The following is a 72089-nucleotide window of genomic DNA, read 5'->3' as shown; positions in this document are numbered from 1 at the left end:
ATTAGAGAAATATTTACATTGTTCTCCTTGGGTGCATATTAATCTGAATGCCACCTTATTTAATCTTCATAAAGCATTAGATTTAAAAAATTAATATGAGGAAAGATAGCATTTCTACATAGTTGAACTATAAACCACCTAGTTTCCAGTCATAATACCTGTCTCAGTTTACTTCTCATAGCTCTAAACCTGGAATTGATGATTTCATGGAAAGATAAATTCCTAAAGAAGTGAATTCATACAAACAAAGGATTAAATGCTAGATCTAGAACCTCAAAATTATATACTTTTTAGTCCTTATGTTTACCAAGCAAAGGACTTGCAGGGGAAAGGAATGCATCATCTTTACTATTTCTATATTTAAAATATTTAACATATTGCTTTGAATTATTTAGTGTTTAAGAAACTATAGTTCTATTCTTGGGTGGCCAATTCATGATGGAAGAAGAAAGTAATTATGGTAGCATATCTGAATAGCACCATCTGCTTTTTAAAATTTGCCTTGGCCTATGCATGTGAATCTGAAAGCCGATTAGTGCTTTGAGTAAAGAATGTCAGGAAGAATGTCGAGAGACAGTAGAGCAAAGAGATATAAATGATGTTTCTAAAGCTAATTAATCAATTAGATAATGGCAAGTTGGGGGAAAGTGGAGCAAAAATAAGAGTGTCAGTGAAGACATGGGAGAATTCAAGATGGTAGCATGGTTTCTAGCTTAAGTGACTGGATAAATAGTAAAGCTATTGACGTGGATAATAAAGGAGGAGAAATGAGTTTGAGGAAAAAACAATAACTTCACATTTGTACTTGTTTCATTTGAAGTACCAAAACCATGCAGATCGACACCAATCGCTTTTAAAAAAGAGGTAAATATATACATGCTGGTACCATCAGAATACCGTGGATAGGTGAAGCCAGGTAGGAATACCTGTACTGAGAGAAGGGAATCTGGCAGAAAGAGGATCCTGGTGTAATATGAACCTCAAAGAAACAGGCAGGGGAAGTAGTAGAGAAATAGAGGAAATAAAGACCAGAAAGGCAGCAGGATCTGTGTCACAAAGTCATGGGTTTTAGTGAGAAGTTATTTCAGAGGAGTTTGGAGGTGAGGCTTGCCCGTTTTCACGGCATCGTTCAATCCACTGAATGGCCTTCACCTTCCCTTCTCATCCCTTATGAAACGTTTCCTACCGAGTGTAAGCCTCTCTTCTCCCAAGCTCAGAGTAATCTTACCCAGTAGCTTTTTAGATACCTAAAAGCACTTTATTCAAGAGTTCTTCTTTTGGCAGCTTAATGTTCTTAATTATTGCTTACAATTTCAATCTTAAACAGTTACAACCTTAACCTCTCCTCATGCTCCTAACTCTGTCTATCTTGTGCTACTCTTTCCAATAACCATCACCATTACTAATAACTGATAACAACAATCTCACCTTCAAGCTGTATTAGTTTGCTCGGGCTACTGTACCAAAGTCCCACAGATCAAGTGGCTGAAACAGCAGAACTTTCTTTGCTCACAGTTCCGAAAGCCAGAAGTCTGAGGTGAAGATGTCAGCAGGGTTGGCTCTGTCTGAGGGTCACGAGGGAAGATCTGATTCAGGCCTCTCTCTTTGGCTTACAGTTGGCCATCTTCATTCTATATCTTCACATCGTCCCCCTTATCCTCATGCCTGTGTCCAAATCTCCTCTTCTTGTAAGGGCACCAGTCATATTGTGTTAGGACCATCCTAATGACCTCATTTCAATGTATTTACCTTTGTAAAGACCTTGTCTAAAAGAATGGTTACATTCTGAGGTATTTGGGATTAGGACTTCAACATATGAATGCTGAGGAGACAGAATTCAGCCCATAACAAAAACTATCCTAACTTTCACCCCTGCACTAGAGAGCATCTCACCCTTACCTCTGTTCTCCCCACTGCTTGAACCTAAATTTACTCCCCTCTCCTGCTCTGTGTCTTATACAGATTACATCAAAAAGCTCTCTTGCCTTCTGGTTCCATGATGGATTGGGCTAATGGGAATCATTTTAGAAAAATGGAGGGCAGGAGAAGAGTGAAATCAGTCTTGTATTCCCAGAATCCCTGACTGCCCAATAATGTGGGTCATCTTGGGATCCTGGCAGAGGACTTGCTCCTTACAGTGACCTTCTTCAGGTTGCACCCTTCTCCTCTTGCCCCTTCAGGCTTATGGGTGGTAACCCATTGGTATTCTCAGGGTGCTACACTATTGTGCCACGTAGGCTGCATAAACTCTGACCTATATTTGTAAATAGTCTTTTTGCTAAACTTCCTCAATTGCCCAGTTTGAGTATTCCAACTGTTTTCCACGAGGGCCCTGACTAATGTAATCTCCTATTTTTTCATCATATTTTCTAGTATTCACCTTCCAAAAACTTTCTGTCTGGCTGCAACTTTCGGTCTGTTGATTCTGCCGCTATTCACTATCACTTGTTCCCTTTGTGTCCTCATTTTCCTCCTTACTTGGTTTATCTTTTGTCATCAGATCATTCCTTTGCTCTCATCTTCAACTCTTCAAACTGTGGCTGAGTTGCACTGCCTTGGCAAAAACTCAACCCAGTTTAAATCAGCTTTCTCCCTATTCTATGCCTGTACCATCCAGGTAAATGTAGCAGAAGGAAAGTATGCAAATGTGCTGAACTCTTGAACCCTAACAAAACCAAAACCATGCCCCAAATGCAGCCTGGTGGTTATACTATATGTTTCCAGTTTATTCACTGTCTTGCTCTTCTAGATGTCATACTCCCCTCTCTTCTCAAGCAGCCACAATCTCTTCTCCAATGCTCATGACTTTGTTTCCTGTTTTCACCAAGAAACTTGGAGCAGTCAGAAGAGCTCTTATTACTATCCGCTTCCTTCTACTTCTCTTTGTGCCTGTAATTTTCTAACTTATCTCCTGTTTCTGTGGAGGAATCACTTATCTAAACCCAACCCTTTCATGTGTCCATTAGATCTGTTTCCCTCTTTCTTATTTTTGTTTTCTATTGATGTGATTTGGATCTGTGTCCCCACCAAATCTCATGTAGAAATGTAATCCCCAGTGTTGGAGGTGGGGCCTGGTGAGAGGTGATTGGATCATAGGGGTAGATTTCTCCCTTGGTATTGTTGTCACAATAGTGAGTGAGTTCCCATGAGATCTCGTTGCTTAAAGGTGTGCAGCACCTCTCCCCAACCCCTCTTCCTCCTGCTCCGGCCATGTGAAACATCTTTCCTCCTTCACCTTCTGCCATGATTGAAAGTTTCCTGAAGCCTCCTCAGAAGCAGAAGCTACCATGCTTCCTGTACAGCCTACAGAACTATAAGCCAATTAAACCTCTTGTCTTTATAAATTACCCAGTCTCAAGTATTTCTCTATAACCATGTGAGAATAAACTAACTCATCTATCTTTGATGGCATGACTGTTTACTACTCTACTGAATCATTCCCATGAATATACAAAGGTGCAGTTAGTTCTCCCATCTTCAGACAAAAATCTTGTTCTGAATTCCTTTATCCATCCTGCTATCTCCCCATTTCTCACTCTTTCTTTATAGCAACATTTCTGGATAAAGTTTCTTACAGTTGGTATCCCCAATTCCTCCCTTTCCATTGCCTCCTGAACCCATCGCAGTTAGGTTTTGACCCCCTACCAATTCACATAAAGTATTGTTATCAAGTCACTGGTAATTTCCATGTTCCTAAATTCAGCTCTCAGTCATCATTATCCTTGACTCATCCCAGAATGTGGCACAGTGAATATTTCCCTACCTGGGAATGCTTTCTTCCCTTGGCTCCCTGGACATCATACTCTCTCGGTTTTCTACCTACCTCTCTGGCAGCTCCTGCTCCTGCTCCTTTGCTACCTACTCTTCATTCCTCCAACTTTAGAATTTGGGAGTCCTCCTAAACTCAGTCATTGAACCATTTTCACTTCTGTGTATTCATGCCCCATATTCACCTACTCACATAGCTTTGAATACCATCTTTTTGGTGATTACTGTCAAATGTGTATCTCCAACCTTGATCTGAAGTCTAGACCCATTTGTCTGACTTCCTACTTTATCTTTCCACTAGGGTGTTTAATAAATACCTGAAACTTCACATTTCCACAATTGGGTTCTAATATTCCCCCCAAAACTTCCCTTATCTGCAATCTTCCTTATTTCAGCTAATTACAATGCAATACTTCTAGTTGTTCAGGTCAGTAACCTCACAATCATCCTTAACTCCTCTCCCTCCACCCCATTTGTAATCAGCAAATCCTGTTGGCTCCAAAGGAAAAATAATTCTAGAGTTTTCTATTTATAACAATTTCTGCTTCTACCCTTGCGGTCCAGTACACACTCCACTTTACCTGGATTATTATAAAAGCCTCTTAAATCTCTCTCTGCTTCCACCCTTGCAGCCCTTTAATCTTTATTCAGCCTATAATTCAGCAGGCAGTTATCCTTCCTACATATAAAACAAACCATGCCACTCCTCTGCTGAAAATCCACTAATTTCTTCCCATCTCGTTTACATAAAATCCAAAGCCCTTGTTCTGACCTACTTGCCAGCATGAACTCATCCCACTTTCTTCCCTTCCTACTACTATGCCTCTCCCCTTCACCCCCTTGAGTCATCTGGCCTCCTGGCTTTACTCAAACATGCCAGCGATGATCCCACTTCAGGGCCTTTGCACTCTTTGTCTCTGCTTCTATTCCCCCAGATGGCCAGACAACTCACTCCCTCACTTCCTTCACCTATGTAGTAAAACATCACTTTTTCAATGAAGAGTTTCATGGACACTTAGCATTTCAGCCCCTTAACATTTACTTTCACTATTTCTTGCTTTATCTTTTCCTGTTGCATTTCTACTATATATCCATATAAATTTGGGATGGTGGAAAGATGGATGGGAAGAAAAGGAAAATGAGAACAAGGAAGGAGGCAAGGGTCAGGGAATAAAGGGATTTGTATGCCTCGTAATATTATCTTGATTATATCCTGAAGCCAAGGAGGAACTATAAAGGATTTTAATCCTTTATAATATTTAATCCTTTATAGAAGTGGCCTAAGTTGTGTTTTAGAACAAAATCATGAGCAGCAATAGGGAAGACAGAATGGGAAAAGTGAGGAGCTAGTACGATAGGGTCAAAACTGAGTGCAGAGAGTACATTACACAGGAAATGAGTGCATAAGGAGGATGTCAGTGTGAGCCAGAGTCAACCTGAGATGAACTATGTGCAGTATGCAGAATGGCACAAACACCCAATAAGATAGGTACAAACATAAAAAAATAAAATCACCCAGCGTAAGTTGAAAGCATCGTAATAATTAACTTTGGAGCAGTAGCTTATGAAACATTTAGAAGATTAAAAATCTTTTCAAGGAAAAAAATTAAGGCTTACATAAAAAAATAAGAAGAGTTCTGCTAAAGCATTACAAATTATAATTACAATTGTAAGATATACCAGGAAATCTGAATTGTAATCAATTTTATAGTACTACAAATGGGAGGTAGTAAATCTTATATTTGCCTCTAAGTCACAGCTATAAATGTACAGAGAAAACTGAGAAACTAATTTGGAATCCTCACTGCTCATGCTCAAATGTTGATGTAAATGAATAGATCAGGAACTCTAAAGAACATGGGTAAAAATTCTCATGGAAGACCTGTACAACCAAGGGGTGGTATGAGATGAGGCACTTCTGAAAGAGTAGAGATATGAGAAGATCGAAACGTGCGGAGAAAGGAATGCTTGAGAGAATGCAAGGAGAGAGAGTTAGGAAAGATAAGCCCTGAGCCTTAAAACTGAAGTTTTCTATCAAGTCATGCCAATAAAACCTATGATGTTTTTGAACACCTATTCAGAAACAGATATTTCATATTTAATCCTCAAACAATGTCCTGAATTAAGTTAAACTGATCCTCTGTTATTCATGAGAACCAAAACTTGAGATCAGAGAGCTAATGAGTGGTAGAGCAGGGATTGAACCACAGTAGTCAGAACTTGCTTCACCAAGCTGTGCCAGTGAGATTTCTGAATCAATTCAGATAATATACCCTAATGGAGATCTTGATGTCAAAGAGAAGCAAAGATTTCTAGCAGTCTTTCAGTTTTCTTATGTAAGCAGCAAATACCCACAAACATATATCTGGCCCTAAACTATTCTCAAAGCTCCAAACTGGTGTATCAACTACTGTCTTGAAATCATTATTTGCATGTTCTAAGGTTATCTCAGAATCAGCACCTGCAAAATGAACGTTTGATGTTCCCCCTTAAATCTGCTCCTGTTTCTGGGCTATAAGAGATTATTATTGAGGCTATAAATAAGGCAAGTTTGAGTTTGTATACTGTCTCATGTCTTCCATCCTTCTCTCCAATCCTGCTCCCTGTTCAGTATTCCCTCTTCAATGAATTCAAACTGTGCACGACAGAAACCTGGGAATCAGTCTTGGATCTTGCCCAGCTCCTCACCATTCCTATATCCTATTCCCCATCAGTACAGCAGCCAGAATGATCTTTTCAGAATACAAATGTATCAGATTACGAGCTCTTCAGTGATTTTCCAGTGCTTTCCGTATAAAGAGCCGTATTCCTAAAGTGGTCCCATGCACTGGCTGTATCTGGTTCCTCAGCTCATTTTAAACCATGCTACCTCTTGTGCTCTGCATTGTTCATACTAGCTGTCTCTCTCTCAAGACACGCCAAGGTATCTTACAGAATATTTGCATACATGTGTATTAGTCAGCGTAGATTGCCATAACAAAATGCCGCAGACTGGGTGGCTTACACAGCAGAATCTAATTTCCTAAAAATTCTGGAGGTTAAAAGTCCAAGATCAGGGTGCTAGCATAGTTGGTTTCTGGTGAAGACTCTCTGACATAAGTGACTACCATGTCACTGTATGTTCTCATTTACATGATCTCTTCTTTGTGTGTGCACAGGGTGGCAGGGGGGAGCAGGGGACGGGGAGAGAGGGAGAGAGAGATAATTCTAAGGTATCTTTCCTTATTTCTTATTAGGGCACTGATCCCATCATGATGGCTGCTCCTGACCTCATCTAAACTTAAGTATCTCCCAAAGGCTAATCTCCAAATACCATTACATTGGGGTTTAGGGCTTCAAAATATGATTTTTAGGGGGACACAATTCACAGCAATGTCTTTGCCTTGAATATCCTCCAAACTCCTTCTCATTGCTACCCTTAAAGAGCCTCTTCCTGGACAGCCTTCTGTGATTCCTCTCCAGGAATGTCACCAATCCTCCTAAAACACAATTATGTTCCTTTCTTCTTAACACATATTACAGAGGAAATTTTACATTTACTCATATGATGACCTGAATAATGCCCCCACCTCCGTATTCTGTTGTAATCTCTGAAGGAAGGGACAATATCTTTTTCTACTCACCCTTGTATCTCCAATGTATAAAAATGTGCCTATCATATATTACATAATAAATAGATGCCACATGAAATAATAAATGGGAAAATGGTTCCTAATTTACATTTTTACTTTCCATCTAAATGACCTCAGATGGATCACTTAACTTCTCTGAGCCTTAGTATTCTCATCTTTAACATAAGAACCACCTGTAGTGCACCTAAAACAATTTAGGTGTAGTGCACCTTTAACAATTACCTTCTGCAGTGCACCTAAGACGCAGTGTATTATGTGGCAGTTAGTAAGTGTTCAAAAATACAAGTTATTTTCAGGGATGGGATGATGAAAGATTTTTATTATCCATCTCAAGTATCCTCATGAATGTTCAAAAATATTGAAAACAAAATAGGTCCATTGTTTTTGTTATTATCTAGATTCATGCGAGACATTTAAGTCACTGAGAGATAGTAAGAATAGGAGATCTCTTTAAGAGAAGTATCGTAAAATCTAGCAAAAATCAAAATGCAATGATGCTAGTAAGTTTGAAAGTCACAGATTAAAAAGCTATCCTTTTTATGTATACACTTAGAAATAAGTTACTGGGAGATAAAAGTATCATATTTGAAAATATAAAAGTAACCAGACTCTAGTTCCCATAACCAAAGTGGCCTGTCTGAGCTGAACTTCAATGCCCTTCAGACTCTAGGAATACAGAATTCTAAAGGAATACAGAATTCTATCATGAGAGAAGTGCTACCATTTCTCCACATGAGAGGGACTCTGATCAGAAAATCATAATAAAAAAGATGAAAGTGATTTCATGCCACTTGAATCTGCACTAGTGGATGGTTGCAGAAGGTAAAGAAGAAACTATAAGACAGGCCACCTCTCCTTTAAGGGATAATAATTTTTTAAAAGTGGGAATAGGTAGCAATAAGCCAAAAGAGCAAGTCATAAAATGCTTGCCTATTATCCCAGAAAAGAACAAGAAAATATATTTTAAAAAATTTAAGAAAGAAAAGTGCAGAGGCCTTTATTCTGTATAATATCTCAAAGAGCTAGGATCTTAGTCACTAAAATTTAAAAGTTAATTATATATCATGCACATTTCAGGTTAATTATATTCAAAGCTTATTAAGATTTTGGTAGTTACTGATTAGAAATATATACACTGATATAACTTCAATAATAGAAATAACTTTAGGCACAACTCTGCTTGGAAATATTATTTTTCCCCAAGGGAGCACTTTTCTTGAGTTTTCCTGTTGTATGTTTAGCATTCTCATACTTGTTTGTAGTTTTTTAATGTCTCCTTCTCCCCAACTAGACTGTGAGCTCTTTGCGTATAAGAAACTTATCTTATTTTGGTAACCCCCAAAGCACCTGAATATGGCAGAAGCACAGCTTTAGTATATATTGACAGATGAAAAATCTTGACATTTTCAATAATATCAGTCACTGTAAGTAACATTTGGAAAAGTTATTAAATTTAATTTAACAAATGTTGATAGAGGGTTACCTATGTGCATGTCTCTGAATTTGTTACTACAGAAGGTTTAAAAAAAAAACAGATACAGAAAAAGTCTTTTTTTTTTTTTTTTTTTTTTTTTTTTTTTGAGACAGAGTATTGCTCTGTCACCTAGGTTGGAGTGCAGTGGTATCACCTTGGTTTACTACAACCTCCTCCTCCTGGATTCAAACAATTCTCCTGCCTCAGCCTCCCAAGTAGCTGGGACTACAGACGTGCGCCACCAGGCCTGGCTAATTTTTGCATTTTTAGTAGAGACAGGGTTTTACCATGTTGACCAAGATGGCCTTGATCTCTTGACCTCGTGATACACCCACCTTGGCCATCCAAGGTGCTGGAATTACAGGCGTGAGCCACCGCGCCCATCCAAGGCATACCTTTTTCTTTCAGTCAACCCACAGTCTAATAGGTGAGAACAAATGTGAGACACATGACTTTTTAAAATAAGGTTAGTGCCATTAGAAAAATATCAACAAATTTGTGGATTCAAAGTAGGAAACTCTTATAAAGTAGTCTGAATAATGGCCACCCAAAGATAGCAGGCATTAATCCCTGGAATCTGTAAATCGTGCCTTATAAGGGAAAAGGCCCTTTTCAGGTGTGATTAAATTAAAGTGGGGAGATATTCTTGGAATAAGTGAATTCTCAATTCAATCACAAGTGTTATAAGGAAAAAGGTAGAAGGAGATTACATAGGTAGAAGAGAAGGTGAAGCGAAGACCAGCAGAGAGAGATTTAAAGATTCTGATCTTGAAGATGGGGATAATGCTACCCGCCTAAGACATGGAATGCCAGGAGCCACAGAAGTTGGAAAAAGCAAGGGAACTTTTCTCCACTACAGCCCCCAGAAGACATACAGACCAGCCCATAATTTAACTTCTGGCCTCTAGAAACATGAGAGGATAAATTTCTGTTGTTTAAACCACCAAATGTATGGTAACTTATTATAGTAGCCACAGGAAACTAACACAACCTTTTAAGAAGCAAGTGAGGGAAATAGTGAACACTTTGCAGAGAGGCACCTTTGAAGTGGTATTTGAAAGGGTGATACAGAATCTTCATATGGAAATGGAGGATGAGGGGGGAGAACCAGGGGTAGAGGAGAGTGCTGAAGCGGAGTCAGTGATGAACACAACTGAGCCACAGTGCCACTGCATACACAGTGTTACAATGAATTCTTGCAAAGTGGTACTGACAGAGAAGTGGAAATCAAAGACAAATTCTGTACAGCTCTCAATGAAAGAAAGCCACGAGCTATACATCTCACATTTAGTGGAACATTTTCTATGTACTGATAGGGTTCAGGGCACTCTACCCTGAAAGATGGCACCTTGGCATACCGAATATTTTAAGCTAAAGGAATTTGAAAAAAATGGCAGAAGCTAGAAGGTCTTTCTGACCTTTCCCTGCTCTTCTCTGCTGAAGCAGGTCATGAAATTTAGTAGGAATTTTCTGACCTTTCCCTGAAGCAAGTCAGAAGATCCTCTCATATGAGGATGCGAGAGATGCCCTTCTTATACTGGGAGGGAAAAAAACATCCTTATCTCCAAAGATGAAGGGATGCAGACAGGAATCTGAATAAACCAGCCTCGCTAACTGTCCCTCAGTTTGTTACATTTAGTTCACACCCACTTCGTGCTATCATATTTTTCCATGACTCTCCATTTTACATCAAACCTACTGTTAAAAAAACTCTGTTTTAACTGTTTCTTCAGGTCTTTATTTTCTTAGGAAACCTCCCTACAACGTAAAATATACATTAAACATATTTGTGTGCATTTCTCTTGTTAATATTTTGTTATAGCAGCCTCAGTCATGAATTTAGACGGGTAGAGAAGGTAAAAAAATATTTTAGCAGTTCCCTACAGTGCCAAGCACTAGTCTAAACACAATACAAGTACTAATTTATAGGAAAATCATAAGTCTTAGCTACTAACAGATAAGAAAACTGAGGCATAGAGATGTTGAAAGAAACTCACTTGGCCGGGCGTGGTGGCTCATGCCTGTAATCCCAGCACTTTGGGAGGCCGAGGCGGGTGGATCACCTGAGGTTGGGAGTTCAATACCAGCCTGACTGACCAGGAGAAACACCATCTCTACTAAAAATACAAGAAAATTAGCAGGGCATGGTGGTGGATGCCTGCAGTCCCAGTTACTCAGGAGGTTGAGCCAGGAGAATCGCTTGAACCCTAGAGGCAGAGGTTGCAGTGAGCCGAGATTGCCCCATTGCACTCCAGCCTGGACAGCAAGAGCAAAACTCCATCTCAAAGGAAAAAAAAAAAGAAACTTAGTTAAGGTGATGCAATTATTACATAAGAGAGCTTTCTGTCTCTTCACCACAATCTATCATTGCCTACCCCTACCAAGAAGCTTAATTTGGTTTTAATTGTGTGGAGGGAAAATGAGGATTAGGGTTAAAATTATGTCTGTTTAAAGATGATAATTCTAATTATTTATTGCACTTTCAATCTAACATACTCTATCTATTAGATTGATTGAAATAAAAATAGCACAGCATGGGTAACTAAATTAATTTTTTTTTTTTACTGTTTTCTTTCCAATATCGGAGGTGGAGGGAGGAGGAGTAGGTGCAAATCATTTATAATTTATTTATAATTGGAGAATGTAAAGTACATCCATATCAAATATCATTAACCTCATTTAAGAAAAATTCTCTTCGATGTCATCTTGAACTTTATTTTCTTTGGAGAGTTTATTTTTCCAGCAAATAAACTTGACAAGCAAGTGTGTAATATTTTCTATGGAATTTGCCAACTTCAGAAATTAAATTATCAGTTTTAAAGGGGCTTGGTTCCTATAATAACATTTTTAGGTATGTTATCCGCAAAGAACTTCTCACAGTGTCGTGGGAAATTCCAGTTTGGAGAGCAGATGATTAAAATAATTGAACCTAAATAAAGCTTGTAAGTTTTGGTTCTTGCTTTTCTGCCTCCAAGTATAATTCTCCATATTCTTTCTTTCTCACACATTTGTGATTTGTTTTTTCTTGACTAACAACCATGAACGACTGTCTCAGGCTTCTTTTCAAAATTATTTGTATGATGTGTTAAGATAAGAAGATAAGTTAAACATGGCAGTTTGGTGCAGGCCAACCTTCACAGGTGTTTTGACTTCATGATGATCATGGTGGTTCAGAAGCTGGCTCTTACCTTTTCAGGTATAAAAACATTGTCATGCATCATAGAGTTGATAAGTCAATGGAAAACTGACATACACTACCCAAATGTATAAAACACTGTTGCATAAAGACAATCCCAAATTTTACTCATATAGATGATGTATGTGTTGTTCACCTAATAAGAAACATATATAGTGGAAATGAAGTTATCATTTAAAGATTGCTTTGCAGATCTAGAATCAGGGGATACAAAAGGGCAATTGCATCAAGCTGATAAAAATCAATGCATGGGTCTTTAGTGTGGCAGGCAGAGGTGACTGCTAAGCAAACTAGAATACTTCTCATAGACAGGGCCGAAGACACAATAATCAGTTCTTACCAAGAAATGCTTCTTTTATATAATCCTTGGAAGATGGCATGACATAGGGTCAAGAGCAGACTTTACAGTCAAATTCTGCTACTACCGTACGATCTTGACTATAATCTCTACAAATTTCAACTCCCTCACCTAAAATGGGTACAATAATACCTTCTTCACAGAGTTTTGAGAATATTACATTCAACAACAAAACCAGGAATGCTTAGTCTAGTGTCAATATAACAAAGTGGTTTTCTTCCTTTTTATGCAGAACATTGTGACAGTGGTATCTGATTCACTCCATTCAGAAGGTAGAGACACTATTCCCTTATTTTTTGTATTTCCACATCTAAATCATCCATAGAGTTATAAATCAGAGTTCACTGTGGAATATTCCATTGATTAGCCTCATTTAATAAGTATTATTTCTTACTAGCTTTTCTTTTAGAAAGCAACTGTCTCTTGGAGACCTTAGAATTCCATACAATAGCCTTCAACATAACAGTTAAGTTGATCAGATAATATTTACCACTTACTGACCTTTGATTCCCATCTATAATTTTTTCATCTTTGTTCATGTACATAAAGAGTAAACATAAATGACACATATAAACTAAGTATCAAATAATCTATAAAACAATGGGAAAACAAAGGATATAGCTTTAAGAAGGCTTACAATTACAACTATTTTTCCTGAGGAACAGTTAATGGAATCATTTAGTAAAGACAAGTGTTAACAAAGCTTTGCCATTTGATGCCATAAATTATGAAATTCAAATATATACCATTTGGAAGTACATTTTCTTTGCTTAATTAACTGCACTCACTCTTACAAGGTTTTCTGAGAAAAATTTAAGAAGAGTAGTTGAGTGTGTGTTTGAAATTTGGACTTTAGAGTCATCTCTGACTCATCTACCTAATGGTGTATGTCCTCGACAAGTTACAATACCTCTGAGTCTTAGCTTCTGCAGCAATAAAGTTGAACTATTGGGCTTATTTTGAGGATGAAATTCTATCATATATAATTTACTTAGCATAGCAACTGCCAACTGCACAGAAATACTAAATAACCACACAGTTATTTTTATCAATTGTAGTAATTTGCTAATGTTACAATGTTAGCCCCAAATCATACATACCTACCTACATATATACAGATATATATTCATAAATATACTTTTCAACACAAAAAACACTAAGCCACCACAGCACAAATGTGAAAAGACTCTCACATAAATCCTAAGTAAGTATGTAATATTTAGTTTGGCACATAGCTAAAACTACAAAAAATATCCCATCCCACACTCTATCCATGAAGGGGGGGGGGTCAAGAGAATTCATGTCAACATAATTACCAATATGTGTCACCATTCATCAGGATCATCATACAACCCTGTGGCTATTGGCAAGAAAAAGAAACATGCAAAAGTCAGCTAGTGGCAAAGACATGTCACTTTCTATTATTACAATTAGAACAAAATAGAATATTTCTCTGATAGTAAAGTACTTTCCCAGTTTAAATTTAGCACCACATTTCTTATGATTATGAGGTTTTGCACTCTAACTATTTTAAATCAGATACAGTGATTTTGCATCACAAGCAGTAGGTTAACTAAGAAAGCCAAGAGGAAAATTTTCAAATATATGTGTGTATTCCCTCTGGTGCTTTGTCCCCTCCTAAGAGCAAAGTGGAGCCAAATAAAACCCAAAAGATGTGAAAAGTGAAAATATGTTATCACCATTTAAAGTTCAAGAACTTAGGCTGTTTTCATAAGAAGACAAACCAGCACGTCAGGATGGAATTCACTGCTGTCTTCTGGAAGATCTGCTGAGCAGATAAACGTTAGTCTAGGACAGCTCTTAAAGACTGTAAAGAGAGTAGTAAAATACACGGGCAACACCATTATATTTTAAATCAAGTTTCATGCTCTGAAAGTCAACCATTAAAGCAGACTTTTCTTTTTCGCCTCTTTGATACTGTATTTCCATTCTATGTGCCAAAGCATTATTTCCACACTGCATATAACACAATCTAATGTAACTTACAGGCCAAAATTATTAGCTACATCCACACATGACATTTTAGCAGAGATCTCACTCATCATTACTTACATATTTCGCTACCTTACTCATTCATCTACAAAGTTCTGTGAGCCTCAACCCTGGATTGAAAAAATCAGGTGACTGTTCTGCCAATGGATCCCAACTATCCTGCCAAGGGTAGAAAAAAAATCACACAAGAAAGGAGGTAGATGCCCCTGCAAAGGCTTGGTATGCAACTCCACCTGGGTCCTTGGTACAATCTAGCAATTCCCTTTAGGTCCTAGTCTGTGTGCTTTCCCACTACTCTCAGGGCATTTCTCCAAACTTTGTCCTTAAAGTCAAAATCCACTACTACTACATCGCCTTCCCTCTTACAGCAAATGATTTCATTTTCTATATCACAGAAAAGAGAAACCATCAAAAGGTGGCTTGCTCCATAGTCTGCATAAACTTACAGTTCTTTCTTTCTTTCTTTTCTCTCAGCAGAGAAAGAGGCAGCACTACCTGCGCAAGTTTAATCTATTTACCTTTCTTCTCCCATGAGTTTAGGGATTCACTCCATCATGTGTCATCTCTCCCTCCATATCTATAAAAGTTTCTCTTATTTTTATAGTATTATCATGATAATGGGTTCTCAATCTAAAGCCAAAAAAAAAAAAAAAGTCCATCTCTTTCTTGATGCAATGTCCGTCTGTAGTTATTGCCCATTAGCTGTTAAAAGGGGTATCTGTACTTTTTAGTTTCCATTTGCACCCATTCATTGCTCAATACATTGCAATCAGGCTTTGTCATGAGCATTTCTTTCCAATTGCCCTTTATAAAGTCAACAATAACCTCCTTGAGGTATTGTCTAATGCATTATTCTTAGTCCTTATCTTAATTTCTCTGTGGAATTTTGAATCTTGAACGTCTGTCTTCAGCTTTGGTGATTACTACCGTGCTATTTTGCTCTCTTTCTAACCTCACTGTTCACATCTTCTCACTCTCTGATGTTATCTCTTTTTATTCTGTTTATCTATAAATTTTTATTTCTCGTCATCAGTCTGAGGACCCGTACCATCTCATCACCTAGTTTTTATTGCTTCATACGGAAATGACAGTACAAAAATTGTCAACATCCCAGATCTCCAGCCTGAACTCCAAATAGAATTAGCTCTTAGACATCCTCCTTGGTTCCTCAGTGATTTACAGCCAAATCAAAGTCAACATGCTTAATATAGAACATTTTTACTGTTCCTCCTAACAATGCTTTTTCTCTAAATTCCCTACACAGTATCTAACCAATTACTGAAGCCAGAGGCTCGTGAGTCACTCTAGGTTTCTTCTTCTTATTCATCCCCCACACCCAATCAATCACCAGCTCTTACATGTTTACCTACTAAAGGTCTTGGGTTTGTGAATTACCCACTTATCCCAATTGCCGTTGTCTTTTTACTTGGCATATATATGCAAACCTTACCTCAGATTTAGAAAGAAGTAAAGGAAAAAAATTAGGAAAGAAGGAAAGAAAGCAAGGAAGGAAGGAAGGAAGGAAGGAAGGAAGGAAGGAAGGAAGGAAGGAAGGAAGGAAGGAAGCGAGGAAGGAAGGAAAGAAGGAAGGAAGGAAGGGAGGGAGGGAGGGAAGGAGGGAAGGAGGGAGTAAGGATGGAAGGAAAGGTGAGCTAGATATAACTTTCTAATCATCTTCCTTGGTTCAAGTCCTCACCATCTCAAATATGGATTATCTACAGTAGCCTCCTAAATGACTCCTTCCATCCTTATCCTTCCTGTCAAAGATATAGCTCCCAAATATAAATCAGATTATAATACAACCCAGATTACAATCCTTCAATTTATTCCCAATTTAGGATTGCCCAAACTACTTTAACAATTAGACCCAGCTGTCATAACCCAAGCACTGGTAATGTCATCTTTTACATCTAGTGTTACACTGGTATCAGTCAGGCTGATAGAGGCTCTGGCATCTTCAACACATGACAACCAAGCTTATTCAGAACGTCACCATCCAAATGAGACAGAAGATGACCCCTATAGGAGAGGCACCTATCACTGCCACTTTTCATTCCTGGAACTCAGTCATATGGCTACATCCTGTTCTGAGTGGGGTTGAAATATAGGCAAGCTATGACCAAAGAAGAAAAAGATTCGGGTTGTGTACTATCAGCCTCTGCCTTATTTCCCCACAGATGCAACATAAATTCAAATTTCTTTTGTTAACACACTACATCTGTCTACTCTCTGTCATCTAGCATTAACTCCTCCACACTGATCCATGCAACCTATGTGTTAGATATAACCAGATTGCTTTCCTTAGCCTTGTCACGCTCCATCGTACCTTCATGACATCACCAGGGATGTTTCCCTCTGCTTGAGTCACCATTGGCCCTACTCCCCCTTTCTTCCTTTAGCTAAATTCTTCACTTTCATAATCTACTTTAGGCCACACTCTACAACACCCAGTTGGATATAGGTGGCCTTCACTTGTGTTCCTACAGCACCCTGCAGAAGCACTGAACAAAATGATATATAAACATAGACTTATGTGTCCATTTTCTCCAATAACTGTGTATCAGTCAATTGTATTCCACTGAATACGATGAAATGTATTTATCAGGGTGATTACGTAAGATAATGTTTCCATCAGCACATTGAAAATTATCCCCATGTTTTTTCTAAAACTAATTAAATTAGGGCCGTTTTTGTAGCAAAAACAGAATTCAATATTAAAGACAGATTTTCCCTTACTAAACATTTTAAATATTTGTATTTGTCAATTAGGTATTTTGGAAATTATGCTCCGACAGTCTCTGTGAAAATGCAGGTTCTTGAACTTTACTTTTTACCAGTTTCATGGAAATTAATGACTGAGAGCCCATGTGATATTGACTGATTAAGTGTATCATAGACAGCACAAATATATACACACATATACATGCAAGTGTGTAGACACTTGTGATCATGAGTATTTTATTTTTATGTCTTCATAAACAAATGAGATAAATCAGAAGTTATTTTGGGGAACTGCAATTTGATAGTCCTCATGTATGTACAAAGAAAGCTTGGATTAGAATTTAAATAAAATTTGCTATGTAGGCATTCTTTAGTTTAATTAGATCCCATTTGCCAATTGTAGCTTTTGTTGCAATTGCTTTTGACATTTTTTCATGAAGTCCTTACCCATGCCTATGTCCTGAATGGTATTACCTAGGTTTTCTTCTGGAGTTTTTATGGTTTGGGGTTTTACATTTAAATCTTTAGTCCATTTTGAGTTAATTTTTGTATAGGTGTAAGGAAGGGGTCCAGTTTCAGTTTTCTGCACATGACTAGCTAGTTTTCCCAGCACCATTTACTGAATAGGAGATCCTTTCCCCATTGCTTGTTTTTGTCATGTTTATCAAAGATAAGATGGTTGTAGATGTGTGGTGTTATTTTGGAAGTCTCTGTTCTTCTCCATTGGTCTATACATCTGTTTTGGTACCAGTATCATGCTGTTTTGGTTACCATAGCCTTGTAGTATAGTTTGAAGTCAGATAGTGTAATGCTACAGTTTGTTCTTTCTGCTTAGGATTTTCTTGGCTATATGGGGCCTTCTCTGATTCCATATGAAATTTAAAATAGTTTTTCTAATTCTGTGAAGAATGTCAATGGTAGTTTGATGGGAATAGCATTGAATCTATAAATTACTTTGGGCAGTATGACCATTTTCACAATATTGATTCTTCTATCCATAAGGATAGGTCAATAGGTGCAGCAAACCACCGTGGCACACATAAACCTATGTAACAAGCCTGCACATTCTGCACATGTATCCCATTATTTTAGAGGAAATTTTTAAAAAATAATTTAAATAAAATTAATTTTAAAATAGTTTTTTACTTGATTCAATATAAGTCAAAGAATTCTAAGTGAATTTTAAACATCTACCTTTATTAATTTAAGAGTTAATAAGATTTAAACAAAAAGAAATCATTTACTGAGTTTGGAAAAACAAAACACTTTGCTGAAATAATCGTATTTTATTAGAAGCATAGTAATGTATTAAATTGAGATGACCTGAATTCAATTTCCTTACTTACCATTTACAAAATGTGTGACATTGGGAAAATTAGTTTGTATCCATGATCCTGCAGAATTTCAAATACTAAATGGAGATTTAGCTCATCGTTAAGAGATCAATGCTATAAAAAGACTTTCTTTTAAAAAAACATTTTTAAAAAGTTATCTTTTCAACAACATAACAAGCTTTTGTGGCAAGCTAGTGTTGAGTACTGTACCAGGTTATCCTTGAACTTTAGAGGGTCATTCTACCATTTTATATGTGAATAAACTCCTTCTTAATAAAGTGAGATATTCATGTGGGTCATTTTATGTGAGTGTGCCTGCAGCTTTTCATGTATATAAATATGCACACACCCACACACACAAACACGTACACACATCCCCTGGTGTGAGGAAGTCAGTGGAGGGAGGGGTTCAGTCTGGCCGAGAAGAGTATTTTTTTACTGTTAATGTTTATGATTACCAGCACGTAGTGGTAATAAAAGTCACCTGGCTTTTATTTGTTTTATTATTGTTTTTAATTCTCTAATGACAGCATATCCTGAAATAGCCTGCATCCAGGGTGTACAGATCTCACTGCCCCGACCGCTGATTACTCCACTGTAAATATGTATATTTATTCACGAATAAGCAGTATTATCAAAATGCAATTAGAACACTTTTTCTTTCTTTTCTCACACCAAATCACCACTATAAAAAAAGTCTCCGTGATGCAAGGCAGCTATTTACATCAAGCTATCCAAAACTCAACAATATGCATCTTACATTTTCTTTTTCTTTTCTTTTTTTTTTTTTTTTTTTTTTTTTGAGGCTAGAGTCCCACTCTGTCGCCCAGGCTGGAGTGCAGTGGCATGATCTTGGCTCACTACACCCTCTGCCTCCTGGATTCAAGCGATTCTCCTGCCTCAGCCTGCTGAGTAACTGGGATTACAGGTGCGTGCCACCACGCCTGGCTAATTGTTTGTATTTTTAGTAGAGACGGGATTTCACCGTGTTGGCCAGGATGGTCTCGATCTCCTGATCTCGTGATCCGCCTGGTTGTGTGACCAAAGTGCTGGGATTACAGGCGTGAGCCACCGCGCCCAGCCTTATGTACCTTCTATTTTTTTTTTTTCAGAGATTTAATCATTTTTTTTAAAAAATTTATTTATTATTATTAAACTTCAAGTTGTAGGGTACATGTGCACAACGTGCAGGTTTGCTACATATGTATACTTGTGCCATGTTGGTGTGCTGCATCCATCAGCTCGTCATTTACATCAGGTATAACTCCCAATGCAATCCCTCCCCCCTCCCCCCTCCCCATGATAGGCCCCGGTGTGTGATGTTCCCCTTCCCGAGTCCAAGTGATCTCATTGTTCAGTTCCCGCCTATGAGTGAGAACATGCGGTGTTTGGTTTTCTGTTCTTGTGATAGTTTGCTGAGAATGATGGTTTCCAGCTGCATCCATGTCCCTACAAAGGACACAAACTCATCCTTTTTTATGGCTGCATAGTATTCCATGGTGTATATGTGCCACATTTTCTTAATCCAATCTGTCACTGATGGACATTTGGGTTGATTCCAAGTCTTTGCTATTGTGAATAGTGCTGCAATAAACATACGTGTGCATGTGTCTTTATAGCAGCATCATTTATAATCCTTTGGGTATATACCCAGTAATGGGATGGCTGGGTCATATGGTACATCTAGTTCTAGATCCTTGAGGAATCGCCATACTGTTTTCCATAATGGTTGAACTAGTTTACACTCCCACCAACAGTGTAAAAGTGTTCCTATTTCTCCACATCCTCTCCAGCACCTGTTGTTTCCTGACTTTTGAATGATCGCCATTCTAACTGGTGTGAGATGGTATCTCATTGTGGTTTTGATTTGCATTTCTCTGATGGCCAGTGATGATGAGCATTTTTTCATGTGTCTGTTGGCTGTATGAATGTCTTCTTTTGAGAAATGTCTGTTCATATCCTTTGCCCACTTTTTGATGGGGTTGTTTGTTTTTTTCTTGTAAATTTGTTTGAGTTCTTTGTAGGTTCTGGATATTAGCCCTTTGTCAGATGAGTAGATTGCAAAAATTTTCTCCCATTCTGTAGGTTGCCTGTTCACTCTGATGGTAGTTTCTTTTGCTGTGCAGAAGCTCTTTAGTTTAATGAGATCCCATTTGTCAATTTTGGCTTTTGCTGCCGTTGCTTTTGGTGTTTTAGACATGAAGTCTTTGCCCATGCCTATGTCCTGAATGGTACTACCTAGGTTTTCCTCTAGGATTTTTATGGTATTAGGTCTAACATTTAAGTCTCTAATCCATCTTGAATTAATTTTCGTATAAGGAGTAAGGAAAGGATCCAGTTTCAGCTTTCTACTTATGGCTAGCCAATTTTCCCAGCACCATTTATTAAATAGGGAATCCTTTCCCCATTTCTTGTTTCTCTCAGGTTTGTCAAAGATCAGATGGCTGTAGATGTGTGGTATTATTTCTGAGGACTCTGTTCTGTTCCATTGGTCTATATCTCTGTTTTGGTACCAGTACCATGCTGTTTTGGTTACTGTAGCCTTGTAGTATAGTTTGAAGTCAGGTAGCGTGATGCCTCCAGCTTTGTTCTTTTGACTTAGGATTGTCTTGGAGATGCGGGCTCTTTTTTGGTTCCATATGAACTTTAAAGCAGTTTTTTCCAATTCTGTGAAGAAGCTCATTGGTAGCTTGATGGGGATGGCATTGAATCTATAAATTACCTTGGGCAGTATGGCCATTTTCACGATATTGATTCTTCCTATCCATGAGCATGGTATGTTCTTCCATTTGTTTGTGTCCTCTTTTATTTCACTGAGCAGTGGTTTGTAGTTCTCCTTGAAGAGGTCCTTTTCATCCCTTGTAAGTTGGATTCCTAGGTATTTTATTCTCTTTGAAGCAATTGTGAATGGAAGTTCATTCCTGATTTGGCTCTCTGTTTGACTGTCACTGGTGTATAAGAATGCTTGTGATTTTTGCACATTAATTTTGTATCCTGAGACTTTGCTGAAGTTGCTTATCAGCTTAAGGAGATTTTGGGCTGAGACCATGGGGTTTTCTAAATATACAATCATGTCATCTGCAAAGAGGGACAATTTGACTTCTTCTTTTCCTAAATGAATCCCCTTGATTTCTTTCTCTTGCCTGATTGCCCTAGCCAGAACTTCCAACACTATGTTGAATAGGAGTGGTGAGAGAGGGCATCCCTGTCTTGTGCCAGTTTTCAAAGGGTATTTTTCCAGTTTTTGCCCATTCAGTATGATATTGGCTGTGGGTTTGTCATAAATAGCTCTTATTATTTTGAGGTACGTTCCATCAATACCGAATTTATTGAGCGTTTTTAGCATGAAGGGCTGTTGAATTTTGTCAAAAGCCTTTTCTGCATCTATTAAGATAATGATGTGGTTCTTGTCTTTGGTTCTGTTTATATGCTGGATTATGTTTATTGATTTGCGAATGTTGAACCAGCCTTGCATCCCAGGGATGAAGCCCACTTGATCATGGTGGATAAGCTTTTTGATTTGCTGCTGAATCCGGTTTGCCAGTATTTTATTGAGGATTTTTGCATCGATGTTCATCAGGGATATTGGTCTAAAATTCTCTTTTTTTGTTGTGTCCCTGCCAGGCTTTGGTATCAGGATGATGTTGGCCTCATAAAATGAGTTAGGGAGGATTCCCTCTTTTTCTATTGATTGGAATAGTTTCAGAAGGAATGGTACCAGCTCCTCCTTGTACCTCTGGTAGAATTCAGCTGTGAATCCATCTGGTCCTGGACTTTTTTTGGTAGGCTATTAATTATTGCCTCAATTTCAGAGCCTACTATTGGTCTATTCAGGGATTCAACTTCTTCCTGGTTTAGTCTTGGAAGAGTATAAGTGTCCAGGAAATTATCCATTTCTTCTAGATTTTCCAGTTTATTTGCGTAGAGGTGTTTATAGTATTCTCTGATGGTAGTTTGTATTTCTGTGGGGTCGGTGGTGATATCCCCTTTATCATTTTTAATTGCGTCGATTTGATTCTTCTCTCTTTTCTTCTTTATTAGTCTTGCTAGTGGTCTGTCAATTTTGTTGATCTTTTCAAAAAACCAACTCCTGGATTCATTGATTTTTTGGAGGGTTTTTTGTGTCTCTATCTCCTTCAGTTCTGCTCTGATCTTAGTTATTTCTTGCCTTCTGCTAGCTTTCGAATGTGTTTGCTCTTGCTTCTCTAGTTCTTTTAATTGCGATGTTAGAGTGTCAATTTTAGATCTTTCCTGCTTTCTCTTGTGGGCATTTAGTGCTATAAATTTCCCTCTACACACTGCTTTAAATGTGTCCCAGAGATTCTGGTATGTTGTATCTTTGTTCTCATTGGTTTCAAAGAACATCTTTATTTCTGCCTTCATTTCCTTATGTACCCAGTAGTCATTCAGGAGCAGGTTGTTCAGTTTCCATGTAGTTGAGCGGTTTTGATTGAGTTTCTTAGTACTGAGTTCTAATTTGATTGCACTGTGGTCTGAGAGACAGTTTGTTATAATTTCTGTTCTTGTACATTTGCTGAGGAGTGCTTTACTTCCAATTACGTGGTCAATTTTGGAGTAAGTACGATGTGGTGCTGAGAAGAATGTATATTCTGTTGATTTGGGGTGGAGAGTTCTATAGATGTCTATTAGGTCTGCTTGCTGCAGAGATGAGTTCAATTCCTGGATATCCTTGTTAACTTTCTGTCTCGTTGATCTGTCTAATGTTGACAGTGGAGTGTTGAAGTCTCCCATTATTATTGTATGGGAGTCTAAGTCTCTTTGTAAGTCTCTAAGGACTTGCTTTATGAATCTGGGTGCTCCTGTATTGGGTGCATATATATTTAGGATAGTTAGCTCTTCCTGTTGAATTGATCCCTTTACCATTATGTAATGGCCTTCTTTGTCTCTTTTGATCTTTGATGGTTTAAAGTCTGTTTTATCAGAGACTAGTATTGCAACCCCCGCTTTTTTGTGTTCTCCATTTGCTTGGTAAATCTTCCTCCATCCCTTTATTTTGAGCCTACGTATGTCTCTGCGTGTGAGATGGGTCTCCTGAATACAGCAGACTGATGGATCTTGACTCTTTATCCAGTTTGCCAGTCTGTGTCTTTTAATTGGAGCATTTAGTCCATTTACATTTAAGGTTAAGATTGTTATGTGTGAACTTGATCCTGCCATTGTGATATTAGCTGGTTATTTTGCTCGTTAGTTGATGCAGTTTCTTCCTAGCCTTGATGGTCTTTACATTTTGGCATGTTTTTGCAATGGCTGGTACCGGTTGTTCCTTTCCATGTTTAGTGCTTCCTTCAGGGTCTCTTGTAAGGCAGGCCTAGTGGTGACAAAATCTCTAAGCATTTGCTTGTCTGTAAAGGACTTTATTTCTCCTTCACTTATGAAACTTAGTTTGGCTGGATATAAAATTCTGGGTTTAAAATTCTTTTCTTTAAGAATGTTGAATATTGGCCCCCACTGTCTTCTGGCTTGAAGAGTTTCTGCCGAGAGATCTGCTGTTAGTCTGATGGGCTTCCCTTTGTGGGTAACCCGACCTTTCTCTCTGGCTGTCCTTAAGATTTTTTCCTTCATTTCAACTTTGGTGAATCTGGCAATTATGTGTCTTGGAGTTGCTCTTCTCGAGGAGTATCTTTGTGGCGTTCTCTGTATTTCCTGGATTTGAATGTTGGCCTGCCCTCCTAGGTTGGGGAAGTTCTCCTGGATGATATCCTGAAGAGTGTTTTCCAACTTGGTTCCATTTTCCCCCTCACTTTCAGGTACCCCAATCAGACGTAGATTTGGTCTTTTTACATAATCCCATACTTCTTGCAGGCTTTGTTCATTTCTTTTTCTTCTTTTTTCTTTTGGTTTCTCTTCTCGCTTCATTTCATTCATTTGATCCTCCATCACTGACATTCTTTCTTCCAGTTGATCGAGTTGGTTACTGAAGCTTGTGCATTTGTCACGTATTTCTCGTGCCATGGTTTTTGTCTCTTTCATTTCGTTTGTGAGCTTCTCTGCATTAATTACTCTAGCCATCAATTCTTCCACTTTTTTTTCAAGATTTTTAGTTTCTTTGCGCTGGGTACGTAATTCCTCCTTTAGCTCTGAGAAATTTGATGGACTGAAGCCTTCTTCTCTCATCTCGTCGAAGTCATTCTCTGTCCAGCTTTGATCCGTTGCTGGCGATGAGCTGCGCTCCTTTGCCGGGGGAGATGCGCTCTTATTTTTTGAATTTCCAGCTTTTCTGCCCTGCTTTTTCCCCATCTTTGTGGTTTTATCTGCCGCTGGTCTTTGATGATGGTGATGTACTGATGGGGTTTTGGTGTAGGTGTCCTTCCTGTTTGATAGTTTTCCTTCTAACAGTCAGGACCCTCAGCTGTAGGTCTGTTGGAGATTGCTTGAGGTCCACTCCAGACCCTGTTTGCCTGGGTGTCAGCAGCAGAGGCTGCAGAAGATAGAATATTGCTGAACCGCAAGTGTACCTGTCTGATTCTTGCTTTGGAGGCTTCCTCTCAGGGGTGTACTCCACCCTGTGAGGTGTGGGGTGTCAGACTGCCCCTAGTGGGGGATGTCTCCCAGTTAGGCTACTCAGGGGTCAGGGACCCACTTGAGCAGGCAGTCTGTCCCTTCTCAGATCTCAACCTCCGTGTTGGGAGATCCACTGCTCTCTTCAAAGCTGTCAGACAGAGTCGTTTGCGTCTGCAGAGCTGCTGTGTTTGTTATTGTTTACTGTGCCCTGTCCCCAGAGGTGGAGTCTACAGAGACAGGCAGGTTTCCTTGAGCTGCTGTGAGCTCCACCCAGTTCGAGCTTCCCAGCAGCTTTGTTTACCTACATAAGCCTCAGCAATGGCGGGCGCCCCTCCCCCAGCCTCGCTGCTGCCTTGCCGGTAGATCACAGACTGCTGTGCTAGCAATGAGGGAGGCTCCGTGGGTGTGGGACCCTCCCGGCCAGGTGTGGGATATGATCTCCTGGTGTGCCGGTTTGCTTAAAGCGCAGTATTGGGGTGGGAGTTACCCAATTTTCCAGGTGTTGTGTGTCTCAGTTCCCCTGGCTAGGAAAAGGGATTCCCTTCCCCCTTGCGCTTTCCAGGTGAGGCAATGCCTCGCCCTGCTTCAGCTCTCGCTGGTCGGGCTGCAGCAGCTGACCAGCACTGATCGTCTGGCACTCCCCAGTGAGATGAACCCAGTACCTCAGTTGAAAATGCAGAAATCACCGGTCTTCTGTGTGACTCGCGCTGGGAGTTGGAGACTGGAGCTGTTCCTATTCGGCCATCTTGCTCCGCCCCTTATGTACCTTCTAATACTCATCAAAGAAAGTTGTCTGCTGATTAAGGGCTCAGTTTAAAAAATCTAAAAAGAAAAATACACTTGGCAAATAGTACATTCTTGTTAGCTCCCTCCAGCAACACAGGTAGACCCTTGGTATTCTTAATATCATTCTCCCTCTCCATAAAAACTGTGGAAGGCTCTACATGAGAAACGTCTGTTTTTCATTTCTTTTCAGAATTTTGTTTAATGTTTGGATGTCAACAACTACTACTTCTGTTTTCATTAGTCAATTCTCTGTTCTGGGCCGGAAATGTTGCATGCTTCTCATCATCTTAGGCGGTATTTCCTGAGGCACTACTAAGTCTGCTTTCAATGGAAGCAATCAAGAGTTAGGGCTGAGCTTTCTTGTTTGTTTTGCACATATGCTTCTCTCTCTCTCCTAGGGAGAGGTTAAGGCCTTTGATCTCCATCCTTCCTCAGCAGGATCACCTTTTTTCTACTCTGCTTCCCCAGGAGGACAGGGCACTAGAGTGGCTGCCTTCTTTGTTCCTGATAAATTAATTAACAACCTGGGAGACTTAAATGATTTGGAAAGATCCTAAAATCCTCTCACTTGATGCTTTCACAAAATAGAATATGTTTATTCATTTTACAAGACCTATATTTTTAGATCAATGACCTTTGGATGTATGATTCATTCTGATTTCCTTTTTTTCCCAGCGGGTGCAGTTTCACATAAGCCTATTTAAAAACAATAAAGCAAGCAATGTTTTAAATGGAATATAATCTATTCTACACCTGTTTCCTTAGACTATTTTGATAGAAGTGAGTGGTTTCTATGATAAATTGTACTTTTACTATGCAATATACAACTAAAATATTTATATATTTCCCACGATTTTTTAATGTCATTTTCAGGGAAAAAGCCATACATAAAAACCAAGATATTTTTAGTTGAAATGACAGAATATTTTCTAAGCATAATTTAGCTGAGCAAGAATTTATTTTTTAGAGTTTTTTCTCAGTTTTCTTGTCTTCTTATGTAATGAAAAATGCATCTGGATAGAAATAACTCCTGTAGATAAAAATTGTGTAGCACAATCTGCTTACATGATTTTGTCCATTTTGGTCAACAGAATCTTGATTCAAGAGTTTCCAGTAGATTTTGATATCTCTATGTAACCATAGAAAATAATATTTACCTAGAAACAAGATCAAGACATAAAAACTATCTCTTGAGGAGGACTGCATTTACAATCTAGAAAGACAATTATAAAGTTTACTATAAATATTTTCTAATGATACACTCTGACCTTATTTCCCCTTTTGTTCTCACTCAGTATCCTCTTACATTACTTTATGTGTTAGAAGGAAACAATCCTTTCCTACCATCTCCACTTTGTTTCTGGAATATTCACTTGTTTTTACCATCAGTAGATGAAATTTCCAATCAGGTACCATAAATTTCAGAATTGCTCTTGGATTGAGTGACCATATAAATTATCATCCAAATCATCTCACTGTTGAAAGTGAAAGGATGGCTATTTATTATCTATACAAGGGCATCAGGTGAAATCAAAGGTGGTCTATGCAAACCAGGGTATATAGTCACATTATTTTTAGATGATCTAAAAGTCCAATCTAGTTTTATTCACCACAATAACAAGCCTTCAGCTCTTGTCTAATTACTCTTCTCTCCAGCACCAACTCAAACCTGCTGCAAGAGTGAAAGCCTACACACAAAAAGGGGACAAAATGGGCTTTTTTTTCCTTGCCTTACCTCCTTCCCTATTTATGTGATAGTGCTTTGGTATATTCCAACATGGTACGTAGAAGAGAGATAAGAAAGATAGAGAAACATGTCTCGACTAATGGATACAGTTGTCAAGTGGTATTGACGATTAGACATGTTGTCCAAAGCAGACTCTCAGATTCCACACTGAGGACATAAGAATGCACTTCTAGTGTGGCAGGCCATGCCTCTCCTCTATAAGGGCATTTATGGTTCTCCATTCAACACTTGAGCTTCTGGGGATTCTTTCCTCTGTGATATTTATCACATCTCCAGATAGTCCTCTCAGGCAAAGTCCCTGTCCAAACAACCTCAGGCTACCTCTCTTCCATAAACCCCACAATTGGTCCATGGCAAAGACCCATGCCATGAATAGAAGTGTGGCTTGCTCTCCATACCACATCCCCTTGATCTTTCTGCTACAGACAGCCTCTTATCTTTGATTTCTCCTAGCAAGAATAACCTCAGCCTGGATCTCCCCAGCCTTACGTAACACATGCTAAATCCTCTAAGGAATGTTCCTGAAGCCTCTTTGTCACTTGGTACAAGTGAGAGTGAAGCTCTCCACCATCTTCCTCTATGGGGAGGGGTTGTGGTGAGTCAGGGGAAGTCAAAGCCATATCAGCAACTCACTCCAAAATGATCTCCACCAAAATCACTGGCCTCTTTAGCTCTCTTATAAAGGTTGGAGGTGAGTGATTGGCTAATGAAGACTTGCTTTTACTATTTTGTAGTCTGTCTTGTATCAGTAATCCAGTATTTTGCTTTGGGCTGTGGAAGTGCTTGCCATTGATTGTTTACTTATTCTTGCCTTTTAGGGTCTCTGGAAAAACACCCAAGAATCAGGGATAAGCTTATTAAACATTGTGTTACACGTGAAAATGAAATGTGTAAATTAATGTACATATAGTGTCTAGTTCAATTACTGGCATATGGTAGTTGCCCAACAAATGATAGCTTAAAACACAAAAATGGCCAGGCATGGTCATTCACGTCTGTAATCCCAGCACTTTGGGAGGCTGAGGCAGGTGGATCACCTGAGGTCAGGAGTTCAAGACCAGCCTGCCCAACATGGTGAAACCCTGTCACTACTAAAAATACAAAAATTAGTCAGGCATGATGGCAGATGCCCGTAATCCCAGCTACTTGGGAGGATGAGGCGAGAGAATCATTTGACCCCAGGAGGAGGAGGTTGCAGTGAGCCGAGATTAAGCCATTGCACTCCAGCCTGGGTGACTAAGTGAAACTCCATCTCAAAAAACAAAAACAAAAACAAAAACAAAGAAACCCCACAAAAATGAAGAGTCTCTAAGGGACTCAGTGATCTGGCAACTGTAAATCTAATTTTCTGGTCTCCAGATTGCTCGTCTCATGACCACTGCTCTAAGGTAACTACTTCCAGCTTGAGAACTCTTAGTATGGAGTTTAAGGAGTTGTTTATGTTTCGTGCAAAGGGCAGTCTCTAAGTAATTTCTCTTTATCCAGTGATTTCTGTAGAAATTATATTCTGAAAATATCAGGTTAGGTAATATTGTACTACTCATGATCCCTACTGAATCCTTTTTATATCTGTGTTCTCTGAAAGCAATGTTTTATCAATAGTAGTAGTTTTGGACTTTGAGGCTCAGAGTGTTTTGTGAGAAGTTAATGAAAGTTATAAACCTTTTCAGTAGAAAACGCGCATTCACACATATTTTGACTATAATTTCAAGAGGTCCTGTGTTCCTTGAAGCCCAATATTTGGAGAGCCTGGATTGCAGGTTCTTCAGGCTCCCGAGAACAGAGTCGCTGCATTGAGATGGTGTGAGAGGAGAGGATGGAGGTGTTCATGATTATTCCACAGCCTTTTGGAGGGAAGATAATTTTTTTGCCTGGAATCCAAACCTAACAATGATTCCCCCTTGAGTAAACATATGCTCTCTGTGAAACTGTTGCTTGTCTTGTTAAAACCATTGGCTGATGTTTGCTTCTTCCTTTCCTCCTGGCCACTATTACTGCCACTATTATCACCCTGCTTCATTTTACACAAAGTCTAGAAGCATAAACGGAGTCCTGGTGTTTTTTCACTTCTTGCTTAATGATTTCACTTCACCAAGACATCAATAAATATGTACACATGATTGATTTCCCCTCAGTAACTTACCGTTTTCTTCAATATCATCAATGTCCATCCAAGCAGAGATATTGCAATGTCCATAAATACTTATCCTATTGGCTCATGAACAGCTGTAAACACCAACATGTGGAGCTGCAAAGCAGCTCATTTTACCTAAACGATTGCATTAAGGAAGATAGACAGCCACAAGGAAGAGGTGGACATGGGCGGGGTTAGAGAGGGAAGAAACACATGCCATGGTTCTTTAGGCTAAATACTGCGAATGGTATTCATATGTGTCTCTGCTGTAGCAATGGTTATACTGAAGTCGTTGTTCCCCAACTTTTGTGACCTGTTTGGGACTGCTATAATAGCTTTCAAATAGTGAATAAAAATATTACAGACCATCAGACTTTCCTCAGAGGACTTCTTTTTTATGTCAAAGACTTTCAATGAATATGTTGTCTTGCTTTTCTGAAGAAAATAGTTTTACAGATGGAATTATATCCTCTTACAGTTTTGTCCTGAGCAGAGTACAGCTCTATATATGTATATGTATGTATTTCTATCCTCTGGCTTTTAATATCTTCTGACTAACTTTAGGGCAAAGATGGTAGTGAGAATATCGGTAGGGCTAGACCTTGGTAAATTATAAAATAAATGCACTGAATTCATTCTTCTTTACTCTTCCTGCCCCAAGCTACCTCTTCTAACTAAGCCTTGATATAGTCAAAGTATTAAGATAATTCCCTAAAACACGAACTAAAAAGCTAACCAATCTGTCTGACAAGCTCGTTTCCTAGCCATGGGGGTCTCTGAATTTTATTAGACTGTCAGTTCCTTGAGGGCAGAGAGCATGTCTTTAAAAAAAAAAATCTATATTTGATCTCTAGTGCCTAAAACAGTAATTATCCCAAAGTAAGTGGAGAGTAAATACTCAAATGAATGAAAAAGGATAAAAATTTTATAATTCATTTTAATGTTGTATCTAACTTCAAGTTTATCGATGTGTTTAAGAGTTTTGAAGACCCTAAACAATAATTTCACTGATTGAAAGAGCATTGTCTTGGATATAACCACCCAATAGGCTGGGTGCATCATTTTCTGGTCCTTGTAGAAATTATACACCTTCAGGCTGGGCATGGTGGCAGACACCTGTAATCCCAGCACTTTGGGAGGCCGAGGCAAGCGGATTGCTCAAGCTCAGGAGTTCAAGCCCAGCCTGGGCAACATGGTGAAACCCCATCTCTACCAAAAATACAAGAAATTAGACAGGCATGGTGGCGTGTACCTGTAGTCCCAGCTACTCGGGAGGCTGAGGTGGGAGGATCCCTTGAGCCTGGGAGGTGGAGGTTGCAGTAAGCCGGGGTTGAGTTACTACTGCACTCCAGATTGGGTGACAAAGTAAGACTTTGTCTCAAAAAAAAAAAAAAAAGGAAAAAAAAAAAGAAACTATGTCCCTTCATTAGTATTAAATATAGACATACATAATTATTGATGAAGAAAGACAGAAAGAGAAACATTAATAACTGGTACTCAAAGCGTCTCTATAACTCTATCTTTAGTGAAAATTCTGAGGGAGATTGCCTTATAAAAGGGTACATTTGTCATTTTGATAACTGATCCTTCTACCATGGGGTCCAGATGCAATAGCCTTATACTGAGCTCCACTAATGGGAAAAAGTGTTACTGCCCCATTTCTATGTATGAGAAACCCACCAGAGACATCAGAGCTCTGAAGAGAGAATTTCTGTAGAGAACAGAATGAGCCTCTTGATCACTAAAAATAACCAAGGATATTTATCAAAAAAAAGTTTGGCCATATAAGTAGTATAAATAATCCCAGAGAAAATGTGTTGGTCTTCATCCTAAGATAATATTGAGTTTCTATGGGTATTTATGTGTTGGCAAAGGAAGGTAGGAGGAGTGCCAGTTTTTTTTATATACTGGTGCCCACAATAGCACCAAGTGATTTATCAGATGCAGTATAATAAGAAGATCACTTGACTACCTGAAGGTGCAGGGATTTTTTTTCAACTATTCAAAATGACTAGTTTTTGAGAACATATGGTGGAACACTGGCAATTTTCCAGTATCCACACTGCACACTCACACACGCACACACATGCCCACAAGACATTGGGATTTTTAATTTTCAAAGTAAACTTATCTTCTGAGTTAAATTATTTGATAGTCAATACCAATAAAACCAAAAGTTTGATTGTCAAATGTGCACATCATTTAGGGTTTCATCCTCAACATTTGCCTAATGGTTACACTCAGTCACATGTGTACAGAGCTTTTACTATGGTCATATGAATGCTGGGAGATATATTTCTGAGATTTTTTCCAGTTATAGCATTAGATGCATTCTGTTTTTTCACACTTTTCAAATTTACTTTATGATCAGTTACATGACTGTGAGAATTTGCTCCAGGTTAGGAGTCCAATTTGTGACCACAATACAATAAAATTGGTTTATACAGAAAGAAATCTTCAGCTAGAGTGATTATCCCTATTTTAACTAAGTGAGTTTATTTTCAACAAACTATTCTCAATGACAAAAACTGCATAATTTTACAAGAATAATACATATGCTTTATGTGATATAGCTTCTGCAGAGGATTTATACTTTAGTCTTTATTGTGTCATGAAAGGAAATGGAAAAGTTAAGAGTCAAGGTATCCCAGCACTTTGGGAGGCCAAGGTGGGAAGATCACGAGGCCAGGAGATTGAGACCATCCTGGCTAACATGGTGAAACCCCATCTCTACTAAAAATATAAAAAATTAGCCAGGCGTGGTGGCACACACCTGTACTCCCAGATACTCAGGAGGCTGAGGCAGGAGAATCACTTGAACCCGGGAGGCAGAGGTTGTAGTGAGCCAAGATTGTACCACTGCACTCCAGCCTGGGCCATAGAGCGAGACTCCATCTCAAAAAAAAAAAAAAGAGTCAAGGTAAAAGTTGTATAATTTAATCAAACATGTGAACTCACAGTGACCCCCCCAGTTTGCACAGTTTGCAGGCCTGAACATACATAGATACACAAGAATATGTTGAGCAACTTTATCCTCTTCACAATCTGGGGTACCTTTTCTATTTCCATATTTGATCAGCAAAGGTCATCCTGTACTTACTCATCATTTCAAGTTAACAGTAGCTCTGGAATTTATGCTGTACTGCAGTAACTGTGTGTAATTCTACCTACAAGGAATCATGTGAAAGAAGAAGTCATTTCATTGCAACACCATTATAAAGTCAGAAAGCAAAAATGCAATATTAAAACAAAAGCTATTTCAAGACATATGGTACAAAAGGAAGAGGCAGCGGGTCAGGGAAACTGGGTTCCCATTGAGATGTGCCAACTTCGTCGTGTGACTTTACAGGAAGCACATAGCCTTTCTGGATTGCAGTTCCTGTATTTACAAAGCAGATGAGGTGGGGTGGGTATCTGCTGAGTCTCTTTCCAGTTTGAGCTTTTCTGTTCTCATTCTGGAAGCTACAAGAAGGACAGGCAAATCGGGTATTACCACAGATCATTGGCCTTCCTAAGGTTTAGTTCAAGGGAAAAGGGCTTCCTCCCACAGTCATTTTATGCTTCAGCGGAAAATGCAGAAAAAAATGCTTCAGATAACATGAACATCTTCATTAATAAAATCGACTTCCCTCATGTTCTTAGTCATGATGCTTGAGAGATCCACCAAATTCTCTCCTTTGAACAAAGTGGGCTTTTTTTCCTTGCCTTACCTCCTTCCCTATTTATGTGATAGTGCTTTGGTATATTCCAACATGGTACGTAGAAGAGAGATAAGAAAGATAGAGAAATATGTCTCGAGTGATGGATACAGTTGTCAAATGATATTGACGATTAGACATGTTGTCCAAAGCAGACTCTCAGATTCCACACTGAGGACATAAGAATGCACTTCTAGTGTGGCAGGCCATGTCTCTCCTCTATAAGGGCATTTATGGTTCTCCATTCAACACTTGAGCTTCTGGGGATTCTTTCCTCTGTGATATTTATCACATCTCCAGATAGTCCTCTCAGGCAGAGTCCCTGTCCAAACAACCTCAGGCTACCTCTCTTCCATAAACCCCACAATTGGTCCATGGCAAAGACCCATGCCATGAATAGAAGTGTGGCTTGCTCTCCATACCACATCCCCATGATCTTTCTGCTACAGACAGCCTCTTATCTTTGATTTCTCCTAGCAAGAATAACCTCAGCCTGGATCTCCCCAGCCTTACGTAACACATGCTAAATCCTCTAAGGAATGTTCCTGAAGCCTCTCTTTGTCACTTGAACCTTATCTTAACAACAACCGCATTTCCAGCACTCAACCTGAGTATAAGCACCACAAATCTATCATTATCTCACACTTGAAATAAATGAACATGGTTGACACCTGTAATTCCACTAATTCTACTATCCTTAGGAGGTTTATCCCCATTAACAGGGTTCCTGTCTTAATGAATCACCATTCAAGAATTTACAGAAAACAATAACCTTATTACCCCAATCATTATAGCTATCATAACCCTACTCAACCTGTACTTTTACATATGCCTAGTCTATTCCTTCTCAGTAACACTATTCCCCCCATCTAACAACATGAAAATAAAATTACAATTTGAAAACACAAAACCCATACTACTCTTCCCCCAGCTTGTCATCTCTTCTACCCTCCTCTTATCCATCTCTCCATTAATATTAAATATAACTTAGAAATTTAGGTTAAATGAGACCGAAGACTTTCAAAGTCCTTAGTAAGTTACTCTTAATTTCTGTTACAGATCTAAAGATGGCAAGACTCTATTCTGCATCAATTGAACGCAAATCAACCACTTTGATTAAGCCAAGTCCTTACTAGATTTATGGAATTCAAACCCACAAATAAAATTTAGTTAACGGCTAAGCACCCTAATCAACTGGCGTCAGTCTACCCCCGCCGCCGTTGGGGGAGAAAGGCAGAGAAGACCCAGCAGAATTGAAGCTGCTCCTTTGAATTTGCAATTCAACATGAGAAATCACCTCAGGGCTGCTAAAAAGAAGCCTTGACCTCTGTCTTTAGATTTACAATCTAATGCTTACTCAGTCATTTTACTTTTTCCCCACGTACGTTCATCAATCATTGATTGTTTTCAACTAACCACGAAGATATCGGAACACTATACCTGCTGTGGCGCATGAGTGGGGATAGTAGGTACCGCCTTAAGCCTTCTAATTTGACCAGAACTAGGCCAACCAGGAACTCTGCTAGGAGATGATCAGATCTACAATGTTATTGTTACTGCTCACACATTCGTTATAATTTTATTTATGGTAACACCAATCATGATTGGGGTTTTCGGCAACTGGCTAGTCCCTCTGACCATTGGTTGACTGGACATGGCATCCCCCTGAATAAATAATAAGATTTTCTGACTTCTCCCCCTATCTTTTCTACTCCTACTTGCGTCTTCAATAGTAGAAGCTGGAGCTGGAACCAGCTGGACAGTTTGTCCCCCTTTAGCAGGAAACCTAGCATATGCAGGATCCTCTGTGGCTCTGACCATCTTCCCGCCCCACTTAGCAGGTGTTTTTTCTATTTTAGGGGCCATTAATTTTTTTACCACAATTATTAACATAAAACCCCCAACCATATCCCAGTATCAAACACCCCTTTTCGTCAAATCAGTCCTCATTATGGCAGTCCTTCTGCTCCTTTCTCTCCTAGTCCTAGCCGCCGGCATTACTATACTGTTAACTGACCGTAACCTCAACACTACTTTTTTTGACCCTGTTTGTGGGGGTGACCCCATCTTGTACCAACATTTATTCTGATTCTTTGGTCACCCTGAAGTCTATATCCTTATCCTACAAGGCTTCAGGATAATCTCCCACATCGTAACATATTATTATGGAAAAAAGGAACCATTTCTGTACATGGGCATAGTACGAGCCATGATATCAATTGGCGTCTTAGGATTTATCATATGGGCTTACCATATATTTACAGTAGGAATAGACATAGACACACGAGCATACTTCACCTTCGCTACCGTAATTATTGCCATCCCTACTGGTATCAAGATCTTTAGCTGATTAGGTGCCCTGCACCACGGTAACATCAAATGATCTCCCACAATATTCTAAGCCCTAGGATTCATTTTCCTTTCCAGAGTAGGAGGTTTTACCAGCATTGTACTAGCTAATTCAGCACTAGATATTGTCTTACACGACACATACTATGCTGTATCCCATTTCCACTACGTTCTATCAATAGGAGCAGTATTCGCCATTACAGGGGGCTTTGTCCACTGATTCCCCTTATTTTCAGGTTTTACAATTAAGCAGACCTACGCTAAAATCTGCTTCATCATTATATTCATACGTGCTAATTTTGTTTTTGTTTTTTGTTTTTTTGTTTTTTGAGGTGGAGTCTCGCTCTGTCACCCAGGCTGGAGTGCCGTGGCGTAATCTCGGCTCAATGCAAGCTCCGCCTCCCGGGTTCACGCCATTCTCCTGCCTCAGCCTCCCGAGTAGCTGGGACTACAGGCGCCTGACACCACGCCCGGCTAATCTTTTGTATTTTTAGTACAGACAAGGTTTCACCGTGTTAGCCAGGATGGTCTCCATCTCCTGACCTCGTGAGCTGTCCTCCTCGGCCTCCCAAAGTTCTAGGATTACAGGTGTGAGCCACCGCGCCCGGCCAATTTAACCTTTTTTCCACAGCACTTCCTCAGCCTATCGGGAATGCCTCGACGTTACTCCAATTACCCTAATGCATATGCCACACGAAATATTATCTCATCCATAGGCTCGTTTATCTCACTAACAGCAGTTATACTAATAATCATTATGATCTGAGAAGCCTTGGCTTCAAAATGAAAAGTACTAGCAATTATACAATCATCTACTAATTTAAAGTGACTTTACAACTGTCCACCACCTTACCACACATTCGAAGAGCCAACCTATGTGAAAACCTAAATGAGAAAGGAAGGATTCAAAACTCTAGAAACAGGTTTCAACCAGTCCCCTAACCCCTATGACTCTCTCGATAAGATATTAGTAACATTATTACATAACTTCGTTGAAGTTAGTTTATAGGTTAAATCCTACATGTCTTGATGACTCATGCAGTTCAGTTAGGCCCTCAAGAATCTACATCCGCTATTATAGAAGAACTACTCACTTTCCATGAGCACACTCTTATAATTACTTTCCTAATTAGTTTCCTAGTCCTATACATTATTTCCCTAATACTCACAACAAAATTAACTTATACTAGCACCATAGATGCCCAAGAAATTGAGACTGTGTGAACTATTTTACCTGCCATTATCTTAATTTTAATTGCCCTCCCATCCCTATGTATTCTGTACATAACTAATAACCCTTCTCTTACCATCAAATCAATTGGCCACTAATAATATTGAAGCTATGAATGTACAGACTGTGAAGAATTAAGCTTCGAATCTTATATAATTCCAACAGCAGACTTAAATCCAGGAGAACTTCAACTCCTCGAAGTTGATAACCAAACAATTCTCCCAACAAATATCCCCATCCATATATTAATCTCATCCAAAGACGTCCTGCACTCATGAACTATCCCTTCATTGGGCCTGAAAACAGATGCAATCCCCGGATGCCTAAATCAAACCACCCTAACTGCTATATGACCAGGCCTTTACTATGGACAGTGCTCAGAAATCTGTGGCTCCAACCACAGTGTTATACCTATTGTCCTAGAATTAACACCCTTAAAATGCTTCGAAACCTGATCCACGTCCACACTATAACATCACTGTAAAGCTATCTAGCATTAACCTTTTAAGTTAAAGACTGAGGGGATCTACACCTCTCTGCAATGAATGCCTCAACTAGATACTTCCACATGATCCATTGTCATCCTGTCAACAACCATAACTTTATTCTCCATTATTCAGTTACAATTATTAAATTTCATTATACATCTCGTATACCAAAAAGAATCAAAATGCAAAAACATAAAGCCCCCTAAGAATTAAAATTGATGAAAATCTATTCACCCCTTTTACTACCCTGACAATTCTAGGCCTACCCACAGTAGTATTAATCATTTTATTTCCCACCCTACTATTTCCAACCTCCAGTCATCTAATTATTAACCAATTGGTTTCCATTCAACAGTGACTAATTCAACTTGTACTAAAACAAATAATAAGTACCCATAACATTAAACGACCAACCTGATCCCTTATACTGATCTCCCTAATTCTCTTCATTGCCTCAACCAATCTCCTCAGGCTACTACCCCATTCATTTACACCAACTACCCAATTATCAGTAAATCTAGGTATAGCAATCCCCTTATGAGCAGGTGCAGTAATTATAACTTCCGCTTTAAGATGAAAACCTCCTTAGCTCACTTTTTACCACAAGGCACACCTATATCACTTATCTCTATGCTAGTGATCATTGAAACTACTAGCCTATTCATTCAACCGATGGCATTAGCTATACAGTTAACAGCCAACATTACAGCCGGACACCTACTAATGCATTTACATCGGAGGAGCTACACTAGTACTATCAACTATCAGTCTTCCCACAGCTTCAATCCCTTCATTATTCTAATCCTACTGAACATCCTCGAATTCGCCATAGCTCTTATTCAGGCCTATGTCTTTACACTACTTGTAAGCCTTTACCTATATGACAACACATAATGACCCACCAAACACATGCCTACCATATAGTCAAACCTAGCCCCTGACCACTAACAGGAGCTCTCTCATCTCTACTAATAACATCTGGCCTGGCCATATGATTTCACTTTAACTATATTACCCTTTTAACCCTAGGCCTACTAACCAACACACTAACTATACACCAGTGATGACATGACATTCTCCGGGAAAGTATATTTCAAGACCTCTACACGTCAATCGTCCAAAAAGGCCTCCGATATGGAATAATTCTATTCATTATCTCAGAAGTATTCTTTTTTGCTGGTTTCTTCTGGGTATTCTACCACTCTAGTCTATCCCCAACTCCAGAATTAGGGGTACATTGACCCCCAACAGGCATTTTTCCCCTCAACTCCTTAGAAGTCCCTCTCCTGAATACATCTATGTTACTTGCATCACAAGTTTCAATTACTTGGGCTCACCACAGCCTGATAGAAAGTAGTTGAAAGCAGATACTTCAAGTACTATCCATCACAATAACCTTAGGAATTTACTTGACCCTTCTACAAGTCTCAGATTATTTTGAGGCCCCGTTTACTATCTCTGATGGAATCTATGGCTCAACATTCTTCATAGGCACAGGCTTTCATGGACTTCACGTTATTATTGGATCAACATTTCTCACTATCTGCCTCCTCCGCCAGTTAAAATTCCACTTTACATCCAACGACCACTTTGGCTTTAAAGCTTCGGCCTGATATTGACACTTCATAGATGTAGTATGACTATTCTTACACGTCTCTATCTACTGATGAGGGTCCTACTCTTTTAGTATAAGCAGTACCACTGACTTCTAATCAATTAGTTTCAATATCATCAGAAAGAGAGAAATCAACCTGACACTAGCCCTAGTAACCGGCACCTTACTCGCCCTATTACTACTAATAATAGCATTTTGGCTCCCACAACTTAATATTTATACAGAAAAATCCAACCCCTATGAATGTGGATTTGGCCCAATAACCTCCACCCGCCTCTCCTTTTCCATAATATTCTTCCTAGGAGCCATCGCATTCCTCCTCTTCGACTTAGAGATTGCTGTACTACTACCCCTGCCATGAGCCCTTCAAACAACCAACATGACACTAATAATCAGCACAGCCCTTCTATTAGTTACCATTTCAATCCTAGGCTTGACTTATGAATGAGCCCCAAAAGGGTTAGACTGAGTTGAATTGGTAAATAGTTTAAGTCAAAATAAATGATTTTGACTCATTAGATTATGATAGACCATATTTACCAAATGGCCTCTATTAATATCATGATTATATTAGCATACACCATATCACTGCTAGGAGTGTTAGTCTATCAGTCCCACCTAATATCATCCCTAGTATGCCTAGAAGACATAATATTATCTATATATATCATAAATACTCTTATAACTTTAAATATAGATTTCACCCGAGCATCCATAATACCCATTATTCTCCTAGTATTTGCTGCCTGCGAAGCCTCAGTGGGCCTTGCCTTACAAGTTTCAATCTCCAGTGCATATGGCCTAGATTACATACAAAATCTAAGTTTACTTCAATGCTAAAAATTATTATTCCAACAATTATACTGTTACCGATGATATGGTTCTCTAAAAATTCTATAATCTGAATCAACATGGTTATCCACAGCCTACTCATCAGCCTCATCAGCCTACTATTTTTTAACCAATTCAACAATATTCATCCAACTTCTCATTCATCTTTTCTGACCTGCTGACATCACCCCTTCTAATCTTAACAGCCTGACTACTGCCTCTTATAATTCTAGCAAGCCATTATCACCTGTCCTATGAATCACCCCATGAAAAAAGTTATATATTTCTATATTGATTTCTCTACAGACCTTTTTAATCATGGCATTCACCGCCACAGAACTAATTACATTTTATATTCTCTTTGAAGCCACACTAGTTCCTACCCTAATTATCATCACTCACTGGGGCAACCAACCAGAACGCCTCAATGTAAGCTCATACTTCTTATTTTACACACTAGTAGGATCCCTTTCTTTACTTGTAACACTTGTTTATACTCAAAATACCTCAGGTTCACTAAATATGCTAGTAATAATACTTACTATCCAAGAGCTATTAACCTCCTGATCCAATAATCTTATATGACTAGCATGTATCATGGCCTTCATAGTAAAAATACCTCTATATGAACTTCACCTATGACTCCCCAAAGCCCATGTAGAAGCCCCTATTGCCAACTCAATAGTACTTGCAGCAGTACTCCTAAAGCTAGGCAGGTGCGGTGTAATACGGCTTACTCTTATCCTCAACCCCGTAACAGAACATTTAGCCTACCCTTTCCTCATGTTGTTCCTATGAGGAGTAGTTATGACAAGCTCTATTTGTCTATGTCAAACTAATCTAAAATCACTTATTGCCTACTCTTTCATAAGCCACATAACACTTGTTATTATGGCTATCCTCATTCAGACCCACTGAAGCTTTAGAGATGCAATCACCCTTATAATTGCTCATGGACTCACTTCATCCTTACTCTTCTGCCTAGCAAATTCAAACTACCAGCGAGTCCATAGCCGAACCATATTGCTTACCCGAGGCCTTCAAACACTGCTCCCAGTAATAGCCTCTTGATGACTTCTGGCAAATCTTACTAACCTTATCTTACCCCCTACCATTAATCTAGTGGAAGAACTCTTTGTGACTATGGCCTTATTCTCCTGATCAAATATCACTATTATGCTTATAGGACTTAATATACTAATTACAGCCCTTTACTCCCTGTATATGCTAATCTCAACACAACGAGAAACACTTTCATATTATATTAACAGTATGAAACCTTCCTTTACATGAGAAAACACATTAATACTTATACATCTTGTGCCTATCTTCCTATTATCCTTAAACCCTAAAATTATTATGTGGTTTGCATGCCGTAGCTATAGTTTACCCAAAACATTAGATTGTGGATCTAACAACAGAAGCCTGCAACTTCTTACCTACCAAGAAAGTATGCAAGAACTGCAAACTCATGCCCCGATGTTTAACAACATGGCTTTCTTAACTTTTAAAGGATTAGAGTTATCCATTGGTCTTAGGAACCAAAAACGTTGATGTAACTCCAAATAAAAGTAACAAACATGTATCTTCCACGGCTATAACAGCCCTAATCCCCTTAATCCTACCGATTACTGTTACCTTAGCCAACTCTTGCAAAATAGGCTCATACCCAAATTATGTAAAAACATCTATCGCACGTGCCTTCATCATTAGCCTCATCCCAACAACGTTTATATGCACAGACCAAGAAGCCATTATCTCAAACTGACATTGAATGACGATCCAAACTCTCAAACTCTCACTAAGCTTCAAACTAGACTACTTCTCCACAAAATTTACCCCAGTAGCACCACTCATTACCTGATCTATTATAGAATTCTCAATATGATATATAAATTCAGACCCTAACATTCATCAATTTTTCAAGTACTTATTTTCTTCATCACAATATTAATTCTGGTTACTGCCAACAACCTCTTTCAGCTCTTTATCAGACGGGAGGGTGTAGGAATCGTGTCTTTCTTACTAATTAGTAAGAATTACTAATTCTGATGGTATGGCAGAGCAGATGCTAATATAGCAGTCCTCCAAGCAGTCCTGTGCAACCTCATCGGTGATATTGGCTTTATTTTAGCTATAGCATTGTTCATGTCCTCCAACACATGAGAATTTTAATAAACATTTATTCTAGACCTCACCCCCAACTCCTTCCATTAATTAGCCTTCTCTTAGCAGCAGCAGAAAAGTCAGCTCAATTCGGCCTCCATCCCTGACTTCCATCTGCCATAGAAGGCCCAGCCCCAGTCTCAGCCCTACTTCACTCCAGCACTAAGTTGCAGCAGGAGTTTTCCTGCTCTTCCGCTTCTACCCTTTAATAGAAAATAACCTATAAATCCAAACCTTTACATTACGTCTGGTAGCTATTACTACCTTATTCACAGTAATCTGTGCTATAACACAAAATGATATCCAAAAAATCATAGCATTCTCCACCTCAGGCCATCTAGGCCTTATAATAGTCACAATTGGCATTAATCAGCCACACCTAGCATTCCTTCACATCTGCACCCATGCCTTTGTTAAAGGTATATTATTTATATGTTAAGGGTTCATCATTCATAGCCTCAATGATGAGCAAGACATCTGAAAAATAGGAGGGCTATTCAAGACTTTACCCCTTACTTCTTCCTCCTTTATTATTGGCAGCCTTGCACTTACAGGCACGCCTTTCCTCACAGGCTTTTACTCTAAGGCTTCATCATTGAAACCTCAAACACATTCATACACCAATGCCTGAGCCCTTTATATTACTCTTATTGCCAGTTTCTTGACAGCTGTTCATAATAACCATATTATTTTCTTCACTCTTATAGGACAACCTTGCTTCACAACTGTGGCTGCTATTAATGAAAATAACCCCTTCCTAATTGACTCAATGAAGCACCTAACAATCGGCAGCATATTCACCGGATTCCTCATCACCAACAGTAATATTCTTGCTTCATCCCCCCAAACAACCATACCACTCCACCTGAAGCTCACAGCTTTAGGTGTGACCCTCTTAGGCTTCTCACTAGCAACGGAGCTTAATCTCATAACTAATAGCCTTAAACCAAAATACTCATTACAGACATTCAACTCCTCCAACATACTAGGATTTTATTCAGCCACAATTCACCATACAACCCCCAACTTAGGCCTATTCACAAACCAAAATCTGGCTTCACTTCTACTAGACCTAATTTGACTAGAAAAGCCTGTACCGAAGACCATTACACAATCCAAATTTCAGCCTCCATTACCATATCTACTCAGAACGGACTTAATTCTACTTTCTTTTTTTATCCCATCCCTTCTAACCCTACTCCTAATTATCTAATCTATCATCCTGAGTAATTTCAATCACAACATAAATACTAACAAATAATGATCAACCAGCAACTACCATTAATCAGCACCCAGAACTGCACAAGGCAGCCACATATACAGAATCTTCAGGGAACAACCCTGCCCCCTCACCCTCAAAAATCCTCCATCTCTTTGTGCTATTAAAATCAATCATGATCCTCGCTCTATCGTGCTCACCTATTCACAGAACCAGCATCAACTCCATTATTGGTTCTCATAATAAGGCTCCTCAGATGTCAATACTCAACCCTCATGTTTCAGGATACTCCTCAGTAGCCATCGCCGTGGTACAGCCATAAACAACCGTCATATGACACAAATAAATGAAAAAAAAAACCCCATCAACCCCATGAAAGCACCACCAAAATTCAACAAAATACCACAACCCACAGCACCACTAATAATTAGCTGTAGACCTCCATAATAGGAGAAGGTTGTAAAGAGAAACCTACAAACCCTATAACCAAAAAGACACTTAAGAAAAATATAGTATATGCCATTGTTCCTACATGGACTATAACCGTGACTAATGACATGAAAAATCATCGTTGTATTTCAACTATAAGAAGGCTGATGGCCAATATCTGCAAAACACACCTGCTAATAAAAATTATTAATTATTCATTGATCTTCCCACATCGTCTAACATTTCTATATGATGAAACTTCGGCTCACATTTAGGTGCCTGCCTAACCCTCCAAATTATTACAGGACTGTTTTTGGCCATGAACTACACATCAGACACCTCAACTGCCTTCTCTTCAGTCGCTCATATCAGCTGAGATGTAAACTTCGACTGAATGGTTCGCTATTTCCATGCTAATGGCGCTTCAATATTTTTTATCTGCCTCTTCTTACATGTTGGCTGAGGTTTATGCCATGGATCATTCACATTTCTAGAAACCTGAAATATTGCCATCATCCTCCTACTCAAAACAATGGCGACAGCACTCGTGGGCTACGTGCTCCCATGAGGCCAGACATCATTCTGAGGCGCTACAATAATTACAAATCTACTATCAGCCATCCCATATATTGGAACTGACCTAATGCAATAAATCTGAGGTGGGTTCTCAGTTGACAAAGCCACCTTTACACAATTCTTCGCTTTCCATTTCATCTTACCTTCATCTTTACAGCCCTAGCAGCTGTTCACCTTTTATTCCTACATGAAACAGGATCTAACAACCCTTTAGGGGTTTCATCAGTCCCTGGCAACATTACTTTCCACCCCTGCCATACAACCAAAGATATTTTAGGTTTAATTTTTCTCCTCTTCCTCCTAATAATTCTAGTACTATTTTTGCCTGACCTCCTGGGCGACCTAGATAACTAAGTACTAGCCAACCCCATCAACTCCCCATCCCACATTAAGCCAGAATGGTACTTTTTGTTTGCCTATGCAAACAAAGTGTTTATCCAGACAGTAGAATATTAATCAGAGCTAAAAGAAATAAGCTACAAAAGGCTATGAAAGGACACAGAGGAATCTTAAATACATACTACTAAGTGAAAGAAACCAATCTGAAAGTGACCAATCTGAAAATGCTACCTACTGTATGATTTCAACTATATGACATTCTGGAAAAGACAAAATTATGGCGACAGTAAAAAGATCAGAGGTTGCCAGGGGTTAGGGAGGAGAGAGGGATGACGAGGCAGAGCACAGAGGATTTTTACGGTAATGAAACTATTCTGGATGATACTGTAATGGTGAATATATGTAATTATAAACCCACAGAATGTACAACACCAAGAGTGAACCCCATTGTAAACTGACTTTGAGTGATAAGGATGTGTCCATGTAGGTTCATCAGCTGAACAAATGCATCACTCTGATGGCAGATGTTGATAATGGGGAGGCTCTGCATGTCTGAGGACAGGGAATATATGGAATATTTCTGTTATCTTCTACTCAATTTTGCTGCATACCTAAAATTGCACTAAAAAATAAAGTATATTTTAAAACATTATTGTGGACATCAAAGACTTTTGTTTATTGAGGATATATTCATAGTGTCAAATCTAAAACTACGTGAAGTTAGAAAAATGGTAAAAGTTTATTTTGCATACAAAAGAACAGTTCACAAACCAGGAGAACTCAGCCCAAGGTGGTAAGAATCCCCACTCAGAGCAGTTACAACAGAGTTTTTAAAAAATAAAGGAGGAAGTATGTGACCTTTTCTGTGACTGGATGTTAAACATCATCATTTTGTTAAAGCAGCCGGAGCTGTTTAAGCTAATTGTCTATAGCTGATTGTCTAACTTCGTTGATGCATGTTGACAAAGATATAAAGCTTATGTTCATGATTTTGTGTTTTGTTGATGCTTACAGCTAGTGTTGGTGGGAAATCAAAATGACCCAAATTTTGGCTTTGTGGTAACAGGTGGTTGACTTTGGGCTATATCTACACTGTGACCTCCATTTTCATTTTTTATTAATGACATATAGAGTGTTAGAAATTAAAACTGAGAGTTTTTGAATATTTATTAATTTGTTTTAAAACAATAACAAACTTATTTGATTAATATAAATACCATATTTTAGGAAAAGTAACTACATGTTTCCAAACAAAAAATATCTGAGAAGAGCAGCACTGTTTTATATTTCATAACTGTCTTGCTTAATAGATAATAGCTGGATTCTCATATCTACTTCTGCATTCAATCTGTTTTGATGTATTATTTTTGTTGAAGTACATAGAGAAAATTTGGCCTCTCATGAATATAGTTGAAAAGGGGAGGAGTATTTTAATGGTCCTTTCAGCCAACTGTGGATATTATTTTTGATACTACATCAAAAATCAATAAATTATATTTTGTTAAAAGTTAGCTACTATATGGAACCTGAAATCTTATTAATAACTTTTTGAATTCTGATACATGAAAATTCATCGTCATATCTTGAACTTTCAAAGAATCTTTTCCCATGCTTTGTTTTGTAATACCATACACTGATTATTTGAAAAATATTGGTTTGCTAAATTATAAAGATCTTCCAAATTCAATACACAATATCGAGAAAATCACAGTCACTAATAACATCATTAATCAGAAAAATTAGCTATGGATTTCTCATAACCTTCAGCAACCTTCTCCTCACATCTGAGTAATCAGAATTGGGGAACAAGGTCACTCCTTACTGCACAAAAGTAAGGTGAAGGTGGGCAAGGGATGATGCAACTGGATGTACCACGATCTGTTATATATATTCATACAATGTTGTGCCATTCATGTATATATGAATGGCCATAAGTATATTTAAAAAACAAAGCAAAAATATTTGCATTTGGAAAGTGACTGGAGAAGGAAGCATGCCAAAGTTCAGCGCTGTTTTTCTTAAGTTATTAGGGCTATGGATAATTTCTTTCATTTCATTTTATTTTTATTTTTTTCTATATTCTCGATTTGATCTTCTTGAGGACCCCTTTGAATAGCAAAGCTGAAAAGGTGCATGTCCTACATTTGATGATAAATGTTCCACTTGATGCTATCAAGTAAAATTGAAAACTGTATGAACTCTATGTACACGAGTCGTCGTTCTTATGTGTAGTTATGGTGAATTAAACAGATGTTTAGCCTGTTTTTATCGAAGTATCCTATGACATTTTGCACACTTTTGTGTCCACTACATGTATTATGTAATGATAATACATAGGAGAAAGCAGAAAACCAACTCTGTTTTTCAAGTATAAATTGTATCTATGTAAATTATATAAATATAAATTATATTTGAAATACACTGTGCATCTGAAATATCAGAAGTGTCTCTGACATATTTCCTCATCACTTCCTTTAATTCATACATTATTAGGCCAACATTAACAATCTTGGAATACATATTCTAACATTAGATCAAGACTGTCATGTTAAAAGAAAATGTGTTTTTCAGTTTGTGACATGAATATAAGTACTTCTTGTTGGTCAAAAAATATGTTTATGGTAAAATCATCCGAATAATCCATTTTCTGTTTCTGCTCTTGCCGCTAGAAATGCTAGGGACTAGAACTAAATATGATGTGTGTGTTGTAAACACTGTTCCTATTTCACTGGTCTTTGAGCTCTACATAGCAGGAAATCTCATCATGGGGGAGGATTGAGTTCTTTCTGGTAAAGGACAGTCATACCCTGGAATGTGGTAGCTCTACAAATCTACATTGCTAACACCAGTCAACTGTTCTAATGAAATACTATGATTAATGAAATAAGTATTTAAATACTCATAATGAGCTGATTTTCCTAAGAGGGAGGGACTAATGACTGATAACTTAATTTTGGTCTCCTATTTGGTCCTCCTCCAGGTTCTAACTTCTAATAAATTCCTATATTGATACTTTTTGAAAAATAGAAAAAACACTCAATGAGCTCCATTTTTAATTAAAATTTTAACTTTTAGATAATTGTAGATTCACATGCAATTGGAAGAAATAATACAGATATATCTCATGGGCCATTCACCCAATATCCATCAATGGAAAAACTATAACAATGCCAAAAAAAATCAAACAACACAAAATCACAAGTAACATGTTGATATTGATATAATCAAGATACTGAATATTTTCACTACCACAAGGATCCCTCATGTTGCACTTTTATAGCTGCACATATTTTTGTCTTACTTTCCCCTTCTCCTTAACACCTGGCAGCCACTAATTTGTTCTACATTTCTGCAGTTTTGTCATTTCAGGAATAATATATAAATGGAATTACAAGATACAACCTTTGGGATTGCTTTTTTCACTCAGCACAAATCTCTGAAGAGTCATCTAGGTTGTTGCATTAACAATTTTTTTTTTTTTTTAATTACTGAGTAATTTCCCAAGAAATGGAGGTACCACAGTTTGCTTAACCATTCACTTTTTGAAGGACATCTAGGTTGTTTCCAGTTACTGGCTATTATAATTAAAATTACTACACATATTTTTGTGTAACCTTTTGGGTGGATGTAAGTTTCGTTTCTGTGGGATAAATGCCCAGGTCTCCAGGCTCCTTATTTGGCCTCTGTTGACTCTCAAGTTGTAGCAGGGAGCCCGTCTTCAACTGCTAGGCAGGGTTGGGAGTTCCAACTCCACACTAGGTGTCTGCTGGTAACTCACTGACTGGGATGGATATGAGTGCCTTGTCATGGTTCCCTAGGTGGCCTCTACTAATAATAACACCACAACTACCAACACTACTAAAGTCATGTGGACTCTGTTAACAGTAAGGTGGACTCCTTACCACCCAGTGGGACTAAAACTACCAACTCCTTACTCAGCTTTCCCAGACATTACCCTGGAAGGGAGGGTGAGTGCCTTGTCACAGTCAGGCATGAGTGGAAAGCTTGGCTTCCCCACTTGGCCTTTGCCATGGGTGGGGTAGAGCCGCAGTTGTTTTGTGATAGTTGTGGTTGACTGGAGTAGAGCTGTTATTGTCTAAAAGTTTTCTGTCTTGCTAGTCTTCTCAAGACTGTCTTGAATTTTTGGCTAGAGAACAGGCTTCTGTTGGAGATTTGTTTATTGTTTTGTCAGTGTCCATTGGTACTTCTAGGTTGACAGCTTCTTTAGCTCCAAGTCTGGGGGATGTATGAGGAAAACAAAAAACAAAAAACAGTGGAACTCATTACCATGGTCTTCCTTGGGTCTTCAGGTTCCTAGCTTGTCTGCCTCCTTCTCTCTACCTTTTAGGGTCTTATGTTTGACTTATATATAAATGTTCCAGGTTTTTAGTTTTACGTAATGGGCGGAATCAGTAAAAATATGTCTACTCCATTTTTCTGGAAGCAGAAGTTCAACTCCACATTTTTTTAAGGAGTAAAGCTTACCTTACTCTGTCTGGCATTCAAGTGTGTCCCAATTTACATATTATATCTTCTCATTGGTTTACAGAAGAGGAGTCTTTTACTTACCTTAAAAATAACTAATAATTCTGACATTTAGACCTTTTTCTTCCTCTTTGAGCATTGCATATGAAATGGTTTTACTGCTCCTCTTCTCTGAACCAAGCTATATTGGTGTGTCAAAGCCAATACAAATACTTGCTCCAAGCAGCCTCCCCCAGTTAAAGAAGCCCACATTGATTTCTCATTATTCTCATAGCACTTGCCCTCTGAACTATTCATTTTATCCTTTATTACACACACTGTTATCTACAGACATCGTGCTATTTGGTGACATTTGTTATTTAATGATTTTCCCATTACTTCCTTAACCTCAAAGATGATCTTTATACAAAACAAAGAATTTTATTTCATAATATTCTGTGTCACTCATTTTTGTACCAAAAATATTTTCTTCAATTCCTGTTCATATTCATATAAAAAATTGCAGTAGTTTCTGAACTACATTCCAAATAGACTTTTAAATATATAGATGCTTCTTAAAAAATAATCTGGAATTATCAGGATAGTGTTAGTCTAGTTCACAAAATGTCCTAGCATCTGAATGCTTAAAAAATTACTACTAGTTAATTTTGCATTTTATCAATGAGAATTTGAAGCTTTAGATAAAGTCAGTTTGAAAGGAAAAGGATCAGGCATTGACAGTCAGCTGTAAGCTATACTGACCATGTAATATCACCTTAATCAGATCAATAACTAGTTTTTGAAACGTATGATCAAAATTTCTTTTTATAGCATGGTGTTAGCTTCTGTATAAATAAATTCTTAGTAACAATTTTGAAATTAATAAGATGCTTCTTAGAACACATCTACAGATTTTTGTATCTGATGATTTATTATTTATTATTTAAAATGTCATATTCTTGCCCATCTTTTATAATTTTGAGCATTCTTCCAGGTTGTGGTAATAAAAACACTTCAAGATTACTTATTTTTATCTAGTAGAAAAGCATACAAGTTAAAATGGAAACCACATTAATGTACAAAGCAGAATCTCTTACTTTAATGAGAGTTTTTAAAGAGTAAAGAAGAATCAACTTGAGGTACAAAATGTGTGTGTGTTGTGTTTTTTTTAACCTCAACTGTGAATATGGCTCTCAAGCTTAGTTTATGCTATTCTTAAACATTGGCTACTTTCCTGGAATGTGAGGTATAAAGCAAACACACATCAAATCATATTTACTATTGAAAATTAAAATTTTCAGAGGTTTATCTCAGAAAAAAGCTCCCAAGTTATAAAAAGTGTTTGCAAATAAATACATTTTTGGACATCAATAATATACTGTTTAGGTTTGCAGGAGATCAAAAAGAAAAATTTAGAATATACTTAAAATGGCAATAAGGATTATTTCTATAATACTTTACAATTAACAAAGTTCATGTATGTACATTATTTAAATTAAATTGATTTTCAAAGAGTCTGCAAATTAAGCTTTACAGTTTTCATTTTAAGAATTTTAGCATTCACTTTGAAAATCATTTTCTTTGCCACTCAGTAAATTTTCTGTGTATTCTAATTCCCCATGTAATTTGAGATGACTTCATCATCATATGCTCCATCAATCCTTATGATATTTGCACATTCATTTTAATCAAACATATTAAAAAGATATTACACAATTAATTTCCATTTCACAGAGTGTTTTTCCTTGGTTCAATAGTATGCGCATGATTAAGCACCCACAGTGCTGCTATTGTTCCAGGTATTAACCTGACCTCAATTACTGAAAGAGGGTAAGAGGCCCTCAATCTTCCTGCTTTGTGGTGTTACATTGTGAATAATCCCTTTAGATTCTAAAGTCTAGAATGTATAACTTATGTTTAGTCAGTTATTAGTCCACATTGTTTATGCAAGTTCATTGAATTCATTTATGCTAGATAAATATAGTAGTAGATTAAGATTTTAAATCTTATTCTATATATATTTTTCAGAAGTTTTTTTCATGCTTCGGCAAAATATTTATATTCCCAAAACAGGTACATCTGTACAAACTGTATGCCTTGACCACAAAAATCTTCAATTGAATTTAGTTGTTGCAGAGCCTATGCAGAGTCTCCCCCCAAGTCTATCTTTGTCTCTCCTTCCTGAGCACCCTGCTGGATAGCATTTCCCTTCTTCACTTGCATTTGGTTACAGCCATATGCCTGACTCAGTGGAATGTGAACAAAAGTCAAGTGCATCTGTCCTCAGCTGGCCCATAAAATCCTCCCCTGCATGTGTTTCTTCTTCTGATTGCCCAGAATGCTGATGACCCACACTTACCTTGGAAGCCTTATTAAGAATGACAGAGTGTTCATTATCCTGAGTTCTGAATGACTGCATGAAGAAAGGCTGCCCCACCGACCCATTCACCGATACTACTGTATTACATGAGCAAGAAAACATTTTCCTTGTGTTTACACTCTCCCACATTTTTGCATTTACTTGTTACAGTCACAGAAGAACCCAGATTTTGTCCATCTTAAGCTTATACAATTTGGGAGATCCTCTTTATGAAAAATAATATAAATTACAAAGACAAAATTCACAAAAGTGAATTTCCTTTAGAATGAGATTTTTAAAATCTCAATAAATTATAGAAACCTTAGGAATTTAAGTTATTTTCTTCTGATATCTCTTTTGGCAATTAGCATGATTTCTTAGGCAAAAATGTTTCTTGGTTGCTTGACTTACTCTTCCCACCTAAAACTCCTTAAAACTAGCAGCATCTCCCAGCTCTCACAGAGGCCTTGACAAGGAAAGGACCCTGGAGCTTAAGCTTCAATAGCTTCACAGTGAATCTGTCTTTGGTTGCATCAGTTTATCCTAATATGAAAATACAAGTCAGTTCTCACAGGTAGGCAGAATGAGAATGGTACAAGCAATGAGCAGAGAGCACAAAGCTTAGTGGTTGCACAACTAGCAATACCCTCTTGAGGTAAAGGAGAAAATAGTTGTATTTATTTAAGCTTTACCTTCCATTGACAAAGTAATTTTGCAAATCTTTCTCAAGTTTTTAGTAGTTGATGTTGCTCATGTATGTGGCTGACTCACAGGGCAACGCTTCTACTCTGTAATCTATAGGACTTGCCCTTTCAATACTTCTAACTTCAAGACAATCAGATTTTAAACCTTTTCCTCAAAATGGAGAAAATTAAGTTGACCTGTTTTTATACTTGTACTAGAACACATTGTGTGGTCTCTGAAAATGATACCCCAAAATGATAGCCTTAGAAGCAGCTCTCTCTGACCTTCTGCTACCCTCATGGCTCTGGCCTCTCATTCTCCCCCAGGCCCACCATGAAAACTAGAATCCTTCTTTCCAAGGTGGGTCATAGAAACCAGAGCTCCTTTTCCCCTGGAGCCAGTCATTAAAACCTGAAAATATTATTCTAACCACCACCCACCGTTCTGTATAAAAATGGGCCATAAAGAAATGAACTGACCTACCTTTTTTAGTTGTAGGTCATAACACCCTCATTTCGGAGAGGGTCCTGCCACACACCAAAGAGGAAGGAATGCTGCACAGAGAGGCCAAGAGGGGTCTAGACAGACAGGCCTCGCTGGGTTTCCCAACTCTATTGGAAGTAGATCATTCTCTTTTTGTCCAATCGTATTTGCACAAGGCTGTCTATATTTTGCTGAACCTAAGCATTAAAATGTACAATTCCTCTCTATCCTTGCATCTTCATTTTGAAGGTTCCTGTGTTATGTAATACTATGATCAATTAAATTTGCATGCCTTTTCTCTTATTAATTTGACTCTTGTCAGTGATTTTTCAGCACATCTTCACAAGTCGAAGGTAAAGTTTTCCTTTGGTTCCTACAACACCATAGAAAGCATCTTAAAATATGCATATAGGGTAAATATGTCCATTGCCTGCAAGCCCTTTCACATTTCCTAGTCTCACATATTTTTTAAAAATATTGGTAAATGCCAGCCGAAACTGTAGTGAGATTAACTGATGGTATGAAAATCCTTGTATTATAAGGACTCATTTTCTCCTTAAACTTTTCATGTGCTAAATCTATACATTTCTAAAAGCAATTTTAGGAGTCTAAAATAACACAGCATCAACCCAAATTATATGATCTAAAATATCCACATTATGATAATAGTCCAATAATGCCCCATATGTTTGAATATCCACGGGGTATATCACAAGGAGTTAGATCTTTCTGTGCTGGTCGAACCTCGTCTACCGCAGCTGAGGATCCTGGTCTCCTCTGGCTGGGCTCCTTTTCCTCAGGGTCTGCAGATGCCCTCACAGCAAATACTCATACACTCATGAACCTTTAAGAGCTTTGACAAGCTCTAAACTCACTCTGAAATCTAAGAGAAGAAAGCCAACCATCCTCTCAACAAATATCAGGAATCCATATCTTTCATCTTCTTGCCTCCCCAGTGAGACCTGACAACAAGGACACAAATTTCCCAGTGAAGGCATTTCCTCGGAATCCAGTACTCGCTGCTCTCAGTCCTAAACGCTGTGTCCTGAGGGCGGTCTTTCTATTTACCATATGCCAGAAAAAGAGCACAAAGAGGGAATGATAAAATGACAAACTGTGTTTTCCTTTAGAGACCTTTTCCCTAGAAATGGTTCATTAACCAAACAGAGAAACCAATCCACAAAAACCATCCTAAGGTTTTGAATGTTTAACATCCTCGGCAGCATTGGGCCACACTGCCCCCTGGAGGTCGTTTGTGGATATTGTGCAGACTCTCACTGAAATAAAAGGCAAAATGTGTTTCAGACACGCGGAAATTTTTCCTGAATCACACATCCTTTGATTTGGAAAATTTGTTTTCTTGTTTTCATTTTTTTTTTTTTTTGAGTGACAGGAGAAAGCATATGAATTCCTAGTATTAATTGAGGGAATGAGAGCCTTCCTCCCGCTAGAATTCAAAGCATAGAGCTCCGGCTGACACAGAAATCTTACGGAATAGAACGGGAACACTGTTAAAACCGAATGTAGATACGCTTTGATTAGGGGTCACTTGTTGTAATAAGGTGTCTAAAAGGTTTTTCATAATGCCTGGCACATAAATACCTAGAACATATTAAAAGGAGGAAGGGAGAGAGGGAGGGAGAGAAGATCACAGTACAAAGGGCCAGCCTGAGATGCAAGTTATGGATACTGTGGGCGTTGTTTCAGGTTTAAAGTTGGACGACACCTACCCATCCTAACCAACACTCTATCCAGCCTGCTCCCTCACTTGTATTGATACATGTCCCACCTCAGCATCTTTTACCCCGGTTTCCCAGATCTGGATGGTCTGAGAGGCAGATAAATGATGAAAGAACTGTGTCCAACAGCTCCAAAATAAGAAAAGAATCTGAGAGCTGGTGGGGGGAAAGCAGAAAGAGTTATTCTGTAAGAGAGAAAATTCCTGGAGAGAGACAACCTAGAAAAGGCAGCCAAAAAAGGGTGGGGAGCAAACAGGTGGTGAGGATCAGCCCTCTAGAGGTGTCAGCCCAGAACGATGGCAAAAGACATGGCTGCCGCAGCAGAGGAAGGGCAAAGCTGCAAACAGTGTCTCACAGGTATAGATTATGTGTTAGGTACCCCATTTCTAAGGGACAACAGAAAGAATTAGCACCGAGCTCAGGACAGGATCCCAGAAAGAGAAGGACTAATTTTTCTGCATACCACATACTGGCTCAGACTATCCAGATATGGAGTTCTACTGTAAATAGTATCTGTTTACTCTCAAAAGCAAGTGACACAAGAGAAATTTAAATTTACAAATAATGCTTTTATAGAAGTTAATTTTCTTCCTCCTTCTTTCTCCTTCCTTTCCTTCTTTCCCTTTTTTCTTTTCTTTATTTTTCTTGGTCTTTCTCTTTCCTTCTTTCTCTTTTTGAGGCAGGTTTTCACTGTCACCCAGGCTGAAGTAGAGTGGCATGATCACGGCATACTGCAGACTGTACCTCGCCGGCTCAATTGATCCTCCCACCTCAGCCTTTCAAGTAGCTAGCACTACAAGGATGCACCACCACACCTGGCTAAATTCTGTAATTTTTGTAGAGATGAGGTCTCACCATGTTGCCAGGCTGGATAAATTATTTTCTTTCAAATTGTTGGCAAAACATTTTAACATAACAAAAACACTCTTGCTCTTCTTTAATGTTATTTAACATTTCCGAAAAATCTAAACACAGAGCAATAATAAAAGAAAACATTTTTTTAATATTTAAAAATATGTCATTTTCACTCCAATCAGGAAACAGTTGAGGGGACGGGCGTGACGGCTCACGCCTGTAATCCCAACACTTTGGGAGGCTGAAGTGGATGGATCACCTGAGGCCAGGAGTTTGAGACCAGCCTGTCCAACATGGTGAAACCTTGTCTCTACTAAAAATACAAAAATTAGCTGGGCGTGGTGGCACGGGCCTGTAGTTCCGCTACTTGGGAGGCTGATACAGGAAAATTACTTGGATCCGGGAGGCAAAAGTTGCAGTGAGCTGAGATCCCGCCACTGCACTCTAGCTTCAGTGACAGAACAAGACTGTCTTAAAAAATAAAAAAGGAAACCATGGATAAATTTGAGTTAGTTGCTTACTGTAATATTAATATATTCAATCTAGGTATATTTGAAGACACAGCATACTTTTACCATTAAACTTGTTACATTGTTCTATTTTCATAGCCCAAAGTGTATCCAGAACTTGTTCCTTCTGGTGGGTTCTTGGTCTCCCTGACTTAAAGAATAAAGCAGCAGCTAGCAGTGAGTGTTACAGTTCTTAAAGGTGGTGTGTGAAGTTTGTTCCTTCAGATGTTCAGATGTGTCTGGAGTTTCTTCCTCCTGGTGGGCTGGTGGTCTCACTGACTTCAGGAGTGAAGATGCAGACCTTCGCCGTGAGTGTTACAACTCTTAAAGGTGGTGCCTCCAAATTTGTTTGCTCCTCCTGGTGGGTTCATGGTCTCACTGACTTCAGAAGGGAAGCCACAGACCTTCTGCACACCTTCTCAGTGAGTGTTACAGCTCATAAAAGTATTGTGGGTCCAAAGCCTGAGCAGCAGCAAGATTCACTGTGAAGACAGAAAGATCGAAGCTTCCATACTGCAGAAGATGACTCCAGCTGGTTGCCCTGCTGGTGGTGGCGAGCTTTTATTCCCTTATTTGGCCACGCCCACGTCCTGCTGATTGGTCCATTTCACAGAGCACTGATTGGTTCATTTTACAGAGTGCTGATTGGTCCATTTCTACAGCGTGCTGATTGGCGTGTTTACAAACCTTTAGCTAGACACAGAGCGCTGATTGGTCCGTTTTTACAGAGTGCTGATTGGTGTGGTTACAAACCTTTAGCTAGACAGAAAAGTTCTCCTAGTCCCTACCTGACCCAGAAGCCCAGCCCGCTTCACCTCTCAAAAGCACAGAGGGACAAGCCTTACAACTGAATATTGATAAAAATGGAAGAATTTGGGTAAAATATAAATATACTCACATATTTGGGAATAAACTGAGATAGGTTTTACCTTTAATTTTTCCAAACTGATTTTCTAAAAATTACTTTCGTCACCAAAAGTTGTGTTAAATTAGAAAAACTCCTCATAGAGTGATTTTCACCAAAACAAAACAAAACAAAACAAGCAATAGGTTTTTATAGAAGGAGGTTCACAAACTGAGGATTCCAGATTAAACATTTTAAGATATCCAAACTCACACACACATAAAACAAATAATTAACCTTGGAAAAAAGTCTACCCTTAAAAAAACGAAACAAACAAACAAACAAAATATATATATATATATATATATATAGCTTGTTTTTAACTAAAATATTGTTCAAATATGAGGGATAAATTATGGTGTTGCTCAGCAGTTTTGATGTGAATCACACCAGTTAAATTGAATGTCATCCTTGGCAATATGTATAAGCCTGGACTTATCATAAGCCTCATAAAATATTCAGAATTTGTTTTTTGATTTGTTTTGTTTCAACTGTTATATTCAGATAGCCAAAGAAAAGTTTTAAAAAATAAAGTGAAAGGAAAAAAGAAAAGGAATAGAGTGAGACTATCTGAATGCTGAATGATAGAATTGCAGTGTTCATGTCAGGGCGTCCTTTAATACCAGCCGTCTCCCCATTCACTCATTTCATTCATTCAACAATTATCGAGTGTCTGTCATGGACCAGGACCTATTCTAAGCTCTGGTGATATATTCAACAAAACAATGACCCTGTTCTTACTATTTTTGTTGAAAGAGACAGAAATTTTTAAACAAAACAATTACTAAATATATAATATCCTACTGTAATAAGTGCTTAAAGAAAAATGATGTAGGGTAATGGAATAGAGAGGGGTGAGAAGGGTTGGGATAGAAGCTGGCAACGTGGGCATCTCCGATGTGGTGACTTCAGAGGAGAGATCTGAATGCAGTTCTTAGCATCTATCTATGGGGATTCCAGAAGAAAGTATTAGGTGGGGGGCTGCAGATATAAAGGCAGCAAGCTGCAACAGAGTCAAAAATGGGAAAAGTAGTAGTAGAAGTAGTCCAAGACCAGAGTATGTAGGGCATTGTAAACACTTATGAGGATTATATTCTGACAGATGTTTGTGACACACCATTGAGCTAGCTATAAAAATGATGCTTTAAATGCCCACAAAGAAAATGGTAAGTAATAAACATAGGCTATCAATCTTATTAACTACATAGCTGGTACCAAATGATTTACATTCTGCATATTTCCACTACCTCAACTGCAATCAGGCTAGTTTTTCTTTTTATAGCTTACACTATTAAAAAACATTTTTTTTCACTTAACATAAGACTATAATATTGGCCAGGTGCGGTAGCTCATGCCTGTAATCTCAGCACTTTGGGAGGCTTAGGCGGGTGGGTCACAAGGTCAGGAATCTGAGACCAGCCTGGCCAACATAGTGAAACCTTGTCTTTACTAAAAATACAAAAATTATCCGGCTGTGTTGACACACCCCTGCAGTCCCAGCTACTTGGGAGGCTGAGGCAGGAGAATCAATTGAAACTGGGAGGCAGAGGGTACAGTAAGCTGAGACCGTGCCACTGCACTCCAGCCTGGGCCATAGAGCAAGACTCCATTTAAAAAAAAAAAGACTATTATGTTGAATATAACTTTCTTTTTTTTGAGACAGAATCTCACTGAAACAACGTGTTTCATCTCTCATTGACAACTTCCACAGTTCTGATTAGAACCCATGGTATGCCTCCTGGAAGATAATCTCTGCTGTACAGATTAAACATAATAGGTACCAACAGTAGAAATTGTAAAATAATATATCACATGTTAAATTATAGAAAATATATGACTCTATTGATCTAAATATAATATAAGATAGTTGTTTCTCACCCTCCCCACTTGTAATTCTTGGTCAGTCTAGTAAGCTATATACTAAAAATTCATTATCAATCAGGTATTTTTTATGATACATCCACGTTATTCAAGTGCTTCTACAATAAAGCTGCTATTTAGAAATCTTTGCCAAAATCAGGAAAAATGCTCTTCTCTTTTTACGAGGCCCTGCTCAATTAACTGAATCTTTTCATGAGTGGTCAAACAAATATTTAGAGTTCTAGAAGATAGGAATCAATGAAAATGTGATTATTCCTATATTTCTACTCAAATTCGTAAAATATATGCAATAATTACATGTTACTTATACGTATTTCTCAGTCTTTTTCTACTACATTTCAGTTTAATTTAAAAATACTGACCAGCTAAATTAGTCTTATCTTTAGGGAGGTGAAAAAAAAAAGAGAGATTTGTTCAAGGAAAGAGAATGCCATTGGTAACACTCCCAAAGTGAGATGAAAACTCGAATTCCTGAGCCTTTTTTATAACCTAGACAAGATGACATCAGCTATACCTTATCTTACTTTCTTGGGGCATTTTGTGACAATCATCTTTTATATTAAAAAATCATAGGTAATTATTGTGAATAATTTTTTTACAAAGAGGAAAAAAGTAATTGCCAGATTATTTTGAGCTTCCATTTTGTTACTTTGTAACTTGCATGTATTTTCTCAGTGGAACATAACTTTCAATGCCTTGCACACCATGCCTAAGAAGCAACAGTAAGATTTTGCCAAATTCGTCTTTCCCAGATGAAGCAAAGATTACCACATGTCAAACATTCAAGACTTTTGGTCTACAAGGAAGATTTATTCAAAGATGTTCTGGATCAGTGGGCTAAATCTCTCCCAAATCCACCCAAAATTATACTTTTAAAATTTCACAATTTCTACCAAATGGTTATTCTCTCCTTCTTTCAAACTTTTGCTTATTTGGAAAATCTTAAATAATGGTTTTGCTTCCCACATAGAGACATTCCAAGCCGAGCACGGTGGCTCATGCTTATAATCCCAGCACTTTGGGAGGCCGAGAAAGGGGGATCATCTGAGGTCAAGAGTTCGAGACCAGCCTGGCCAACATGGTGAAACCCTATCTCTATTAAAAACACAAAAATTAGCTGGGAGTGGTTGTGCATGCCTATAATTCTAGCTACTCTGGAGGCTGAGGCAGGAGAATTGCTTGAACCTGGGAGGTGGAGGTTGCAGTGATCTGAGATCATGCTACTGCACTCTGGCCTGGGAGAGAGTGAGACCTTGACAAAAAAAAAAAAAAAAAGATAAAAAGATAAAAGAAATATTCCTATGTCTAATATAGGCTTGATTTTCCAATTATTTTATTTATTATTTATTTATTTTGTATTTATTATTTGTTTTTGGAGACAAGATCTCACTCTGTGATGTCGTGCAATCAGTTCACCACAGCCTCAAACTCCTGGACTCAAGCCATCCACCTGCCTCAGCCTCCCGAGTTCTTGGGACTACAGGCTCACACCACTACCCAGCTAATTTTTTTTTTTTTTTGAGGAGGGGCAGGGAGGGTGTTTTGTTTTTGTTTTATAGAGACAGGGTGTCACTTTGTTATCCAGGCTCAAATCATTTTTTTTTTTTTGAGACAGTCTCGCTCTGTCACCCAGCCTGGAGTGCAGTGGCCCACCTCCGCTCACTGCAAGCTCCGCCTCCCGGGTTCACGCCATTCTCCTGCCTCAGCCTCCTGAGTAGCTGGGACAACAGGCGCCCACCACCACGCCCGGCTAACTTTTTGTATTTTTAGTACAGACGGGGTTTCACCTTGTTAGCCATGATGGTCTTGATCTCCTGACCTCGTAATCTGCCCACCTCAGCCTCCCAAAGTGCTGGGATTACAGGCTTGAGCCACTGCGGCCGGCCACTCAAATCATTTTTATATGCAGCAAAAGAAAGATGAGATTCAATAGAACTATAATTCACGTAAAATAGAATCTTGATAAATAAGGAAAACTTCGCTCTCTTTATAACGTGATTCTTCCTGAATTCATCATACATCCAATTAGTCAAAACTACATTCTGCTCTTTCTTTGGCCTTCTTTAAGACTTGGTCATTAATTTTTAATTAATATGCACTGGCTGTAATGCTCAGAACATATTAGATTTGCAAACTTCATCAGACCACCAAGGGCAATGTTATATCTGAATGGAAGGAACAGGTTTGATCCTAACCCATACATAGGATCACATTAACCGTGTGAAAAGAGGGTATTGAAGGAGGAATTCCAAAATTGAGAGAGTGATAACAAATCTGAATGTGATCCCTATATTAACAACCAGTTACCCACCTTGTAGAACTTTTAAAACTTTAGCACATAATTTATTCCCAAGATAGAACTAAGCAATGTAATCTGTCAACCACAATGAGACAATAAAAAAGCAACCAGCTTACATGTCCAAAAACTAAATCACCTCTTCATATCTTTTTCAATAAAGAAGATATCCATTTTTCTTCCGTACATGCTGTATACAATTTCTCAGCTTTTGTGATATCCCTGGTAGTAGTCTAGGCCTTTGTGATATATTTAGGGAAAAAAATAAGGAAAAGATCACATTTTTGCTAGGGGAGACAGATGATTAACAATAAATCTAATACATAAATCATGTAGCATGTAAGAAGATGAAACTTCTATGAAAAAACTACAGACTATCATAAGAAGAATGAAAGTGGCTACAGGGAGGGGCCTATTGCAATTTGCAATAAGTGAATCAGGGTAGACTTTGTTGAGAAAATGTCATTGACTAAAGACGTAAAAGAAGTGAAGAAGCAGCTCGGGTAGCTATGTGAAGGAAGGGTATTTCCAAGAGGAAATAGGGAGTGTAAAGTGCCTAAGGAAGCAACACGCTTGGCCTAATCAGGGAATGCAAGGAGGCCAGCATGGCTGGACCAGGGTAAAAGAAAAAATCAGCTAGGAAGGTGATGCAATAATCAGGCCAGGGATGATTGCGACTGGGACTAGAGTGGAGGCAGTGAAAAAAAAAAAAAAAGAAAAAAAAAATGGTCAGATTTGGATAGTACGTTACAAGCAGAGCCAATATAATTTTTCACAAAAACAAATTCAACATTTGTCATCCACATGTCAATATTCATTATCCATAGGTCATCATTAAGAGAAGAAAAGAAACAGAGAGAGAATTGCCATTTATTGAACTGAACTCTGATCTAGACAGCAGTAGCAAGTTGATGGTAAAGGGATGCAAAACCAACACAGGTCTCTGTGGATTAATAATGAGTTTCCAAATCTCTTGAAGATTCTGCTAGCTTAAATTTTTTAAAATAACTAAAATGTAAAGAACTTTAAATGTACGCATGCCAAAGAGTCAAAGTAGACTCATTTTGTTGTCATGTTTTTCAATAGGCTTCTGAAAATACAGCTGTTAGAGAGAACTGAGTGAAATAATCTATACAATAAGAGCCACTTGTCTGAAAAAAAAATTCCCAAAAGATACTCAGAGTGGACAAGAGCCCAGGAAGGAAACATCAAAATAGAAAAGTCCTGGGAAAAGTGAAGATGCCAAACAAAATGCTTATTTGTAACAATAGAGGGAAAGTAATGAAATGTCTTTTATAATTGCCAGAGTTATACAGAAAGCCCTCCAGTCCCTATTCACATAACCCCCATTAACCCAGACCTTGAGTCCTTTTTGTGTCCTCTACTAAACTCAGAAACCTGGATGTCCTAGAATATTTAGTATCACTTTTCTCAAGGGGAGCAAAGTTTATTTAAAACAAATATTACACTGATAATAGATAACACATGCGTGCTACATGCCAGGCTCAGATTATCCTGTATGACCGCACCCCTATGTAGCAATTGTCTCTTTATCCCCATTTTATAATGATGAGTCTTAAGTCAAAGGAGTTAGGTGTGTCCAATGTTGCATAGCTAGTAAGTGACAGAATCCAGTTTCTAATACAGAACAATGAAAGAGGGTTTTTGGTCACCTCTATGAAAATTCACAGTTTTCTGAGTAATAAGAAGGTAATTGTCTGCAAAGCAAACTGAATAAACAGAGTTGTGAAATAAAATTTTATTTTGAGCAAAAAATTCATCCATGTTTTTCCTCAGTTGTGATAAGGTCCACAGTTTAGTTCCATACCTTGCCTGTGCAACTTAATTCAGACCTAGGACACCATTTCCTCACTTCTATGCCTATTTAAAACTCACCACTCAATGCCTTACAACCTCCTTTATGCCTTTCCTCTCATTTTGACTCATATTTCCCTTTTCCTAAAGGGCTTATATCTTCACTGATGATTCTGGGGCTTAAAGTGATACTATTTGCCTTGTTGTTGAAGTGTTCCTTGTAAGTGTATCTGGGGTGATAACTACAGGCAAAAATTGATGTCAATAGATGCACTGAATTGGTCATTTTCTATCATTGAACTTTGCACTATTTGTGGTTTTCCAATTTCAATCAGCAGCAAACAGAACAAACAAACTGATATGGTTTGGCTTTGTGTCCCCACCCAAATCTTATCTTGAACTGCAATTCCCAGGTATTGAGGAAGGAACCCAGTGGGAGGTGATTGGATCATGGGGGTGGTTTCCCCATGCTGTTCTTGTGACAGTGAGGGAGTTTTCAGGAGTCTGATGGCTTTTTAAGTGTCTAGCATTTCCCCTGCTTGCACTTCTCTCTCCTGTCACCATGTGAAGAAGGTCCTTGCTTAACCTTCACGTTCCACCATAATTGTAAGTTTCCTGAGGCCTCCCCAGCCATGTGGAACTGTGAGTCAATTAAACATCTTTCCTTTATAAATTATCCAGTCTCAGGTATTTCTTTATGGCAATGTGAAAACGGATTAATACACAAACAAACATCGTTTAACTTTGCAAATCCAGAAAAAGTCAATTCCAGATTAAAAATCAGTCTTTTCTGTAACTTCTCAGAAATAAATGCAGTATTGCTTCCCCAACCTTCTCTTTTGTGGGAAGGGCTTCTATAGGGCATCATAGCAATCAAGATGGGGAAGGGATGCAGAGAAGTGGGACATCTTTGATCTGTGACCCTCCTCTGTTCTTACAGGCGTCCACAGTGATGTGATGGGTCAGCCAGTTCTTGCAACTGGCCTTTGTCACCATGACATAGGTTAGCTGATGTTCAGAGTCCTACACACTCTCCTTTGTTTTCAGTTGGCATATTCAACAGCAGAAACTTTCAATTTTCTGGCTCACTCCCTCTCACTTCTAGGCACTTTTGGGAGCCCTAGAAACTTTGGAAAATTCTCCCACCCCATTCTGGGCTTTGGGAGAGAAGGAGGCCACCTCAGACTCCTTTTTGCCTTGCCTTGCCATCTTTGCTAAGCCCTACTCTGGTTCCATTCTGGGCTTCTCTAAGAGGGTTGCAGTGCTCTTAGACCATGTCCTGGGAAATAAGATACAAATACTCTATGCTCTAGGATTCCTCCCCTAGAAATTGTCCGATGTTCTATCTTCTTCCTCCAGAACATAGGATGTGGTCTCAGTAGAGGGCAGTAGGAAGCATCCCACAGTAATCTTTAAACTATTTTTCATCTTTCTCTTCCTCACAGCTCCACTCCTACCTCCCAACATTATTATAAAAAGGTCTTTTCTGAGCCAGGCGCGGTGGCTCATGCCTGTAATCCCAGCACTTTGGGAGGCTGAGGCAGGCAGATTACCTGAGGTCAGGAGTTCAAGATCAACCTAGCCAACATGGTAAGACCCCATCTCTATTAACAATACAAAAATTAGCTGGGCGTGCTGCACATGCCTGTAATCCCAGCTACGCTGGAGGCTGAGGCAGGAGAATTGCTTGAGCCTGGGAGATGTAGGTTGCAGTGAGCCAACATCGTGCCACTGCATTCCAGCCTGGCCAACAGGGCAAGACTCCATCTCAAAAAAATAATAAAATAAAATAAAATAAAATAAATTTAAAAAAAGAAAACAAAAATTATAGTTATTACTTCATCCTATGTTCTTCTCTGCTCTGTGGTTTGCTGATTAAAATCTACCCTGCAAATCCTTTAGACTTTGCTTTTAATATGCAATGCTAAAGTTTTCAAGTTCAACGTTGAATATTAACTCTCTTCTTTTGTTCTGTATGCATGTAGTAAGAAACCTACTTGAAAAGTTGTACATATAAATAGTCATTGATGAGACCTGAGTCATAGGGGAATGGATAGTAGTGAAAGACCTTGAAAACCATAAGATTTAAAATAAAAATTTTGTTCTATTAGTATGTCTTCTTATCAATAACTAAACACAATTGTTCTATAGCTTCTGACTTATATATTCCCAGAGCTAGGCACCTAGTTGTATTCTTGACACATTAAGTGACTAGATAAAGTGAAGACAAGAAAAAATAGCTACTGAGAAATGTTTCAAAATGTGTTAACATGCTTTGGAAAAATGCAACATTAGTAATAATAACTGTAATTATACTAACTGCTGGGGCCATGAACCAGCTGCTGTTCTAGTGCTTTGTGTATATTTACTCATTTAATCCCCACAAGTCCTGTATGAGTTAGGTACTATAATGAAGTGCACAAAGGTAAAGCGATTTGCCCAGGGTCAAATACTAGAAATCTGGGAAGCTGAATTCCAACCAAGGCTGTTTAGCTCCATATTTTGAGCTCATACCAACTCTGCCAGTAGTACTTCTCAGTAGAATTTCTTTATGGATATGCCAATTATTAAAAATACATGCAAACTTATGCCAGACCATTCAATGCATGTTACACAATCTCATCTCTGCCTTCAACCACTTTGAACTTGAAATTATTTTCTGATGTTTTCCCTGAAAACTTTGGCCTGAAAATGTTAGATGTTGAGATTGTGCTGCCTCCTGTTTTTACATTTGGTTTCCTTCTTTCTCTAATTACAGTGGACATTCGGTGAATTTTTTAAACAAATGTGTCTTTTATTATCATTTCTTAGATGCTGGCTTAGAGTATTTGTCTCTCTAACTCATATCTGCATGACAATTATCACTGTCTGTGCTTTTTCATCCTGTTTTCTGTTCTTCCTTCAGGACATTTTAGAGGTTAATTTTCCAGACTGTCCTGTCAAACATAGCAAAGCCTCATTTTACTTTACTAATTATATGTAAACATGTGTTGTCTGAACTAAGTTAATGTCCTTGCTACCTGCTGCCTGGACTTTTTTATGACTCCAAAATGCCATCCAAAGTATCCTTCCCACATCTGAAATAGCACAAAAGATTTATTCTGCTAAAATCCTACCTTCTCATATGTCAAAGGCATTGAACATTACTGTGATAGGCAAGACCATAGCAAATCATAACCAACAAGCTTTAGCAATATCTGTCCCCTGCCATATGCTACATACTTATCCTGGTCCTGTGTAATACATTTCTTTAAAATAGGTCAAAAGCTAACCAATGACAGGAACCAGGATTTCTTGAACTGAAGCCAATGGTATATATTACAGGGATGCTTGGTAAACAATGATTAAAGACAATGACAATGATGGCACATTTGTCCTAACTGGCCTTAAGTTAATGTTATAAAGGGGAGAGTTTCTTCCCTGTGATTAGACTGAATCAAGAAGATCATAGTTGTAAACCACATAAATATATATTATGCTTTCCATAATGCAAGATTTTGACCTGCAACCTAATTTATATTAATGCTCTCCATTTTTAAATTTTTTTATGCTTTTATGATCACTTAGAAAAAAATCTCAATTTCATATTCATAGTCATCAGTATCACTCACTAATATTTAGGCTTATCAAAACAACTTATAAATGTTTTAATTTGAATATTAACATCTTTAATATTCAGATTTTAATCCAGATTTTAGTCATGAGCTTACATTACCATGTCAATTTTGAGATCAAATTCTTCAACAGAAAGTAGTAAGAAAATAATCTCACCTCACTTTTTTTTGTCTCCTACAGCTAAAAAATCAGAAAACAATGAAACAAATTTTATATGTCTCTAAATTAAAAATTAAATAAATTTAATTGCTGGCAGTTTTAAATAAAGTTTAATTGTAAGCTTACATAGTTATAGTATTTATTCCTCCTATGAAAACAATGATCAATACACATCAATTTGAATTAAATAAATAAGCATTTAAAAAATAATGATAAATTTTGGCTGTTACTATAAATTTCTCCATGACAAATACTTACCACACATACACAACACACACACACACACACACACACACACACACACACACACACATGCACACACAGACCAGCAGTGTCCTCCCAGATAAATGATTGGAGCATTTTACAATGCATCAGTTGGGAGTTTCCCAAATAGGATATCTAGCAGACTGTCTAAAATATTATAGATAAACTCTGTCAATCACAACCCTCCCAACACTCCCATGCTCAAAGAGTGTTCAATCAGAAGTGTTTTACTTCTGAGCAGAGCCAACCACCAGTTCTAAACATTTGAAGAATAATTCCAACTTTCAAGAAATAAAACAACAACATCCAAAAACCTAGAGAAAACAGCAATAGAACCAGAAACAAAAGAGAAACATGTAAAATGCTAATTAGTGATCTCATACAGATATAAAAAATATTTAGCAGTTAATTAATAAGAGTAGCAGAAGTAAGCAAAAATAAGCAGAAGGGTTGGCTAGCAGAAAGAGATTTCAGGTGTCTTTGAGAAATAAAACAAAAAGGCAAGTAACTGGAGAATATGGCGGCAGGGGGGAAGAGCTGAAAGATTAATCCATGATGTTCAGCTTCTAAATAAGGAAGATTCTACAAAGAAATAAGGAAACATGAAATAGGAAATTATTAAAAATATAACTGAAGACAGTTTTTCAGTACTGGAGGACTTAATCTCTCATTGAAAGGAGACCAAATGTTTAGAGCAAATAATGAAATTGTAGCCACTCCAATGCACCTACTTACAAATTTCAGAGAAGCAGGAATATCAGTCCTAGAATTTTCCAGAAAAAAATGCAACAAAAACAAAACTTACATTTCTCAACAGCAAAATTAGATAACAGAAGACATAAATGTAATTCCTTCAAACACCCAAAGAATATTGTTTGTTATTTAAAAATAAAAATGTAGGTTATTTAATTGATTTGTAACACTTACTTTTACATACAAAGAAAATTTACACCATATCTCCCTCTTAAGAAGCTCTTAAAAGTTATGCTTCAAGGGAAATAGAAGAATACACCAAAAAAGGGAAAGACATAGAAAGAATATAGAAAAGAGTGAACAAATCCAAGAGATAGAAGAAGATATAGCCAAGTTTTATATTCACAAGAGAAAAACTTACCTCATGAAGCAGGAGGGTATGATGTAGGTTTACAATTGTCAATGCTGAAAATTAATACAATGATTGACACACTAGAGAAGCTCAGCAGTACATTTTGAGAAGTAGAAGACATGACACCACCAAATCTAGACCTGTCCCAGAAAAAGTGGCAGCAGTAAAATGTAGCTATGTTGGTAAGAAACAATATACAGAAGATGTGTGCACTCTGGAGTGAGAATGTCACTTGCAAGTCCTATGACTTTAACTTATTTTCTGAAGATGGACATAAAAATACCTTATCTTCTAGAATCTTACCCTTGAATTTCAACAGGCTTGTGATCTGCTTGTAACCAGCACAAAGCAAAAGAAGTAATATTGCATGACTCCCAATGCTAGTTCATAAAAGGCAATTCAGCTTCCTACTTATTAACTGGGTCAATTTCCCCCACCCCTCTTTGTAGTCCAGAGATACCATGGTAAAAATCTGACAGCTCGGGGCTACTGTGCTGTGAGGAAATCCAGATCACACAGAGAGGGCACCTGTAGGTGTTCTAGATGACAGCCCCAACTGAGATTAAAACCAAAAGCAACCATCAACTGCCAGATTTGTGAGTGGAAAAACCTGCAGATGATTCCTTGCAGATAACCAGCCCCGACTCTGCTTAGTCCCAGCATAAATTCCAGATAGCTTAGAACAAAGACAAGCTATAGCTGCTGGACACCATTCAAACTTCTGACTCATAGAATACATGAGCATAATCAATAGTTCTTAAGTATTGTGGTGTTTTATTTGGCAGCAGTGGTAACCAGAACAGATAAATAACATAATTTTGCTGTGCTTCTGATTCCTTATCTGTAAAATGGGCACAATAACACCTTAAAGACAGTGGTAAGGATTTTAAAATGTGTAACAGGAATTTATAACAATGCCTAACACTAAACACTCAACACTCAGGGTCTGTTGTTGTACTACAACAACAGTTGTTATTATTGTTGTTATTATAAACATTATTCATCAACCTCAAAAATCTGGAGATAGGAAGTGAAACATAGGTGTCTGGAGTACTGCCTATAACAATAAGCTGCTAAAGATTCCAGTATTATAAATTTTAGCAGAAATTATCTAAATCTTACTGGAGGCCTTGTTATTACACTTGGGTAAACAAACTATTTTTATGTCTTCCCTCTTGGCTTAAGATAATATAACATCTATGTTTCTACAAAAAGAAAGAGAGTGGGAAACAGAGAGAGGGGGAGAGAGACTGAGAGAGATGTTGATTTTCTTTTTTTTTTTTTTTTTAAGTTTAAAGGAAACCAGTTGAAGAATCCAAAAATGATGTAATTATATCAAAAAAGGGAAACTGGTGGCAGGGAATGAGTAGGCTCAATCATATCTGTCATAACAGAAAGTAAAAAAAGATTTTAAAATTATATATTAAAATATGGTAGCTGAATTATATTAAAGATGGTTTTTATGAAAATTCATTACAACTAAACCAATTGCTGGGGTCTGTCCCGCAGACCCTGACCCAAAGACGGAAGAATAACATATACTGACACAGATATTTTGCCTGTCAGTCCCGCTGAGGGTCCAGGCCACTTACAGACACCAAGGAGGGTGCTGTAAAGAGTTGCAGCCCCCGCCCCTCTTGGCCAGCAAAGCTTACATTTATTTAGTAGAGATTAAATGACAAAGGTCTTAAGTGAACACCACTATGGGGTAATTGACATTGCTGATCTCCCGCATTGAGAGCAATTATGCACCTGGGGTAGTCAAAGGTTGGTCTTAGGATCACATGAGTAAACAAGCTATTTGGATAAGCTCCCTTAAATTCCTGTGTACTACTGTAAGTTATTTACTCAAGGTAAGGATTAGGCTGCCTTCAGCCAGATTTATTACTGGAGCTTATGCAAACCACCTGGCCTTCCAAGGTTTGTGCCTATTTTTTATAACTATCTTTAAAATGTTTCCCACTAGCCTGACTGAACTCCCACACTCTTAAACATTATTTATTGCCTTTAGAAAGACTGGGTGCCAAAAGTGTTGGATTGAGAGACCAAGGGAATCATTGCCTGTTATTGTAAGTTCTTTAGTTCTATTCGATTTTTATATTGTATACTAGTCATTTTAATTAAAAGGTTGAAGATTTTCAATAAAGTGAAAGCCACGGTTATTTGAAAAGATGTAGATCAAAAGCTACAAAGAGTCTCAAGGTACACTGTAATCTGATCTAAACTTTCTGTTGGTCAAGTGATGCTTCAAAGAGCAGAAAGAAGCCCTGTTGTTCTCAGGCTGAAGATTGCTAATATTTTTACAGAGAACAGGAGCATCTAAGAAGTTCTCATCAAGTAAAGTAAAATGACATTTCCTGACAATACAAAGGCTGCCTGCAGAAGAATATGAAAGGCAATCCAGGAATCATCTTAATGTTTAAACAAAGAAAAAATGTATCCAAAGTCTCTTGGATTAAGAGTACCTTCAATGTCCACACAAAAGATATGGACACAATCCCATATTAAAAGAATACACACTGTAATAGTAGCCCCTATAAGCAAGAAGCTTTGTTGCCCCTACAAGCAAGAATCTTTGCAACAGATGCAAAATCTTTAGAGATGCTTGAGTTTTCAGAACCTCTGCCATCCTCCTGAAGTGAAAATGGGTTTAAAATAAAAGATAATAAAATCTTCTGAATTAGGCAAATTTCCTGGGAAGTACAGCTATGAAGCATCCCAAAATATGTATATCATTCTTAATCATTTTAAGAAAGCCAGAAAAAGCAATGGAAAGAAAATTAAATTGAATGTGTGGGATTCAAATATGGGAATGCAAATTGGACATACTTGAATGACTCTTAGTATAACAAGCTATTTTGGTGTTCCTTATGTAAATAAGTTCAAACAAATTGCAGAGTTTGAAAAGAAAATCAAGCCTCATGCCTGCAAAATCTCACATCAAAACCAAAAATGTTTTAAGTGGAATCATCTAATATTATGCAAAAAGATAAAACCTTTCATGCTTATGTATATATTCATAAACTGTACATTATAAGGAACTACATGCCTTAATGATGTTACTATATGCATTAATGAATGAAATGGCATTACGATAAATTTTGCTACTTCTAAATTCATTTAATATTTTCTTTTTTGGCACAATAAGACAATGAGGTTTTTCAAGACATTTGTCCTGTGCCACTACTTTTTACTTTGCCTTTTAGCTGATTTCTATTGTATTAATTTTACAAAAAAAAAAAAAAAAAAAAAAATTCTTGGGTAACACAGCATCAGACTTCTGAATTTGCAAGAAATTCAGCATTTAATAAAATAAAGTGCTTTTTTGTTTTAATTTTTTAGAATAAAAGCTATTTTAAGACAAATAGCATGAACTAAATAGCCTATAAGCCTTTTAATGCCTGTGTGCCCATATCCTATAGCTCCCTTCTAAAGGGATTGTTAAACTGAGGGTCAAACTAGAGACCACTTATTCTCACCCTCCTTGGCCACAGCTAATTGCAGCAAGCCTGATTATCTAACCCAAGAATTGACAATCTACAGGCTGACGGGCTGTAGATTGAATTTGGTAGATTGAATTTGAATTTGGTGTCTAAATTTTGCCCAAGAGGATCATGCTACTAACTGGACCAATCAGGTCATCATTGTCTCTATTGAAGTAAGAAATTAAGCCTTGAAGATACATGATGTAGGTAGCAAGAATAGGAGCCAAAATATTACAAAATGCTAGCTGAAATTTAATAAAATAGGGCATTAGAAAATGGATCAGAAAACAGTAGTTAAGTGAATATCTTAAGTCAGTCTCCCCAGAAGCACACTCTGAAACAACTTTGTGTGCAAATCATTTATTAAGGAATAAGTCCTAATAGACACTAATAAGGGTTAAGGAAAGCAGGACAGTGGAAAGGAAGATAATAATATGAAGTCAAGCAAAGTACCAAGTAGGTTTGCATGGGTCTGAAGGGGGTTCCAGGACATGAGAATTTCAGTGCTAAAAGTGGAAAAGTTGGGGGCAAACTGGGATGAATTGGTCAGCCAGCTTCAGACTGCTCGGGCAGGGAACTCAGGAATGTAAATCAGGTCTCAGAGTTATCTGATGGGAGGAAAGGGAGTTAAGGCTCTTCTAATCTCAGGCCAGTTGGTCATTTTTTAAAGGACTATCTGGAAGGAACATAATTTTCTAGGGATTTTGGGATTCCAGAACACGAGCAAAGAAAAGATCCAGTAGCCCAAAGGCTACTGAAAAACATTTGCAAATTCTAGCTATTAGATGTGGAAAATGTCAAAGGAGAGGGAAGAGGTGACAGGCAAATAAAAAAACAAGCAAATAA

General features: G+C 38.1%; 2 pseudogenes; both read left to right on the top strand.

Moving 5' to 3' along the window:
* The first annotated feature begins 37237 nt into the window (after positions 1 to 37237).
* On the top strand, positions 37238 to 38467 carry LOC119619639 (ATP synthase subunit a-like; annotated as a pseudogene).
* A 1432-nt stretch (positions 38468 to 39899) lies between these two features.
* On the top strand, positions 39900 to 43604 carry LOC140712133 (NADH-ubiquinone oxidoreductase chain 4-like; annotated as a pseudogene).
* The last annotated feature ends 28485 nt before the right edge of the window (positions 43605 to 72089 follow it).

The sequence above is a fragment of the Chlorocebus sabaeus genome, chromosome 7 (genome assembly GCF_047675955.1).
Source record: "Chlorocebus sabaeus isolate Y175 chromosome 7, mChlSab1.0.hap1, whole genome shotgun sequence".
NCBI lineage: Eukaryota > Metazoa > Chordata > Mammalia > Primates > Cercopithecidae > Chlorocebus > Chlorocebus sabaeus.
The sequence above is the reverse complement of the archived record's forward strand: the minus strand, read 5'-3'. Positions and strand labels throughout refer to the sequence as shown.